This window comes from Arachis duranensis, chromosome 2 (genome assembly GCF_000817695.3).
Source record: "Arachis duranensis cultivar V14167 chromosome 2, aradu.V14167.gnm2.J7QH, whole genome shotgun sequence".
Lineage (NCBI taxonomy): Eukaryota > Viridiplantae > Streptophyta > Magnoliopsida > Fabales > Fabaceae > Arachis > Arachis duranensis.
The window spans coordinates 68,702,824-68,754,115 of NC_029773.3; the positions used below are offsets into that span (position 1 = coordinate 68,702,824).

General features: G+C 36.2%; 3 protein-coding genes and 1 long non-coding RNA gene across 4 annotated transcripts; 1 reads left to right on the forward strand and 3 right to left on the reverse strand.

Moving 5' to 3' along the window:
• Positions 1–7,584: 7,584 nt before the first annotated feature.
• LOC107474791 (uncharacterized) lies at positions 7,585–13,514 on the reverse strand. Its single transcript, XM_016094430.1, has 5 exons — positions 13,417–13,514; positions 12,074–12,145; positions 9,078–9,777; positions 8,661–8,908; positions 7,585–7,795 (listed from the first exon to the last, which is right to left on the reverse strand). Exons 1-5 carry the CDS (start codon positions 13,512–13,514, stop codon positions 7,585–7,587), a joined length of 1,329 nt encoding a protein of 442 aa, XP_015949916.1.
• A 28,692-nt stretch (positions 13,515–42,206) lies between these two features.
• On the reverse strand, positions 42,207–43,268 carry LOC107474792 (uncharacterized). Its single transcript, XM_016094431.1, has one exon. The coding sequence runs from the start codon at positions 43,266–43,268 to the stop codon at positions 42,207–42,209; it is 1,062 nt and encodes a 353-aa protein (XP_015949917.1).
• A 412-nt stretch (positions 43,269–43,680) lies between these two features.
• On the forward strand, positions 43,681–45,829 carry LOC107474782 (cytochrome b5). The gene is made up of 4 exons (XM_016094419.3): positions 43,681–43,821; positions 43,929–44,043; positions 45,213–45,279; positions 45,378–45,829. Exons 2-4 carry the CDS (start codon positions 43,966–43,968, stop codon positions 45,626–45,628), a joined length of 396 nt encoding a protein of 131 aa, XP_015949905.1. The 5' UTR covers positions 43,681–43,821; positions 43,929–43,965; the 3' UTR covers positions 45,629–45,829.
• A 1,572-nt stretch (positions 45,830–47,401) lies between these two features.
• On the reverse strand, positions 47,402–49,563 carry LOC127744845 (uncharacterized). The gene is made up of 2 exons (XR_008006018.1): positions 49,194–49,563; positions 47,402–47,758 (listed from the first exon to the last, which is right to left on the reverse strand). It is a non-coding gene; the product is annotated as an uncharacterized LOC127744845 (long non-coding RNA).
• Between the last annotated feature and the right edge of the window lie 1,729 nt (positions 49,564–51,292).

Below are 51,292 nucleotides of genomic sequence, written 5' to 3' on the forward strand. Positions count from 1 at the left end.
ACAAAATATTATGAGAAAACTACAGAAAGAGTCTTAATGGCAGAAAATGACAAAATGACTATACTATAAGTTATCTAAAGCAAAAATTTGTAAAAATAGGGTATGCTTTGCCACTACATTCTTTTTAGCAAGAAATATATCTCATCAAGTTATATTAGGAAATCCTTTTACTTTATTATTATATCCCTTTAATGTCGACATCGACGGAATAACCTGTACAAGAATCCCCAATCATCCTGTCCATTTTGAATTTCTCACAAGACCAAAACAGCATGAACTCAATATGTTACAACACCTATCTACACATGTTAGTGTAATGGAAACAGAAGTAAGACAAATTAATTGTTTGAGTCTAGAGAAAATTTTACAACACTTACCGCGTCAAGTTAATATTATAGAAAGGAAGACAAGACAAATTAACTACTTAAACCAAGAAGTTACACATAAAAGAATAGAAGAACAATTACAAACTCCGGAGATACAAGATAAAATAAAAGCAATTGAAGAAAAAATTAAGACAGAATTATGTAGTTTAAATCCCACAGCCTTTCAACATAGAAAATTACATGAAATATCTTTACCATATGAAGATGGGTCTAATGAAAAAGATATACCAACAAAGGCGAAACCGATACATATGAACAAAGAGTATCTAGAATATTGCAAAAAAGAAATACAAGAATATCTAGATAAGAGACTAATAAGGCCTTCAAAATCACCCTGGAGCTGTACAGGCTTCTATGTGATGAAAGCATCTGAAATAGAAAGAGGTGCTCCAAAATTAGTCATCAATTATAAACCCCTTAACAAGGTATTAAAATGGACTAGGTATCCCTTATCAAATAAAAGCGATTTAATTAAAATATTAAATAAAAAAATATCTAAATATCTTTTCAAAATTTGATTTAAAATCATGTTATTATCAAATTGCAGTAAAAGAAGAAGATAGATATAAGACAGCTTTTATAGTACCCTTTGGACATTACGAATGGAATGTAATGCCTCAAGGATTAAAAAATGCCGCAAGCGAATTCCAAGAAATAATGAATAATATATTTTATCCTCATATAGAATTTATTATAGTATATCTTGAACGTATTTGTATATTCAAAAGGAATAAAGCAGCATATATATCATTTAGAAAAATTCATGAATATTATAAAAGAACAAGGATTAGTTTTATCAGAATAGAAAATGAAAATTTTTACAACTAAAGTAAGGTTCTTAGGATATGAAATTTATCAAGGAACCATAGTACCAATTAAAAGAGCCATTGAATTTGCAGATAAATTTCCAAATGAAATAACTGACAAAAAACAACTACAAAGATTTTTCGGATGTTTAAATTATGTAGCAGAATTCTTACCTAGAATAAGAATTACATGTGGACCTCTTTATAAGAGACTAAGAAAAAATCCACCTCCATGGACAAAAGAAATGACTTCTACAATAATAAAAATAAAAAATGCAGTAAAAGAAATACCTTGCATAAGTATACTAGACCCATCGGCTAAATTAATTGTAGAAACAGATGCGTCAGAATTAGGATATGGAGGAATTCTTAAACAAATACCTCCTAGTAGCTCAAAAGAAAAAATAGTAAAATATCATTCAGGAATTTGGAACCAAGCTCAAAAGAACTACCCCACAGTCAAAAAAGAAATACTTGCCATAGTATTATGTGTTTCAAGATTTCAAGAAGATTTATTTAATAAAACCTTCTTAATAAGAACTGATTGTAAAGCAGCTCCAAATGTTTTAGAAAACGATATCAAAAATTTGGTTTCAAAACAAATATTTGCAAGATGGCAAGCTATTTTATCATGTTTCGATTTTACTATTGAACATATAAAAGGAGAACTAAATTCACTCCCTGACTTTCTTACTAGAGAATTTTTGCAGGGAAAGAATGGAGCAAAAAGTAGCCTCCAGTGAAGATTATGGTCAACCTTTTGACCAAATAAAAGAAACAAAATTACCTATTACTGTTGTACCAGCAAAACAATTATCATTAAGACCTATGACAATGTTACAGGTTGTAAAAACTGCACCATCATCGTCATCACCTTCTAAGAGCCCTTTAATTACTATTAATAATAAATTCACATTACTACAACCATCTGACCTCTATAATACTGAACCCTTGAAAGAACAATTTTCTTACTATGAAAAACCCAATCCTATAAAGATATTAACCATTGAAAAAGAGTGGTTCAAAAAAGACAGAAAAACCCTATACAAGACCATTTTTCCAAATACTTTCCATTATATTCCTATTAACCCACGAAAAATCCAAAAATTTTATGAATTCATATTAGTAGACACCGGATCCATTGAGTTAACACATTACAGAAATTCCAACACCAAGCAGCCTATTTATTCAAAAATAAAAATTATAAAAATATTATCCTTGCAAGATTGGGAAATACCCCCATATCAGTCTAAAAGCTTCTCATTAAAATTTGAACCTCAGAACTTTACCTATTATGATTACCAAGAAGCTTGGAATCAAGTTTTATTTCTATCACCAAATCTCCATTCTTGGTTCATTTGGTTCAGAAAGGGGATATCATTACAATTTCCCAAATGGTTTCAAGCATGGTTCCAGAACTTTGGACCAATGAAAGCTTTCTTCCCAAAAAAGGCCAGTATGGCGTATGAATACTTTAAAAGCAAGTCATCATTCCTACAAGAATATAAGTTCATTTCATTCATAGCAGCCATGGGAATAAGCTGGATTATGACATGGGAATATGATTCAGCAGCATATGAAGAATCTCCAAGCATACAATATCTAGTAAGAGTAATAAAAATTAAATGGTGGAACAAATATGATATAAATTTACTAAGAAGAGCAGCTATTGATCAATGGTTAACAACATCACAAAAGCGTCCAGCAATAACAGCCTCAAGCACCACCAATGAACAAATAGCTTATAAAAAAGAGACCCAATTCTTAGCACAGAAGCGACAAATCATGGCAGCCCTAGTGGCAGCAACCTCAGAGGAAGATATTCAAAGCTCTCTACAAGAAATACAAATCGTACCTCTTGGAGAAGACGAAGAGGTCCAGTCCAGTCCAGCTCATTACTATCAAGACTCTCAAGACCCATTTGAGATGTAACAAGTACTGTATATGCAATCAATGTAAAATTCCAATCATAAAAAAAAGAGTAAAAAGTAAAATGTAAAAAAGTAAAAGTAAAAAGTAAAAGCAAACAGTGAATGTTGGCAAACAGTAAAAGCAAACAGTGAATGTCGGCAAACAGTAAAAGCAAACAGTACTGTCGGCAAACAGTACCCAAATAGTCATCATTTGGGGTCTATAAATACCAAAGGCCTCACTCATTCAAGATCATCAAAAACTTGAAAGCTCAAGAAATCTCTCTACTCTTATATCTTCTTACTTTATAAATTCTCTAAGTATTAGTAATCATCTTCAAGAAGTGTATCAACTCTACAAGCAATAAAAGTACAAGTTCATCTTTGTAAGCTTACTATCTTTCTTTTCTTTATCTTTCTTTTCTTTATTCTCTTAGTTATTGTTCTTATAACATGAAAGAGTTTTATAAAAGGCTTAGATCTTTAAAATTAGTTAGAAGAAATATGAAAACAAGAGTAATGGCAATAGATAGAAAAATAAGAGAACTAATAACTGAATCTTCAGAATTAAAAGTAGAAATAAAAAAGATGGACAAGAAAATAATCAGAACAAAAAAACTTCTACAACAAATTAAAACCAAAAAATCAGTAAAAACCGCTAGACAAACTATTAAGAATGGCTCTTAACTATATTTCTATCTTTCATATAACATCATACTAACCTGCATATGTGTGCGGACTACCTCCACATCTAACATCATACTAACCTGCATATGCGTGCGGACTACCGCCGCATCTAATTTCATATTTACTTTATTGTTCTTGCATCTGCATTCATTATTATTCTGACATCTCCCTGCTCTTCTACTCATTCTTCACCCTTTCCTCCTTGATCCACACCGGGACATCTGGTATCAGAGCCTGATGGGAAAGTAGGAATATTATTATTATCATTAATTTATCTCTGAAATTCATGGATTTGGGAATTTTATTTACTGTTTATATTCTTATTTACTATTCATGTTCTATTTTTTCTGTATACCTTAAACAATGCTTTAAATATGGAAGTACATGCTGTTTTATCTTATCACTTAAAGGGATTGTAGCAGTAAGACCCTTGAGATTGGGTAGTAAGGCTAATTTGACGATGTTCCTGAAAGTGATAAGATCCAAACGTAAGAACTCCTAGTGGCTATGGATTTAAGGGATTAAAAAAACCCCAGATTCAAAAATTTGAGTGATAGTTTAGTGATAATAAATATGTTCTTTCTGAACCAAAGGAGGGCAATGATATTAGATTTTATGAAAATATGTCTAAACTCTTCCGCTCTCTTTCTAGACGCTTTTCCTCTTCTTCTCCGTCTTCCTCCTCCACTTCTCCAATCCACTCTTCCTCTAATCCCCTTACCGAGAAAGTATCTCGTCCTGAGGAACTTTCTCCCAAACACAATATATTTGAGGAAGAAGTCTACTTCAAATATATCAATCAAGCCATTGACAATTGGGAAATACCCAAAATCCCTCCAGATGAGTTATATGTCCCTGAGGACAACAAAAGAAAATCAGACTATATCATTAAAACCGCTGAAAACAACATTCCTCTAGGACCAGATTCCGGTGAGGAATTCCATCTTTTGACCAAATAATCCGTCAGAGAACATGCCTGTCATTACAGATATCTTCACATAGGGTGTATCCAAGTTGCCATCAAGCCTCTCATCCGAGAAGGTTTGAATGCATCCATCCTCATGTGTCTTAGAGATATTAGACACAATGACTTCCAAGACTCATTGATCGAAATAGTTGAAACAAGTCTAGGACACGGTCTGGTTTACTTCAACTATTTTCCAAACAAAACTGTCAGCTTGTTAGACATTAACATTCTTGACTCACTTTTTCTAAACATCCGAATTCATGGTTTCAACATGAAGGAAGGATCCATTCCAGCCGCTTTAATATATATGATTCAATACAAGGTTATGAACACTTGTAACTCTAGAGTCCTTCTTAAATCCCAAGATCGTGAAACCACTTTGTTTGTCACTGACATGACAAAAGCCAACGTCACGATCCCAAGGCTCATAAGATGGGATGAAATTGACCTCTCCCATTCATGGTCAATTGACCGAGCTATCCCAACGTAACCTAGACAAGCACCTCTCTTATGAGAAATAAAACAGGATAAATTAGGGAAAGTAGAGATTTTCTTTGGCAGACGAAACTCCTTTTCCTCCAGATCTGAAGCAGGAACATCCAATGATTTTGCTTCAGCAAGAAGGTCTTTCTCTGTGACTTCTCAATCCCAGTTTTCAAAAATTTCAAAACCAATACATTCTGAAATCAATATTTCAGGATTACAAAATAATTTAAACATTTCTCAACCAATTTATCAAACCGAAGGTAAGCATTTAGATGATGATGTTGAAATAGAATCTTCCATTCAATCTCCAACATACTCATCTATGCATGATGCCTAATATTCTTTTGTGAATGATGTCCAATGAGTAGCACAGAATTTGTTATAAAGAGGGAAGAAGAAGAGCTGGAGAGCTTACAAGGGATCTCTCAGAGCTTCTCTCACTAACTTCTCTCTAAGTTTTTAAAACTGAAGGGTTATAATTTTGAGAAAATTTTTTAATTTTATTTATATTGTTCCCAAATTGCTTTGGGAACAAAATTCTGAGTATTTGGATGGTTGAATGGGTTATAAGATCAGGATTGGTTTTGTTTTTGTAATGTTTAATATCTATTGAGTCAGTATTTATTAGGATGAATTCGTAAAATTGGCAGGTTTTGTTGGGTGCCAATGGCCTGAAGTGGAATTCGGTAGGGAAAATCTTTGGGATGACTTTGTTTGGTGAGCTATCCCAAAATTCAGGCTCCGTATGGATAACGTTTGAGGTTTTGTTTGTGGGTATGTAATTAGTTTGGGCCTTTTGTATTTTGGTGGTGATTGAGGATGTTTGGGGTGTTTGGATAATTGCCTTTTCTTTTGGTTTTTGTATGACTATTTTTTGGTTGGCCATTTGGGATATCATTTGTGTTAAGTCAATTTCTTCATCTGACTCACTGCAAATGTCAGCCCAAGTTTTTTTGTTAAGTTTTGTGAGGCCTTGGTCCTGTAGAGCCATGAGGGTTTCGATTGGAAAGGCATAATCTGCCTTAGTTTGTTTGGATTGATTGATTGCTGGTTCAATTGGTTGTTGGGCTAGGCTTTTGGAGGATTGTTGGGTGGATGACCCAGTTGGGGTGCTAGACCCTGATTTTCTGATTGGCCTAGGTAGGGCTAGGCAAACGCCTCTGCCTCTAACAGAGGCTAAAGTTGTCTTTTTAGGCATTGTCGTATCCTTACTTGTCTCCCTGCAAATATTCACGTGTGAGAAAGTCAGGGAGAGAGTTTGAGTTACCCTTGATGTGCTCAATATCAAAATAAAAAACACTTAAAATAGCTTGCCATCTGGCAAAAATTTATTTTGATGCAAGGTTTTTAACATCATTTTGTAAAACTTCTTTGGCTGATTTACAATCAACTTGGACTAAAAATTTTTGATTGAGTAAATCCGATTGAAATTTTGTAATGCATAAAACTATGGCTAAAATTTCTTTTTTGATTGTGGAATAGTTTTGTTGAGTGCTATTCCAATGTTTGGATGTAAATGCAATGATAGATTCTTTATCATGCAATTTTTGTTTTAGGATACCCCCGTATCCTAAATCTGATGTATGTGTTTCCACTATCTTGAATGCATGAGGAACAGGTAGGTAAAGACAAGGAAGATTGCAGACTTTGGTTTTAAGAAATCTGATAATATCAGAATGTTTGTCTATCCATGGTGGAAGATTTTTCTTAAGCCTATCATGGAGAGGCTTAATGAGATTGTTAAGATTTGGGATGAAATTCGATACATAATTGAGACATCCGAGGAACCTCTGGAGCTGAGGTTTATCAAGGATATAATCTGGAAACTTTTCTGCAAACAAAATCGATCTTTCAATTGGAGTTATAGTTCCTTGGAAAATCATATGACCAAGAAAACGAATTTTTGTCTGGAAAAGAACAATTTTTGATTTAGAGACAGCAAGACCGTTTTTTTGGATGATGTACATAAAAGTTTTAACATGCTTAAAACGTTCATCCAAAGTTTGGGAAAACATTAAGACATCATCAATATAAACGATTGCAAAGTTTGAATATGGGTTGAAGATGTCGTTCATAATTTTTTGAAATTCAGATGGGGCATTTTTCAGACCAAAAGGCATTACATTCCATTCATATTGACCGAATGGAACTGTAAATGCTGTTTAATATCGGTCTGATTCTGTGATTTGGATCTGCCAAAAACCGGATTTCATATTAAATTTTGAAAAAATGTTTGCGTAGTTTAATCTATTAAGTAAATCCTTTTTGTTTGGGATATGATAACGAATCCATTTCAAAGCTTGGTTCAAAGGTTTGTAATTGATGACGAGTCTAGGCATTCCTCATTCTATCTCAGCTTGTTTATTAACATAAAAAGCAGAGCAGGACCAAGGACTCTTGCTAGGACGAATTAATCCTTTATCCAAAAGATCTTTAATTTCTTTTTCACAATGCTGCAAAAGCTGCTCATTCATCTGAATGGGGCGGGCTTTTGTAGGGATTTTTGATTCCTTGAAATCTTTTTTATAGGGAAGATCAACAATGTGTTCTTTGCTATTCCAGAAGGCATGGGGCAAATCAGAATAGATAGACTCTTCAATTTGATTTGAAAGATTTTTTATTTTGTCTTGAGTCTTTGGTTGAGAAAGTTGTGATTCAAGGGTTTTGAAAGAGATTTCTTCTTTCAAAAAGCAAATTTGTTTGGTTTGGGATTCAATTAGGTTTAGAGATCTCTGCTTGGATGAGTCTAGAACTCAAAGAAAGTTACCTGTCCTCCCACAAAAGAGGTTAGTCTAGGAAAGTCTGCTAGATACGGAAACAAAAGGATTATGAAAGGTGTCCCCAAGACTACATCATTTTTGATATTCTTTGCTATAAGAAATTTGGTGAGAATTCTAAGATTACCCTTTTCAACAAAAACATCGGTTAGTTTAAAATTGATACTTAGCCTTTCGCCCGTTATTGAGCTAAGACGTTCAGTATACTTTTCGAAATATTTTGTGCGGATCAGATCTTCCTTAATACAGTTTGAATCTGCACCTGAGTCAAAGAGTGCAATGGTTTCGAAAACAAAATCTTTAACGACAATTCGGATATGAACATGATGCTTCATAAAAGAGAATACATTTATTATTCTCAAGATTTCTTTTCGTTCATTGTCTTTAGAAATTTTATTTTCTTGTTTCTTAGAACACTCAGTTTGATTTAAAAGAGAATCAAGTTCTTAATCATCAGACTCTTCTTGTTGCATTATTTGCGAGAGAATGTTCTGATGATTGTCTTGATTTTTTTTGATTTTCTGGATTTCTCTCTTAAGGTTGTTAACCTCTGTTTGGAAATCCTGGATGGTTATGGGACGAATAACTTATTTTTCTAATTTTTTGAAAATAGGTTTGACATCATATTTATTGCTAAGGACCAAATTTTTGGTTTCTTCTCATTTTGCAAAGATCTTTTCAATTTCAAAAGGAAGTCTTTCTTTTGTTCTGGATTGTCAATAGCCTCGATAGCATCAAATAAGAGATCTTGATCTTTGGATAAAACATTAATTTGCCTGACTTCTGAATCTGAAGATGATTCAATGTCATCAACTTGGATGTTATTGATATCATCTGAAGATTCTGGGTCAGAATCATTATCTGAACTTTCTATCAAAATATTATTAATCTGTTCCTCAATCAGAGGATCAAGGTTTAGATTATTAATCTTTCCTTTTAACCGACAATATTTGCTAATATGTCCTGGTTTCTTACATGTATAGCAAATAATGGGATTTTTCTGTGGATGGCTTTGGAAATTCTTTTGGAAACCTTTTTCATTTTTAGGTTTTTGAAACCTTTTCTGGATCTTCTGAAATTCTTTTAGGAATAGGTTTAAAAACTTTTCGATTGGATGGTCTTTTAGATTTTCTTGGATGACAAGCAGGAAGACCAAATTGTTCACAGAAAGTTTCCAGATCAATACGATTTTGAGTTTTCTCACGAGCAAGTTGCCTTTCGATTTTATCATCTTGACAAATCTTCAGAGCAACCTTTTGAATGAAAGAAATGAGTTGGCCATAACTCAACTCGTCATAGGGTATTATCCTGTCTGGAGTTAGGCTGCGAATTTTGTCCCTTACTTTATCTCCCAGGGATTTGGGAAGTCCTGTAAGGAATTTTTGTTTCCAAAAGGGTTGTTGACTGTCTTCTCTGGTATAGACCCTAGTAAGAAAGGTGTCTTTATACCATCGAAAGTCAGACAAAGTTTTGCACCTTAGATTGGAAAGTAATTCAGCAAAATGATCTTTCCAAAGAGATGGGTCACCAATGAAGTGGCTGGCTATAGTAAAGATTAAGGTGTTAACGGCATCAGGGATGGGTTCTCTATCGTCACCAATGATGGGTTCATTTTGATTATTAACTTTGATAGCAGAAAAGATTGAGTATTTTTGGCTATCAGAAAGGTAGTTATCCCACCATCCTTTGAGTTGACCATTGAACCCAGAAACAATAGCATTGGCTATTGCCTCTTCAGAGACCCCTTCTTTATTCTTCCTGGTATTGTAAAATCCCCCCTAGCAAGATGGTGGGAGGTTAGGATCCCCTCCTTTGTTCCTCATGGGCATATGAGAACGTACCTCCTGGGTAGACGCAAGGGTTGTAGTTTCGCCCCACTTGCTCCAGGTTGGTTAGTATAGAGGCTCCCCGAGTAGATGCAAGGGTGTGGTCTGCCCCACTTGCTCCGGGTTATGCGGAATTATGTATAAAAGTACAAAGATATGATGTATATGTGATGTAAAGTATGTAATGAATGATTATAAACGCTTATGCACTCAATTTTATCTGAGATACGAGTTTCTCTGGGTAAAGTACCGTGGCTTGCCACCACGTGTTCTAGGTTGAGACTCGATACTCTGTTGATCCTACGACATAAGGGTGACCAAACACGTATAAATTCCCGGGAAGGATATCTCCCAATGAGAAAGATTTATATATGAGAAAAAGCTATGCATAGACTTTTGGGGATGCGCGTCGAGGGACAGTCCAGTGTTTAGCAACCAGACATATCGGGTTGGCTTGAAAACTGACAGATGAGACTCATCAGTCATAGGACAGGTATGCATCAATGCATATGTTTGAATTGCTTGCTTATGCTCTAATTAGGAATGCCTATGTGACCTTTATATGTTTAATTGTATTCGTGCTATCTGCATTACTTGTATCCTAATTGTATTGTGCCTTAGCTTTTTTCTTACGCAAGTTACGTTATTTTTCTGTGCGCTGCACTTTTAATTTAGCGATTTTGCTTTACTTATTCTTCAAGGTTCTTCATATAGTATATTATCTCGATTATTATACATACATACATACATACATATATATATATATATATATATACATTATTTTAGAGGTCGTAATACCACACCACCTCTATTTTACGACTTAAGCGTAAAGCTCTGTGTGGTAGGATGTTACATTATGATATTAGAGCAGTTCGTTCCTGTAGAGCCCGAGGGACGGACTGACTATGCTTTTGAGTATACTCTGCGTGTTTGTTGGTGCACGAAACTGACTCCGCACGTTTCGCACAGATAGACCGGCAAGTATACTGGGTCATCCAAGTAATACCTCAGGTGAATAAGGGTCGATCTCATGAGGATTGTTGGTTTGAGCAAATAGCGCTTATCTTACAGATCTTAGTTAGGTGGATAGAAAATATAGTTTGTTACAGAAAAATGCATAAAACAGATAAATAAATAAAACGTGACTAGACAGGTGTGAAATCAATGGCATGAGAATGGTTGAGGCTTTAAAGATGCTTTGTCTTTCCGGATTAATTTTTCTTATTGTCTTCTTTAATAACCTTCTGATTCCTTCAATGGCAGCCGTAAGTGATTAACCCATGTCCTCTCATCAAGTTAACCTCCTCTACTGCAACAATCCACCATGTTGAGATAACTCATGTCCTCTCATCAAGTCACCTCTAGGTTTATCACTGTAGCAGAAGATGAAACTCTAAGCAATCCACTCCCTTTCACGATCTTACTCAAGGTGTCACAAACAAGGCAGATCTTTCGGATCAGAAAGTGCTGCTTCTTTGACTCTAGCTTTAATGCCACAGAGACCTCATGCACCTATAGTCAACAGAATTTCATGCCACATATCCAAAGTTGCTCAGATGCTCTATTTAAATCCGCAATGCAACTTCTAGCTTTAGTTCAATGCTATCTGGGTTAGGAATCGCATAGAACCCATGTAGAACAAGGGTGATTGTCACGTGTCACCCTCAATACATAAGATGAAGAAGGAGGTTGTATAAGAGAATTGAATCAGACAAATTGAATTAAAACAGTAATATTATTGTTCCATGAAACTCAGCAGAGCTCCTAACCTTAACCTTAGGAGGTTAGTGACTCACACTGTACAAAAGTAGTGATGAATTGGAATGGGGGAGGAAGAAGATCGAAAGTTAGGGTGATCTCCTCCTATAAATACTAATCTAATAACTACAAATTACAGAAGTATGATAAACTAGTCTTGCAATGCAAAAATCTAATTTCCGGTCCCACTTGGTGAGTGTTTGGGCTGAGCCAAGAGTGTCTCCCATGAGCTTGCTCCCTTTTGGGCATTGGACGCCAGCTGCTCCCTTGTGAGCGTTCAATGCCAGGAATAGGGTAGGTAACTGGTGTTGAATGCCAGTTTTAGTCCTTCATTTCTAAAGAAAAGTATGAACTATTATCTATTTCTAGAAATCCTGGATGTTAGCTTTCCATAGCCGTTGAGAGCGCACCATTTGGGCTTCTATAGCTCCATACAAGCTCCTTCGAGTGCACGGAGGTCAGATCCTAACAGCATTTGCAATCCTTTCTCTGTCTCTGAATCAGACTTTTGCTCAAGCTCCTTAATTTCAGCTAGAAAGTACCTGAAATTACCATAAAACACACAAACTTAAAGTAGAATCCAAAAATATGAATTTTGCACTAAAACCTATGAAAATAGAATGAAACTTAAACAAAACATAATGAAAACTATATGAAAATGATGTGAAAAAGTGTATAAAATATCCGCTCATCAGAATACCAAACTTAAACTGTTGCTTGTCCCCAAGCAACCAAAAACAAAGTAGGATAAAAAGAAGAGAAGGATACAATAAATCTCAGAGTTTTCAATAAAGCTCAGTTTCAAATAGATGAGCGGGACTAGTAGCTTTTTGCTTTTGAATAGTTTTGGCATCTCACTTTCAATTGAAGCTCAAAATGGTTGGCATCTTTAGGAACACAGAATCTAGATGATACTATTGATTCTCCTAGTTTAGTTCGTTTTGATTCTTGAACACAGCTTCTTTTGAGTCTTCGCCGTGACCCTAAGCACTTTGTTTTCTAGTATTACCATTGAATACATAAACGCCACAAACACTTAACTGGGTGAAACCTTTAGGATTGTGATCCAGCTTTGCTAGAATCCCCAGCTAGTGGTGTCCAGAGTTCTTAAGCACACTCCTTTCCTTTGGATCACAATTTAACTGCTCAGTCTCAAGCTTTCCATTTGACACCTTCACACCACAAGCATATAGTTAGGGGGAGGAGTTCATTTGAACTGTTTAGGCAAAGATTTTGTTTCTTTTAGGTCCTTCTAACCATTGATGCTCAAAGCTTTGGATCCTTGCTCTTGCCTTTTGGTTTAAAGAGCTATTGGCTTTTTTTTCTTTTTCTGCTTGCTCCTTTTTTTTGCAATTTCTTTCTTTTTCTTTCTTTCTGTTGCTTTTTCTTGCTTCAAGAATTAATTTTTGGATTTTTTTAGATTACCGATAATACTTTCAAGATCCAACATTCTTAACTCTAACATCAAACATGCACTGTTCATTCATGCATTCAGAAAACAAAAGCAATGCCACCACATCAAATAATTGAACTGTTCTTAATATATAACTCAAAATTCATGCATCTTACTTTTCTTTTTCAATTAAATTTTTTTCTTTTAAGCAAGGTAAGAGATGCATGAAATATTTCATAGCTTTAAGACATGTAAAGATGATCATGCACTAGAAACAGACAATAAGACATAAAACATAATGGGAAATAGAAAAGAAATAACTTAGGCAAGGGGATTAAGGGAACAAGACCACCTTAGTGATGGCGGTTGCTACTCCCTCTAGTGGATCCAATGGAACGCTTAAGCTTTTCTCTGTCTTGCCTTTGCCTCTGTTGCTCATCCCTCATGGTTCTTTGATCTTCTCTTATCTCATGGAGGATGGTGGACTGCTCTTGGTGGTCTAACCTTAGCTGATCCATGTTTGAACTCCACTCTCCCAGAGAGGTGTTCAGTTGATCCCAAAAAATTTTTGGGGAGGAAAATACATCCCTTGAGGTATATCAGGGATTTCCTATTGAGGCGGCTCCACATGCTCTTGCTGTAGTCCATGTGCCGACTCTCTAACATGCTCCATCCTTCTTTTAGTGATGGGCTTGTCTTCTTCTATGACAATTCAGCTAAATTGCATAGGTGACAATTGAGGTGAGGGAAGTAGAGGCAAGTGCTTTTTTCTTCCTCTTTCTTCAGGTTTCACCAGTCTTTGGTGCCATACTTAGGGATGATAGAAGTAAAAAACTAAAGCTTTTGCAATACCAAACTTAAAAACTTTGCTCGTCCTCGAGAAAATAAGAACACAAAGGGAAGAATAGAGTAGAAGAGGAAGAAAAAGGGAGAGATAGAGGGTAAGGTAGGTGGGGTAGGTTGAGATTCAGTGGTACCCACTGGTCCTGAGAGGCTAGGAAATTCGAATTCTCTGCCCTCTTGTGGGTATTGAAACCCCAGCTCCTGCTCTTGGCTGGTGTTCAACGCCAGCTTGATGCTCCTCTTGGGGCATTGAATGCCCATTAGGGTGCTCCTTCCTGGCGTTTAACGCCAGGTCTGTGCCTCTGTTGGGGCGTTGAATGCCCAGTCTCTGCCCCTTGGCTGGCGTTCAACACCAGCTTCATGCTCCCTGGCTGGCGTTCAACGCCAACAATGCTGTTTCTCATAGGCGTTGAACGCACACTCTAGCTCCCTTGTCTGGCATTCAATGCCAGTAAGGTACCTGTTCCAGGGTGTTCTGTTTTCATCTCTGACTATTTTTGTTTTTATTCTAACTACTGCACATGATCACAAACATTAAAAAGCAAGGAAAAACTAAAGGAATTAAACTAAAATGTGCTTCCAGCCTCTTCTTGAATTTCTTCTTCATTTAGTTCCTCAATAGTGTGTACCATCTTAGACTCAACCTCCTTGGTACTAATGAGGGCCAGACACTCTTCTCTTGGATTCAACTCTGTGTCTTTGGTCTCGTTGCAAGTATAGTTTCCAAACCAACTAAAATCCTTTCATACAAAAAATTATTTGTCACAAGTAACAAACCCCTTAAAAATAATTACCGAAGTATTCAAACCTCGAGTCGTCTCTCAAGGAATTGCAGGAAGTGTTCTTGTTATTGGTTATGAGTTGTATCTTTGGGGTTTTGAGATAGGAAACAAGAAAAGTAAATTGCAAGGAAATTCAAATGATAAAAAGGTCTTGGCAAGGTTTGGTGGTCAAGGATCTTTATCCTTATCACTAACCACAACATGAGAATTGGCAAGGCTCAATCCCATTAAGTCATCCTCTAAATAGTAGTAAAGGAAAGGTAAATGAGCTATATCAATCCAAGTCCATAAGTCTTAGCTCTCTACCAATTCAATTAGTGAGAACTAGAGTTAATGCTCCAATCATCAATTACTTGGACATTAGTAACTCAAGAGTTCCTAAGTTACCTTCCCAAGCCAAGAACATAAAATCTACTCGAATATCCTTCCAAGCATTTTGTCAACACTTGGTAGGCACAACACAAAAGCATAGAAAAGTAATAAGAGATAATAAAATCTAAACAATCAATTGAAAGCATCAATAACATAAATTGAAGAAAGCAATCATAAATATGAAATACCTCAAATTGCATTAAATAGAAAATCAAATCTAACATGAGAATTCATAAACTAAATGGGGAAGATAAAGTAATCCACAAGGGAAATAAATAAACTAGAATGCTAAGACAAATAAAGGTAGAAGAGAAACTAAATTGAACTAAGATAGAAATCCAGAATTTGAGAAGAACTAAAGCTAAAAACCCTAAAACCTAGAGAGAGGAGAGAGCTTCTCTCTCTAGAAACTATATCTAAAACCTAAATATGTGAATAATGAGAAGTGTCTCTCTATTTCTTCTACTCTGCAGCCTCTAATCAATATTTTTGGGCTTGAAACTGGGACAAAAACAGCCTAGAAATTGCCTCCAATGATTTCTGATACGCTGAACTTTCGCACGATCCACGTGTACGCGTGATGCACGCGTGCGCATTATTTAACGCCAGGAAACTATGGCAAATTTTATATCATTTTGAAGCCCCGGATGTTAGCTTTCCAACGCAACTGAAACTGTCTCATTTGGATCTCTGTATCTCAAGTTATGATCGATTGATTACGAGGAGGTCAGGGCTGACAGCTTAGCAATTTCTTCAATTTCTTGTATTCCTTCCACTTTTGCATGCTTCATTTCCATCCTCTAAGCCATTGCTTCCCTATAAACCCTAAAATCACTTAACACACATATTAAGGCATCGAATGGTAATAAGAGAGTATTAAAATTAGCTAAATTAAGACCAAAGGAATATGTTTTCAATCATAGCACAAAATCAGGAAGGAAAATGTAAAACATGCGATTTCTATGAATAAGTGTGAGAATAATGGATAAAATCCACTGAATTAAGCACAGAATAAACCAAAAAATAGCGGTTTATCAATCTCCTCACACTTAAATATTAGCATGTCCTCATGCTAAGCTCAAGAGAAGCTATAAAAAGTGAAGGCAAAATGGTAGAATGTATGAAATGCAACCTATCTATATGAATGCAACTAAATGCAAAATGCTTTTACCTACTTAGTGGAAAGTAAATAAACCTTTCAAGAATAAATATGAACTGGATTTCACTAATTCAAATCATAAAAATAAAGTACAAATAAATTTGCAGAAGAAAATAGCTCATGAAAGCCGAGAACAAAGAATCGAGCATCGAACCCTCACTGGAAGTGTATACGCTCTAATCACTCATGTGTTTAAGGTTCGATTCTCTCAATTCTCTACTAGCCTTGCTTTCTAAGGCTTGCTCTTCTCCTACCAGTCAAAAATAATTTGAAGCACAAATACACATATCAAGAGGTCTTTTAAGTGTTGTAATGGGGTTAGGGTCAAGGTAGGATTGTATTTGGTCAAGTGGACTAAAATCTGAATCCTTGGTTAACCTAAACTTCCCACCTAACTTAGGACAATCCATGTAATTAAAATGCAAAATCTAACTACCCATTAACTATGTTTTCCACATATTCATGCGTCCTAAATTGAGTGCAGTACATATGCATTGCTATCACCATATACTTTGGGGCATTTTGTCCCCGTGTTATTATTTGCTCTTTTTCTTTTCTTTTTCTCTTTTTTTTCTTTTTATTTTTCTCAATGCATATGATTAAGTTATTGAATGCAAGAATGTATGATCTTTGTTTCCTTATTTTTTTCTTTCACATTTTCACCAAAAATATACAATATACCCAATTCTCAAACCAATTTTCTCACACTTAAATCATGAGCACTCTCACTAGTCTAAGCTAACCAAGGATTCAAATTAAGGACATTATTATTTTCTGCTTATAGTTAGTGATGAGCTAGACTAAAGAATAAATGGGATAAGTAGGCTCAACATTGGTTTACAAAGGATAATGAAAAGGTTAAGGCCATATGGGTATGTAAGCTCAGTGAAACAAGGCCTCAATCATGTAAGTGTATGCATACATTAAATAATAAAAATATAGAAATAAGAAAGACAAAAATCACAATTATAGAGAGAACAACACACACCAAAAATAAAATATTGGTTGATAAGATGCAACCAATCAAATAGACTCAAAATCTCACTGGTTTTGTGTGTTCGAGCTCTCAACCATGTTCGAAAATAAAATTTTTTCAAACAAGTTTATCAAAAATTTAATTCAAATTAGTGAAATGCTATAAAAAGTTTCTTGAAAAAGAATTCATCACTTCAACCAAGTAGCTGGTAAAATATGCACAAAATCAAGCAAACATGCAATCAACACATGCAAATGCAACAACTAATTTAACAAAGAAAATTTAAGCATTGGTGTTGAGATAGGAAAGTAACTAACCCACGGAGATCAGTATCGACCTCCCCACACTTAAAGATTGCACCGTCCTCGGTGCATGCAAAGTTGTGCAGGTGGACGGGGGTTGTGAGCTACAACTGCTGCTCTTTCTTCAAAGATTATGCTATAAAACTTGTTGTTCTCTCCATTTAGAAGCATTCCGTTCCCCTTCTTGGTGGCCATCCTGAAAGAAGAGGATAAGGAAGAAAAATAACCCACAAACAAAGATAGAAAAATAAATAAAATATAGGTGGACTAATGCCAAATAATAATAGAATTCTCAACTACATGATAGCTATAACATGTAAATGAAAAAATAATAGAAGCACAGGGCATGTCAACTAGATAGGAAACAAGCTAAGAAGCACCCAAAATAATACAAAAAATATGCAACAATTGAGTAAGAAAATTTTAACACTAATGTAAAAACAACAAATATAGAAAAGAAAAGGAGAAGAAACAATAAAGTTAAAATTCCATGAATGCGAGTATGCAAATGTAACAAATAGAAGAAAAGAAAGAGAATCGGGATGAGAGGGGAGGAGAAGAAGGAATAAGGATAGAGAGAGAATTAGGATTTGGGAGGAAGGAATAATTGAAACTGGGTGGCGCGCTGATTTAGGTGAGGCGGCGCACGCGACGCGCACGTGTACGGCACGCATACGCGTGGGTTGCGCAAGAAGAAGGGATGCGTAAGCGTACAGTGCACGGACGCGTGCCTCAGGTTGTGCTAGGCGTGCGAGGCCAGCCTCGCGCACGCACAACTCTTTGTGCGTTTGCACTTGGGGCCAAAATTGCAAGCGACACGTGCGCGTCATGCACACGCACGCGTGGATGGCCATATGTTGAGAATGACGCGCACGCGTCAGGGATGCGTACGCGTAGGTGAATTTATGCCTCTAGCATAGTACCAGGCCCAGACCAGCACAACTCTCTAGTCAAAAATGGGTTGACGCCGATTTCTGCATCCACGCGGGCACGTCTGGGACGCTGACGAGTGGGTGGCCAAGACCGCAAGGGACGCGCACGCGTGCTATACACGTACGCATGGACTTGCTCGTGCGCAAGGCATGCTTCTAGTGCTCCTCCCGCGCAACTCTCTGAGCATTCTCAAATAATTCGCATTCACGCATGACGCGTACGCGTGCTAGACGCTCGCTCGTCGAATGCCCGACTTTTTTTTAATATGAATGCAAGTGATGATGCAGAATGAATGAATGAACACTGATAAAAATAAAACAAAATAAAACCAAGAATGAAAAGGAAGGATCATACCATGGTGGGTTGTCTCCCACCTAGCACTTTTAGTTATTGTCCTTAAGTTGGACATTTGGGGAGCTCCTTGTCATGGTGGCTTGTACTTGAACTCATCCAGGAATTCCCACCAATGTTTGCAATTCCAATAGCCTCCGGGGTCCCAAACTAGACGTATAAAGCCTTCAAGCAAGTTTAAGCAAGTGACAAGGCCCCAAGAGTGTTGATTGTTAGAATGAATAGACCTCTCACCTGGCATGAGAGTTGTCTTCACTAAAAATCCAGTCATTTCACATACTGTGAACCGAATCCTGTCTCTGGAGCATGTTAAGCTGATTCATGAGAATACAGGAAAAAATTTCACCATGAGGGGTGAAGATCTGAGCCTCTATCAACCTCCGTAAAGGAGCTGTCCGTCAAGCTAATGACGATAAAGAAGCACTTGTTGGGAGGACACCCAACCATATGTATAACATTTTTATTTTCCTTCTTTTCATTTTATTTTAGTTTGATCTCATAATATTTTGTTTTCCATTCATTTCCATTGTTTTCCCTTACTTTTTAACGTGTGTGATCATATGCAGCACTTAGAATAGGAACATGGACAACTCGGAGTGAAAACAGAACACCCTGGAGGTATCCCTTATTGGCGTTCAACACCGAACTAGCACTCAACGCCAGCAAAGGGAAGAAAGCTAGCATTCAACACCTAATTAGGAGCACCCAGGGCCAATTTTTGATCCCCACAGAGTGTTCAATGCCCAGTCTTAGTGTTGAACGCCTCACAGTTCTAAAAAAAGAGAGGAACCCCTGGTGTTCAACATCCAAACCTGGCGTTGAACGCCCAGAGGGGCAGTGCTACTCGAATGAAGCTTCCTAAGCTTGTGGGTCCCATAGAATCTCCACCTACCCCACCTTTTATTCACTTCTTTCCTTCTTTCTTTTCATCATTGATTCCCACACCCTACTTTTCCTCTTCCTAATACCTATTCATAAATACAATCACCTTCTTTTCTCACCAACCCTACCCAATTCAAATTCAAACTTCCCCCTATCTTTCCCTCCCATATGATCGAAACCCAACCCCACCCACCCCGATAAATACCCCCTCATTCCTTCTTTCTTTCATACACACACCTTCACAATACTCTTTCTTTCTTCCATATTACTCTTCATACATTTCCTTTTTCCCTCTTCATCCCCACAAGGCCGAAGCCTCCTTAGCCTCTCCCCTTTATCCTCTTCTTCCTTCTTCTACTATTTCACTTTTCTTTTGTTACTATTCGCTCGAGGACGAGCAAAATTCTTAAGTTTGGTGTTGGAAAGCTCCACTTTTTGCTTTCTATTCCTTATCTCCATTGCCCTCAAAATTGGAGAATACTCAAGAAAGATAAAAGGAAAAGCTCACACTTCCGCCTCTGAACCTTGGGAAACATGGAGATTTCTCACTAAGATACATCAAGACCACTTCTATGACGTGGTGAGGCATAAAAAGGTGATCCCCAAGGTCCCCTTTAAACTCAAGGAAGATGAGTATCTGGATATCCAACAAGAAGTCTGGAGAAGAGATTAGAAAGTTCTGGCCAATCCCATGTCAGCAGTTGGAATGCTAATGGTGCAAGAATTTTATGCCAATGCTTGGATCACTAAAAAAATATGACACTAGTGTGAACTAAAAGCCCAAAAACAGGCATACCATTGTTAGAGAGCAAGTCCTAGACTTTAGCCCAGAAGGTGTGAGATTAGCGCTACAATTGCTTAGGATGCAAGGTGACCCACACTTCTACACTCGAAGGGTCAACTCTGGCTAAAGGCTGGAGTAAGTGCTTGCGAACATCTGTGTGGAAGGAGCTCAATGGAGGAGAGATGCATAAGTCAAACCCCCCAACTAGGTAGGCTTGACCTCAAGCCCATGGCTAGAAGATGGTTGGAGCTTATCCAACGTCCTCCCCACAAGTAACCGATCTGAGGTTGCCATTAAAAGAGCAGTGATGATCCACTGCATCATGCTCAGGAATGAGGTGGAGGTGCACGAGGTGATTCCTCAAGAGATCTACAAGATAACTGAAAATGCCTCCACCCAAGCACGGCTATCATTCTTTTACCTCATTTATTACCTATGCAATGCTGCTGGAGTTCGCATAGGAGGAGACACCCTAATTGAGATGGACAATCCCATCACAAAAAGGGGGATGGAGCATGTCAGGGAGCCCGCACACTGACCACAACACGAGCCAATCCAGTCGCCTCCACCGGAGATCCCAAAGGTGCCTCAGGGAATGTACTTCCCTTCTCAGGACTATTGGGATCAATTAACTATATCACTGAGGTGGTCACGTTTCATCCTTCCTTTCACCTATTTTTCTATTTTTCCTATACTTTATTTTATTATTTGTTTTCTATTCTAGTGCATGATCACGTTTAGCATTTACTTCTTTTTAGTATTATTTTCTTTTCTTTGTTTCGGTTTAAGATGTCTCGTGTATCCCTCAACAAGCTTAAAAAGAAAAATTTTGGAAAAAGAAGTGGTAAACTACACAAGGTTTGGAGTATATCATAAGTTATTTTTAAGATGTGGTGGCCCTACTTTTTATTTTCTAAATGTATGAATCAACTATGCATAATTGAGAATGAAGTTAAGCATGTTGGCTCTTGAAGAACAATGAATTTAGAGAAGTATTATGGGTTCTGTGAAAAATAAAAAATATTGATTCTTGAAGCAAAAAAAATAGCAAAAAGAAAAAGAAAAAGAAAAAATAACAATGATCCAAGGCTTTGAACATCAATGGTTAGGAGGGTCAAAATTGGCCTAAAAAGCTCAAATGAGTTGCTATCCCTAACTATGTGCTTGTGGTGTGAAGGTGTCAAGAAAAACTTGAGACTGAGCATTTAAAGTCACGATCCAATGCAATAAAGAGTACGCATAAGAACTCTGAGCACCACTGTCTGAAAATTTAAGCAAAACTAAATTCAAATCCAAAGGGTTCCCCCAATTAAGTGCTTGTGGCATTTATGTATACTTGAAAACAAAACGCTTAGAGTCACGGCTAGACTCAAAGGTGGAAAGCACCAAAAGAAAAATCTGTGTGCAAGAATCCAGAAAAACTAAAAAGAAGAGAATCAATAATATCATTCGGATTATAGTTCCAAAGGGTGTCAATATTTCTGAACTTCAAAGGAAAGTGAGACGCCAAAGTTGTTCAGAAATAAAATGTTCATAGCCCTATTCAGTAATTAGAACTAAGCTTCAATTACAACTCTAAGACCTAATGTATTTTTCTCTTCTAATTAGTCCTATCTTGTTTTTAATTGTTTGAGGACAAGCAACAGTTTAAGTTTGGTGTTGTGATAAGCGAATATCTTATACCCTTTTTAGCACCATTTTCATAGTGTTTGTAAGTATATTTTGTTAATTTTTAGTATGTTTTAGTGCAAAATTCACCTTTTGGATGTTACTTTGAGATTTTTATTTTTCATATGATTTTAGGAGATTTTTGGGCAAAATTGGCAAAGTCTTGTTCAAGGACGAAGAAAGGATAGATGATGCTGTCAAATCCTAACCCCTGTGCATTCCAATGAGCATATCTTAAGATACAGAGGTCCAATTAACGCGGTCTTAATGGCGTTAAAAAGCTAACTTTCAGAGCTTTTCAGCAATATATAATAGTTTATACTTCTCTTCCAGAATCACTGCCCAAAATGGGCGTTGAACGCCCAAAGAGGAGCAAACCCAAGTTGAAGCCACGGAGCAGGGACCTGCATTGAATGCCTAGAATCCAAATTGAATGCCAAGCATCAGCCCAAACACTCACCAAGTGGGTCCCAAAGTGGATTTTAGCACTCCTTAGCTTATTTTATCTTATCCTTGTAACTTTTAAATTTAAATTAACATCTTTTAGATCTAGATTTGATTTTATTTTGATTTAGTTTTGAATTTGAATTCTAGGATTAGTCTTAGAGGTTTTTCTATAAATAGGAGACTTCCTTCCTCCTGAAGATCACGCCTCCCAAGAGGGGAGGAAGCAGACATACAGAACATTATTTTCATTTTTCTCTGTAAAGCATGAGCAACTAAACCTCCTAGGTTAAGGTTAGGAGCTCTGCTCATCTCTATGGATTAATATCATTATTCTTATATTTAATATATGTTTGATTCAGTTCTAATATTTGTTTTCATTTTTCATCCAAATGAGACTGGGTATGTCCCTTTTTCTACATGAGTTCTTGTGATACTGGGAAAAGGTTACTTGAGCTACAGCTTGAAAATATTCCTCCTAAACCAACAAGTTATCTAGGCTAGCTGGGATATGTGATATATAATCTCGTTAGTTATGGGTAATTGAGGTTTCGGTGGCGCTAAACTAGTTTTCTAAACTTCACCCTTTGATTTGGAAGATCCGACCTTGTCTATGGCGTTTTGAGTAGGATTGAGGGAGATTAGTTCACTTAGCGGATAGGTTTTAACCACTTACAGTTTGTCATAGAATGAATCAATCATTGTTAAAATAGTTGTTTAGAAGTATAAATTCGGAAAGGTGAATATCTTTGAGGCCTTAACTGTTTCTCATTACTGTTTCTCCACCGATTCCTTATTGTTTTCTTTATTATCTTGTTTTATGCGCCTACAACAACAACTACTCTTTTTCTATTTGCCTGACTAAGATCTGCAGGATAGCTATTTCTTGTTCAATCCAATAATCCTCATGGGATCGACCCTCACTCACCTGAGGTATTACTTGGATGACCCGGTGCACTTGCCAGTAAAGTTGTACGAGTTCAAATTTCGTGAACCAGTTTTACCGTGGAAAGTGAATAAGTATTATAAGGAGGAGCCTATTTTGGTAGTGGCTGATAGAGAACATGGAAGTGGTTGCAGATGATGGGTTCTATTTGGCTAAGGTTGATGGTCTTTATTGTACCTTATAAGCCCAGCAATTATGGGTAGCACACGGAACTTGAACCTAACGATCAATGAATGAAGTAAAATAAAATTCACATGTAGAAATTTTAAGAGAACAAAAAGAAGTGCATAATGGATGAAGAAAAAACTTGAGAGAAGAAAGACATGGAAGATTTCTCATCGGAGATGGGCCAGCGATGTCGATGAACTTGCTCTTCTTAATCTCTTTATCGAAGGTGACCTTCTCTTGGATTGTGGTGAATTCCCCTAATTCACTGGTGCTGGCCATGTTTGTTTTCCTCCTCTTCCTGCTCGTGGTGGTGGTGGTAACGGTGGAGAAGAATGAAGAGATGGCGGTGATGGTGGTGATGGCGGCAATAATGGTGGTAATTGAGGATGAGAGTGATGGTAGAATTTGAAATTGGAGAGTGATGGTGTGGAATAAAATTAGAAGTTAGAGTTAGGTTATATTAAAGGGTAAATTTGAAATTTTATTTAATATTTTAGAGTTTGAATAATTTTGTCTGCAAAAACCTATCTTTCATGGATATAACTTTAATTTTCGTCTTTTATGGTTAGAAATGTTAGCATCCGAATTTTTCATAATAAAAAATAGCTATTTACTCTAATAATAATAATAATANTATCTTTTCTCAAAATAACTCATTATAATAAAAATTATACAAAAATCTTAATTAATTTAAATTCTAGTTATCATAAAATCAATTATGTAAAATATCTTATTATAGCAAAATTATATAATAATCTTAATTGATCCAAACTCAAATGATAATAATAATTATAAAAATTAATTTAATTTTGTCTACTAAAATAGTTTCTAATAAATAGTTTAAACTAAAAGAGTAAATCATAATTAATTTAAACTTCAATAATCATAAAATTAATGTAATTATTTTTTAGTAAAAGAGTTTCTAAAATATAAAATTCAAACTTAATAAAATAAATCATAATTTATTCATAATTAATTTTTTAAAAAAATACGGATATTACAAAGTATAAGTTGTGTTACATGATGCATGCATTATTCTTTGAAAATAAAATAAAACTTAGCTTAAATGAAAGATGATGCAGAAAATAAACATGAATGATGAGATGAATAAGCATTTAGAGAGGGAAAAAGAAAACAGTAACCACAGTGAAACTTTTGAAAACTAGTTTTGAAAATTAAAATTAAAAAAAAAACTGAATAGAAAAAAAAATAGCTAAGATCTAACTTATTCATTAAAACATTTTTTTTCTTTCTGCAATTGGTTAAAAGAAAGGATTCTAATGGAGAAGAGAAGAAAAATGATAATAACCGATTAAGTTGCCTACCAACAAGTGTTCTTTTAGCGTCACTAGCTTAACTCGTACCTCTTTCTAAGATAGCGGATTGATTGATTTTTGTTGACCTTCTTCTCTTCCAAGATAGTTCTTTTTTTGTTGACTACGATCGTTCTTTCAATGAATTCCTCTATTGACCTCACATCTTCTGTAACAACCGAAAATATATTAATCGATTAATTAGAATATGAAAATAATTTAATTGTCTGAAATACGTTGAAAATTTAGAAATATTAATTAGAAAATTTAAAGGTGAAATTTGGATTCAACAGATTTTTTTGAGTGGGAAAATATAATTTTCTACAAAAAAATACGTAAAAATGCGTACCGGTAATTTAGCAAATAATACCGGTTTAAGTCTGTCCAATACTACGTATGAGAAAATAAAACTACAGAAATACTTAGAAAAATATTTAGAACTGAAAATCAGGCACTAATTTTAAAAGTTTTGACCCAAAGTTAGAGCAAATGAACCAAAAATGCAAACCGGTTTGACTGGGCTCAAGCGGGCCCAAACCCAACATATATATTCATTATTTATGAGCCAATTCAGCTCATTAAATACTTAGAGAGGGAAATCAACATTGAGATTAAGAAGAAGAAGGGTTTATTATTCATTCTCTTCTTCCTTGGCTCATATCTTGAGCTGTGAAGCTTTGATTTACGTGTCGTTTGTGGCCATGAAAAGCTCTCGTCAAACTCTTCCATTTTATATGAATAAAGTGGTAAGAAACTTTCAATTTATTTTACATTTCTCTATCCTAACATATTTCAAATTTTTGGGTTTAGTTCTTGTGGTAATTTTGTGATTTTCGTTGTTTAGGTGTGATCTAACGTCGAATTATTGTTAGATTTTGCCACAAATATCATTGGGAGAGGTAAGCCACTTCGAAACTCTTGTAGTTTGATGTATTTGTAAGTCTTAGTGATTAATTTTGGTACTTTATATGGATATAGCTTGAATTCTTGTTAATTGGAGTTGAGTTGGTGATTTGGATTTGCTTGGAATTGAGCTGTTGGTGGTTGAGCTTTGTTGAACTTGTTTCGAGGTTATTTTTGGTGATTTGGGAGGAAATCGGCTAATGTATGATTTCGATTTTTTTTTAAATAATATATAATGTTGTGGGCGACTTAGGCTAGTAAACCTTAAAATAGGTTGAATTATTTGAAATGTTAGTTGATAGAAATTATATGAATGCGTATGATTGGATGTTATGTTGGTGATGTGAATTTGGTGATGATTGATTATATTGTTATGTTAAGGTATAATATTTGTGATGGGTTGAACTTGTGCAAAAATTGTTGAGATGTATTCTTGGATTGAGAATTATTGGATTTGTTGATGTATGAGTGGAAAAGATGGAAATTTGAGTAATATAGATGTGGAAATAGTTGAAAGGTAACCTTGTTTTTAACCAACTTCAACGAGCTATAACTTGGTTTCCAGACCCTCAAATTTGTGAAACTTGTTTTGAATAAAAATTAGGTCTATAAAGTTTATGCCTTTCGAAGAATAGATGAAAATTTAATTTTAACGAAAAAGTTATGCGCCTTTAAAGTTTGGTATAAATATCTAAATTATGCAGCAAAACAGTTTTTTTTCTGAAAATTTGAAGGCATGCTGAAGAGAGAACTTTTGCGTGGTCTAGAATTCAGAATAAATTCCCGTTATAAGTATAGTTTCTAAACCAACAAAAGTCTTTTCTTACAAATGTTTTGGTTGTCACAAGTAACAAACCCCTAAATAAATTGATAACCGAGTATTTAAACCTCGGGTCGTCTTCTCAAGGAATTGCTGGGAGGTATGTTCTTATTATTGGTTATGAAGATTATAAATCAGGGTTTTAAAAGTAAGGAAGAAGTATGTTAAATGACAAGTAAAATAAATAAATAACTGTAAAATAAACTCTTGGCAAGGTATGAAAAATTGGAAGTCCTATCCTAGTTATCCTTATGAATGATGATGAAAATTGAATCTTAATTCTACTTAGTTAACCTTTGCTAGTGCAAGGGAAGGTCAAGTGACTAATTAGTTTGATCTTCAAATCCTAGTTAATTCCTAGAAAAAGATTGGGATTATTGAAGTTCAAGCTAATTAGCAAAGATAGCAATTATCGATCACGTTGAGTCTAATAACTCCTGAGTTACTGATTTCTTAACCAAGACCAAAAGGAAAAATAAATCATAAATAGAGCAAAACAATCATGAGTCTGAAATACTTCAAATTTATTGATTAAGAAAATCCTAACATGAATGGCTCATAAGCCAGTTGGGCAACATAAATCAGATACAAATGAAAGCAACAGAGTAAATAAAAGTAGACGAGAAACATAAATTATTGAACCTGGTACGAAGAAACAATCCCAATGATTAAAAGAAATCATAAATCCTTTAAGAGGAATCCTAATCCTAAATCCTAAGAGAGAGGAGAGAACCTCTCTCTCTAAAAACTACATCTAAAACCTAAAATTCAATTATGATCTGATATGAATTGATCTTCTAAGTCTCTGCATGTTCCCGGACTTTAATCTATGTTTCTGGGCCAAAAACTGGGTTAAAATGCTGCCCGAAATCTGTGCCAGTGACTTCTATAATTCTGTAGATCGCACTCGTCACGCGTCCGCATCGTCCACGCGTTCGCGTTACTCAGCATTTCTCATACAACGCGTGCGTGTCGTCCACGCTTTCGCGTCGTTCGTGCAGCTTCCAATCCGCGCGGTCGTGTCAAGCATGCGAGCGCGTCACGGTAATTCCTTCTATTTCGCGCAGTCGCGTTAGCCATGCAACCGCGTGACTTCTCGCTGGTCATCTCCTCAATTCCTTGTATTCCTTCCATTTTTGCATGCTTCTTCTTCATTCCTTGCGCTATTCCTGCCCTATGAAGCCTGAAACACTTAACATACAGATCATGGCATCGAATGGTACGAAGGAAGATAAAAATATACAACAAAAAGGTCCTTAGGAAGCAAGTTATTAATCATAGGATATTTTTAGGAAGGAATTGTAAATACATGCAAATCATATGAATAAGTGGGTGAAAACTTGATAAAACCACTCAATAAAACACAATATAAACCATAAAATAGTGGTTTATCAACCTCCCCACACTTAAACATTAGCATGTCCTCATGCTAAACTCAAGGAGACTAAATAAATGAGTAGGGAAAGGCAAGATTCATGCAATGCAACCTATGAATGTGAATGCAACTACATGCTAAAATGATTCTACCTACTTGGTGAAAAAGTAAATAAGTTTTCCAAGACAAATATGAATCAAATTCCACTAATTCAAATCGTACAATAAAAAGCAAGTAAACTTGTAAGAAGATAGCTGATGAAAGCAGGGAATCATAGAATCAAGCACTGAACCCTCACTGGTAGTGTATATAACTCTAGTCTCTCAAGTGTATAGGGTACTTCACTCTAATCTTCTCTAATCATGCTTTCTAAACTTTGTTCTTCAGCTAACCAATCAACAAATATTTAGTATACCAATGCAAACATCATGAGGTCTTTTTAAGGTTGTAATGGGGCTGAGGTAAAGGTGAGGATGTATATATAAGGCTAAGTGAGCTAACAAAGTGAATCCTTGATTAGTCATTGTATCCCCTTATTTAATTACTTAATAATATTTTATTTATTTTTTATTTTTTTCTTATCAATGCACAGGGTAATTTAATTATTTTGATTTCACATGAGCATGCTTCCCAAATTTTCAAATAACTTATTCAATTCAATTTCCTAATTTTTTCTATCATCCCATGTTTCCATAAAATTCTCCACACTTAAATTATACACAATATCTATCTTAAGCTTACCAAGAATTCAATTTGGGATTTTTATTTTGTTTTTCTGCTTAAGACTAGTAATGTGGTTTATAGAACAAGAGGGGATTAAAAAGCTCAAGAGGGCTAACAAGGGTGATGCAAGAGATAGGCTAATTTGGGGTAGGTGAGGAAAATTTCAAATGATGGCCTCAATCATATGCAAGCATGTAAATATACTAAATACTGGACATATAGATTAGAACAAAATAAATATTACAATCATAGAGAAGAAAACACACAAGAATAAAAATTTATGGTTAAATAATATAACCATATAAATAAGCTCAAAATCTTGCAGGTTGTGTGTTCTTTAGCTCAAAAACCATGTTCCAAATACAACTTCAAACAAATTTAACAAAAAAAAATTTCAATTTAAATTAGTGAAAATACTATAAAAATTTCTTGAAAAAGAAAATATTACTTCAACCAAGTAGTAACTAAATGCATAAAATCAAATAAACATGCAATCAAATATGCAAATGCAGCAATGAACAAACAAAGAAAATAGAATATTGGTGTTGAGAAGAGAATAACTAACCCGTGGAGATCGGTATCGACCTCCCCACACTTAAAGATTACACCGTCCTCGGTGCATGCTGAGATGTGCAGGTGGATGGGAGTTGTGGTTCCTTAGCTGGTGCTCTTTTTGTTCCTTTCCTTGCCGGTGGTTTGGGAGTAGCTTTCTCTCTACCCTTCTTGGTGGCCATCCTGAAAAAGGGAGAAAGGAAAGGGACATGTAATTCAAATAGCTAGAACCGGGAAGAGGAAGATTTAAGTGATAATCAATGCCAAGGTAAGGGATAATGTCTTAAATACATGGTCGCGACTACATGCAATTAGGGCATCAATGGAAATATAGCAAGGCATATTAAATCCATTATATGCAAGATGTGTAAAAGCATGCAGGCAAAGGCATGAGAAGCATAGGTCAAGCACCAATTGTTAAAATAAGCTAGATTAAAGAGCACTTATATGATGACAATTGTGAATGATAATCTCAAATACAGGTGGATTACAAGTATTGTGAGTTAAAAGAGGAATGAAAGTAATAAATCCAAATATATATGAGAGCCAAATTTAAAATATCAATTGTCAAATCAATCCTTATAATATCCACAAGCTCAGTTATAATAAAGTAGAATCCAAATAAAGCTCCAACACCAACATAAAAATGCATGAAAATAAAAAAGAAAGGAGAAAGAAGGAAGAAGAAAGAAGAAAAGAAATAAGAAGGGAAGAAAAGAATTAGATATAGGGAAGAAAAGATAAGATATTTGGCTGCTCTGGATAAGTTGAGCGGCGTAAGCGACGCGGACGCGTGGGGGACGCGGTCGCGCGACTTGCGCTTAAATGAATCGACGCGGTCGCGTCGGTCACGCGGACGCGTGACGCATTTTGTGCTACTAGCGCGAGGGCAACCTCGCGTTCGCAAAACTCTCTGTTCAAAATTCATTATTGCCGAATTCCAGGGTGACGTGGTCGCGTGGTCGACGCGATCGCGTGAGTGGCCATTATAGAGATCTGACGTGGACGGGTCAGCCATGCGTCCGCGTGGTAAGGCTTGTGCTTCTAGCACGAGTCCAGCCACGATCCAGCTCAACTTTCGGCCATACACCCTTTTTACGTCGATTTACAGGGCACGCGTTCGCGTGGGTGACGCGGACATGTGGGAGGCATTTTTTTCCACATGACGCGGACGCGTCAGCGACGCGGTCGCGTGGGTCAAATTTGTGCCAAATGCATGTCTCCAGCCACGCTTTCACGTGACTCTCTGTTCACTTTCTTTTCTTCCAAACGCACATATGACGCGGACGCGTCATCGACGCTTACGCGTCGCATGCGGGTTTTTTTTAATGGAGTATGCAGAATACAAAATGCAATGAATGTTATGCAAAAATTTTAGGTTCAAGCAAAATTCAAAAATAGAGTAAAATTGAAACTGAAAAAGGAACGATCATACCATGGTGGGTTGTCTCCCACTTAGCACTTTTAGTTTAAATCCTTAAGTTGGACATCCTGGTGAGCTTCTTGTTATGGCGGCTTGTGCTTGTATTCATCCAAGAATCTCCACCAGTGTTTGGAATTCCCACAGCCTCCGAGATCCCAAACTAGGCGCAGAAAGCCTTCAAGCAAGCTAAATCAAGTGACAAGGCTCCAAGAGTATTGATTTTTAGTCTGAATTCTGGGGTCCCAAATCTTGCTTTTGCACTCATCTTCTTGTTGAGTAATATTGTTCCATCCGGGTGGCAAGCAGTCTGAATTCTCACTGAAGCAGCCAAACAACTTCCTAGACCCATTCAGTTGAGCTCTATACCAACCTTTGCGTTTAAACTTTGAGCTTCCAACCATAATGAACCTTGCAGGGCAATTCTTACCACTGACCATCTTCCTCTTACTCTTAATGCCACAAAGAGCTCTAAGCTGACCATCCGTCTCTAGTAGCCCATATTCAAGTGGGAAAGTAAAGAATAAGGATAGGAATTTTACCCACTTGAACGTTGTGTTGGACGGTAATGGTCTTGGGAGAGATTTCTCTAATGAATTTGCAAGCTCCATTCCCTGGTGCTCTTCTCTGACAACTTCCACCTCTTTGTAAGCTTCTTCAATTTCAACCTCTTTCTCTTGGTGGCTTTCTTCCAATTCAATTTCTTCTTCATTGTTTACCAAGGGTATGGGAGGTTGTGCTTCTTCTTCTTTAAACTCCATATCAAGTCCAATGGAAGAGGATTCAAATGTAGATAAGAATTCATCAATGATTGAGTTCATCTCTTGATCATCCCCTTCAAAGTCTTCAACCATGAGATGCCTTGGAGGTTGTACACCCTCCTCAACATTAGTTTCAAACGTCTTTGAAGGAGGCTCTATAACTTGACTTTCCTATGGAGGTTCAGCATCTCCTAAGTCTTTAATCACTGCCTCCTCTTTTTCTTCAATAATTCCGGCTTCCTCCACTTGTTCTAGTACAAATTCATGCTCCTTATTGTCCACCGGAGTTTCTAATGTCTCCTTCATGCTACGTTCTTCATTAGATTGTCCACATGAAGCCATGGGGGTTCCTTGAGTATCCGAACGTCGGGAAGCTAATTGATTTATCGCTTGATTCAATTGATGAAGGGTTGCGTGAAACTGATCTACTGTTTCCTTGAAACAATCCATTGATTCTTGTTGCGCTCGGCTATCATAAGTAGGATCATAGTGCTCTTGGATTGATGGATATGGAGATGGTGTATATTGAGGTGGTGGTTCTGGGTACGGTTCATATGGTGGTTGGTGTGGTGGATAAGGGTTGAGGTCATATGGAGGTGAATGGTGGAAAGGGGCTTGTGAGTGTGGTGGTTCAAAGCTATGTTGAGGAGGTGGTTCATTGGCATATGATGGGGCTTGTTGGTAACTACAAGGGGGTCCACCATATCTATCATCTTGGTATGCATTATAGAATGGTCTTCGTCCATGATATTTTGGAAGTTGTTGTCGCCTAAAGGGTTCATCAGATCCTCTTGGCTCCGTCCATCTTTGATTGCTTTGACCTTGATGCATATTCCTATTATAGCTTTCTCTTCCTGCAACATAATTGTAACCAGACTCATAGCCAAAGGGGTGAGAGTTCATAGTAGTAGGAGAAAATAAAAACAAAAACTAACAAAAAGAAAATATTTTGAAAAAGATTTGATATTTTTTTTTGAAAAATATTTACAATAACCAATAATAAGGCACACATTTGCAATTCCCCAGCAACGGCGCCATTTTGAAGAGAGAACTTTTTTGTGGTCTAGAATTCAGAATAAATTCCCGTTGCAAGTATAGTTTCTAAACCAACAAAAGTCCTTTCTTACAAACATTTTGGTTATCACAAGTAACAAACCCCTAAATAAATTGATAACCGAGTATTTAAACCTCGGATCGTCTTCTCAAGGAATTGCTGGGAGGTATGTTCTTATTATTGGTTATGAGATTATAAATCGGGGTTTTGAAAGTAAGGAAGAAGTATGTTAAATGACAAGTAAAATAAATAAATAACTGTAAAATAAACTCTTGGCAAGGTATGAGAAATTGGAAGTCCTATCCTAGTTATCCTTATCAATGATGATGAAAATTGAATCTTAATTCTACTTAAGACCAAAAGGAAAAATAATCATAAATAGAGCAAAATAATCATGAGTCTGAAATACTTCAAATTATACTGATTAAGAAAATCCTAACATGAATGGCTCATAAGCCAATTGGGCAACAAAAATCAGATACAAATTAAAGCAACAGAGTAAATAAAAGTAGACGAGAAACATAAATTATTGAACCTGGTACGAAGAAACAATCCCAATGATTAAAAGAAATCCTAAATCCTTTAAGAGGAATCCTAATCCTAAATCCTAAGAGAGAGGAGAGAACCTCTCTCTCTAAAAACTACATCTAAAACCTAAAATTGAATTATGATCTGATATGAATTGATCTTCTGAGTCTCTGCATGTTCCCGGACTTTAATATGTGTTTCTGGGCCGAAAACTGGGTTGAAATGCGGCCCGGAATCTGTGCCAGCGACTTCTGTAATTCTGCAGATCACGCTCGTCACGCGTCCGCGTCGTCCACGCGTTCGCGTCACTCAGCATTTCTCGTACCACGCATGTGCGTCGTCCACGCTTTCACGTCGTTCGTGTAGCTTCCAATCCGTGCGGTCGCGTCAGGCACGCAAGCGCATCACGATAATTCCTTCTATTTCGCGCGGTCGCGTGAGCCATGCGACCGCGTGACTTCTCGCTTGTCATCTCCTCAATTCCTTGTATTCCTTCCATTTTTGCATGCTTCCTCTTCATTCCTTGCGCCATTCCTGCCCTATGAAGCCTGAAACACTTAACATACAGATCACGGCATCGAATGGTACGAAGGAAGATAAAAATATACAACAAAAAGGTCCTTAGGAAGCAAGTTATTAATCATATGATATTTTTAGGAAGGAATTGTAAATACATGCAAATCATATGAATAAGTGGGTGAAAAGCTTGATAAAACCACTCAATAAAACACAATATAAACCATAAAATAGTGGTTTATCACATGCCTACGGGGAAAAAGCGTGCGTAAGCGAGGATGGGCCTTTGTCCAATACTCATGCGTACGCGACAGTGGCATGCATATGCGAAAATGCCAATTTTACACCCATGTATATGCAACCAATGGCGTGTGTACACGATACCCCATTTCTGTTTCAAGTGTTCACGTACACGAACGCAGCTCCCGTACGCAACGTTGTTGTTTTGATGCTCATGCATACGCAGGAATGAGCATGCGTATGCATGACTCCTGTTTTGCTAAAAAATGTAATTTTTGAGTTTTTAAGTATTCCTCTGGCTTTCTAAACTTTTGTAACTACTGTTTAGGATCCCTTAACTAGTATTTAGGCCTTGGGACAAGGGAGAGTACTCTGGGTGGACTTAGTTGGATATTTTTCTATTATGAGAATTAGAGACGGTAACATAGGCTTGAAAGGTACTATGGACAGAATAACTAGAGCGAATTGGCAGAGCGTTGCATGGACAATGAATTGAGAAAGATGAAAGATTGATTTTGTTGAAACTAATGAGATGAAAATTATTGAATTTGTGATATATGAGAAGTGATCGCTGAACAAGATACATATTCTATTGTGCTATGATTGGTAAGTCTCTATGCGCCTGGCAAGGAAGGTGGTTAATCCCGCTTGTCGAGGTTGTGGCACCGGCTTAAAGATGGTGGTTTATTCTGCTTATGTTGAGATGTGAGGTCTGAGGCAGTGTTTTTCGCTTGCATCTTCTGGACACAAGAGTGTGCTCGGGTACTATATCTTGTAAGAATGTGTTAGGGCACTATATCCCAGGGGGGACGTGGCAAAAAGGCGACATCCCAAGGGGATGTGTCAGGTTAGCTGTTGAACCAACAAGTGATATCATGGCCAATAAGACAGGCATTCATCATATGTATTCTTATGTTTTGCTTTGTTTACTTGCATTGTGCCAACTTGTATAACATGTTTAATTGGTAATTGAATTAATTGCGGTATATGCTATTACTTGTGTTTTACTTGTTTGCATCTATCTATGTTTTCTGTTGGGATTGAGGAGGATTAGTAGTCGGTGGGGATGGATGCATAGAGGATAGGTTAGCAAAGGCTGTGGGACAACAGTGTTTTGTATAATAGAAAATCCCTAAATTAGATAGCCCTTTTATGTTTGAGAATTTATTTTAAGTTGAATTTTATATTGGTTTGAAGTTCTAGGATTGTCTTTGGCTTTCCGGAACTTTATATCTTATCTATTTGGCACTATTACCATACTGAAAACCCTCGGTTCTCATACCGTATGTTGTTGTTTTTCATATCTAGGTCGCAACCTAACTCAGTGAGTTTACGGATGGTAACAGAGTGGAGGATGGCTCGCTTTTGTCTTTTGTTTATTTTGCTGTAGTTATTTTCTCACTTTTGATTATTGTATTTTGTTGCCTTAGAGGCTTAAATATTGAGAGACAGGATGTATCTATTTTGACTTTCAAAACTCTGTTGTATCTGTTTTAACCAGTTGGTATAAACTCCGGGGGCTGTGACTAGGTTTCTTTTGGACATATATATATACACCTTGTTTATCTTGTATCTACAATCTCTTTTTCTTACCTTTACGCTTTAGTTATTGTGTATAAATACTTCGCGCTTTTGTATCTCTGTTCTCTGCATCTTTGAGTTTTTATTCTTTTATCGGGCTTCTAATGTATTATATTCCTTGATATATATTACTATATGAGCTTTAGAATTGTCATGATGCGTTATTGTCCTTTTCTTTATGGCTAGAGGTAAGGCTTAGGGTGATAGGGTGTTACATCTTCTTTTTCGGGACTTAGGTGCTGTATAGAATTCTGAAGGGCCCCTTCATTAAGAACTTCATGGATAATTGGGTTAATTACATCAACCTTCATGCATCCTTCTGATTCATTAGGGTATGGACTCCTCAGATTAGTGGCCTTGCATTCTTCTCTAGGATTAGACACTATGTCACTTGAAGAGGAATTTGCTTGCTTTTCTACTAATTGCTTAACAATTTGTCCTAATTACACCTCTAAACTTTTGATGGATACTTCTTGATATCTAAAGTTTGTTCTTATTTCTTGTATGAATTCTTGAGTTTCTTAAACAAATTTAGCAGTTATCTCACATCTTTTGTAGAAATTTGCACTGTTTCTTTGGGGAGGAATTTACTTGTTCCTCTGCCACTTGCTTGGCAATTAATTCCAATTGCTTCTCCAAATTGCTGAAGAGATTTTTTATTTTTGAATTTTGTTCTTGTTTCTTGTATGAAATCTTGAATTTTTTTAGATAAACTCTTGAGTGGATTGAGACAAACTTTCTATGGCAAGCTCAAAAGAATTTTGTGGTTGCATTAACTCCACTTGCTGTTGGAGAAAGAAATTGAAGCACCTTTGTCCTTGACCAAACCAATCATCATCATGATAATTCCTTTGTATCTCTATTCTCTGCGTCTTTGACCTTTTATTCCTTCATCGGGCTTCTAGTGTATTATATTCTTTAATTATATATTACTATATGAGATTTAGAATTGTCATGATGCGCTATTGTCCTTTTCTTTACGGCTAGAAGTAAGGTTTAAGGTGATAGGGTGTTACATTTTCTAGTTCTTCTTTTCAGGACTTAGGTGCTGTATAGAGTTCTGAAGGGCCCCTTTCATTAAGAACTTCATGGATAATTGGGTCAATTACATCAACATTCATGCAACCTTCTGATTCATTAGGGTATGGACTCCTCAGATTGGTGGCCTTGCATTCCTCTCTAGGATTAGTCATTGTGTCACTTGGAGAGGAATTTGCTTGCTTCTCTGCCAATTACTTAGCAATTTGTCCCAACTACAGCTCTAAACTTTTGATGGATATTTCTTGATTTCTAAAGTTTGTTCTTGTTTCTTGCATGAATTATTGAGTTTCTTGAACAAACTTAGCAGTTATCTCACATTCTTTTGTAGGAATTTGCACTACTTCTTTGGGGAGGAATTTGCTTGTTTCTCTACTACTTGCTTGGCAATTAACTCCAATTGCTTCTCCAAATTGTTGAAGGAGATTTTTTTTTGAAGTTTGTTCTTATTTTTTGCATGAAATCTTGAATTTCTTGAACAAACTCTTGAGTAGATTGAGACAAACTTTCTACGACAAGCTCAAAAGAATTTTGTAGTTGCATTAGCTCCACCTGCTGTTGGTGGAAGAAACTAAGGCACCTTTGTCCTTCGCCAAACCAATCATCATCATGATAATTCCTTTGTCTGAGGGGATAGGGGTTATTCCCCAATTTTAAAGAATATCCCATGTGTGTTCCTCCGTAAAAATCGTAGACAGGGGTTTGTAAAACATGCAATTGTTCTACTTTTGTTGTGAGTAAGAAAACTTGTTGAAGCATGCGCTAGTTGAGTGCGAAGATTGTGTTTATGAGATCCATTGTTTTCTTATATACAAACACCAAACTTTATTAAAAAGTACCATGTAAAAAAAAAGAAGAACGGAGAAAAAATATATCAAAAAAATATATTTTTGAAATATCAATGAGAAGAAAAATAATAATAAAAGAAAATAAACAAATTAAAATAAAATAAAATAAAATAAAGGATCTAATTTAGTAATTCAACCCAACGTATGATGTCAATTTCAATTAATTCTCAGCAACGATGCTAAAAATTTGATGAGTGAAAAGTGAAGCTCACAGATACCGGCAAGTGCACCAGATCGTTCAAGTAATACTTAGAAAAAGGACACATATTAAGATTATAAAATAATAAATTTTTATTAAAAATATAAAAAATTAAAGTTTCTAATGTATTTATTTTACATTCATTAAATAAAAATATTTAAAACTTTTTACCAATGTTAAATTTATTATGTGTTCTAAGGGTACATATTAGCTAGAATTTGGATATTTTAAATTTTGAGTTTTTATTTTAGAGGATAAAATGTGATTTCTTTTTTCTTTTTCTCAAAGATAGATATTATTTTATTATTATAAAATAATAATGTTTCCATAAGGAAGTACAAAAAAAGTTGGGTATTCCCAATTATCACCAAATGTGATTGGAAGACAAATAGCTTAAGAAAGAGTAAAGTAAGAATAAAGAGAAATTATTAGCATTCATCAGGTATAGCTATTGAGTTCACGCACTAGATTGTTGGCTTCTTGCACTATCTCTGACGGTGCTTATTAGCTTCTCAAAGACACACCTATTCCTTACTTTCCAAGTGCTCCAACACAGCGCTGTGATGAAGAGGATCTTTTGTCTACCTTCAATTTGAGCCCCTGCCCAAGATAAGGCTCGTTGCCACCAATTGATGAAGGTCTCCTCTTCTCTCTGCTATAAGTCAGGGGTTATTAAGCTTAGACTCCAGATTGTTGAAGACAGATGGCATTGGAACAAGGCATGAGAAATTGATTCATCTTTCAGCATACATCTTGGGCAAGTGGCGGAGGTGGATGCAAACCAGCTATGGATTTGTTGCAAAACCGGAAGCTTTTCATGAAGACTCTTCCATAAAAAAATCTTAATTTTATGAGGTAATTTCAATTCCCAAATGCTATTTCATACTTTGTTATTTTGTATGTTCTGAGGCATCAATGAAGTAGGAGAATGAAAGAACTCATAAGCAACTTTGTATCCTGAGCCAACTTCGTATATACCAGATTTTGTCCAGCACCAATTAACTTCATCCTCCTACTCTGTTGGTTTGATGGAAAAAATTTTATTGCATATATCAACTGAAAAAAATTGACTCAATCAGGTTTCTGTTCCAACTTAGTAGCGCACTAACATAATACACTTACAGATTCGGTGGGATTGTGACTGCAGCTTGAGGGACATTAAAGGGCAATGGTGGTGGGAGCCAGGGATCATGGAAGATGCGGACATTAGCACCAGAGCCTATTTTCCATAACAAGTCTTTCTCAATCACCTTGCGGCCTTCAAGAACACTTCTCCAGCCCCACGGCGATATGCTTCCTACCTCTACATATAAGAAATCTGTATATCTGAAATATTTAGCTTTGAACATTCTTGACAGTGTAGAATTAGGGTATTTCATTAGACGCCAACATTGCTTGCCCAATAAGGCCAAATTTTGTGCCCTTAGGTCTTTGATCCCAATCATCATCTTTCTTCAGTCTCGTTATTGTGTCCCATTTAATCCAAATCATTCTTCATTCTGCGTCTTTTTTACCCCACCAAAATTACGAGAGCATGCTATGAATCTTAGTTAACAGCGTATCTGGGAGCTTGAAACAAGAGAGTGTGTAAATAGGAATCGCTTCCCCCACTGCTCTCAATAGCGTGTGCCTACCACCTAAGGACAATATGTTAGGAAATTATTTAATTTCCTAACTTATTTGTGGGCAATACATATATCAATTATAATTACAAATGATGCTATTTCAAATTAAATGACTTATATAATGATGATCTCATTTATTGTTATAAATGCTAATTGAATAAGTCATTATTACTTTTAATTTGGAATTAAATGAGAATAAAACCGGATATTATCTTTTGTTCTTTAGATAATTATCTTTTTGGATTTTAGATATATTATTTTTTGGGCTTTAGATACTATTTTATTTGGGCTTTAGGGTTTAATGGGTGTCATGCTCAAATATAAATAGACCTTCAGGGTTTCGGTTCCAATATACCAAAGCCGCCTTTGTTGCTCTTTCCCCATCAAAAGAGTTATAGTTCAGCCGCCTATGAATATAGAAGGCTTTGGTTGAGGAAGATCGAAAGAACCACAAGATCCAAATTCTTCCAATCATAATTCATGTTTATGAATTCAGGTACGCTTCCGCACTATAATATTTTTGGTGATTCAATATGGATGATCTGGGTTATGGAAATTAATTTATTCCAACACAATAAACTTCTTTTCCAACCCATAATCCTCTTCTGAACTTTATCCTTGATAGCTCCAAAGGTTGCTTTCTTTGATTTCTGAACTATGGAGGGCAGCCCCAAGTATTTGTCTTGGGCTCCGATATGTTCAATATTTCGTGTCTGTCCAATTGCTAGTCTTGTGTTCTGAGGTGTGTTGTGACTGAAAAAGATGACCGACTTGTTCAAATTGACTTTTTGCCCACTGAAGCCATCGTAGATCTCTAGCAATTCAAAATGCTTTGGCTTGTATTAAGTGAGCCCTTGCAAAAAAGGATTGAATCATCAGCAAACAAAAGGTGATTAACTGTTTGGCATCTCCGATTAACTTGAACTCCTTGAATTAATCTGTTTTGCTCTGCCTTGTGTAGCAAGAAGGAAAGCCCTTCCACAGAAAAAGGAAATAGATATGGAGATAGGGGGTCACCCTGTCGGATGCCCCTATTTGGTCTAAAGTAGCTAAAAGGTTGCCCTTCCACAACAACAGAGTAAGAAACAGTCGTTACCAATTCCTTAGTCCACTTAATCCATTTAGCATCAAAGCCCATCTTTTCCATGATGTACCATAAGAAGTGCCATTCAACCCTATCATAAGTCTTACTCATATCTAGTTTAATAGCCATCTCATGATCTGCTCTACTTCTCTTATTTTTCAAATAGTGCATACATTCGTGGGCAATTAGAATATTATCTGAAATGAGTCTACCTTTGAGAAAAGCACTCTGATTTGAGCTTATGATTTTATTCATAATACCTTGTAGTTGGTGCACCATAACTTTTGAAATAATTTTATACATAACTGAGGACAAACTAATTGGTCGTACCTGAGTCATGTCACTGGCATCTGGCACCTTTGGAATCAAACAAATTTGAGTATGGTTGAAACTTTTTAGAATTCTGCCACTGTGAAAGAAATTTCGCACTGTCTTAAAAAGGTCACCTCCAACTATATCCCAGAAAAAGTGAAAAAACTTAGCTGTAAACCCGTCATCACCAGGAGCACTCTGAGCATGAACACCGAACGTAGCTCTTTTGACCTCATCCATAGTTACTGACCTTTGAAGCCTACGGTTCATGGAAGTTGTAACCTTAGGCTCCAAATCCTCCAAATATGGATTCGGATCAACCGAACAAGAAGAAGTAAAAATATCGTAGAAGTAGTCTTCAGCTACCTTTGCAATATCCTCTGGTTTCGACGCAATCTCATTGTTCCTCCCAACTAATCTCCAAATTTTGTTCCTTTGCACCCTTGATTGAAATTTCTGGTGAAAGAATCTGGTGTTCTGATCTCCTTCTTTTAGCCATTTGACTCTAGATTTTTCTCTCCAATAGCTCTCTTCTTTTATATATGCTAGCTCCAACTTCTCTTCCAATTTGGTAATCTTCTCTCCCCCATTGATTCCAGCCACCCGCAGCTCCTCTAGGCTAGCTTGAAGGTCCTCAATTTCTTTTCGAGAGTTTGCTTTGTGAGTTATCTGCCATTGAACTAATCTATATCTACATTCTTTCAACTTTTAGGCCAAGGAGAACATAGCCGAGCCTACTACTTCCATTTTTCACACTTCGCTGACAATTTTTTTGACATCATCTTCTCCACACCAACGTTCCTAGTATTTAAAATGCCTTTTACTATGCCAGGATTGAGGTTCAGTTTCCATCAAGATAGGAGCATGATCCGAGCCTAATTTTGTGAACCTGTGCACCACTGCATTCGGAAACTTCAGCTTCCATCCCATCCCTACTAAATAGTGATCAAGCCTCTTCTTCACCAAATCCTCTCCTTGTCTTCAGTTTGTCCACGTGAAAGGCCGCCCCCACCATTTCAATATCCACTAATTCGTTGCTATTAATAAAATTAATGAATGTTGCAATGGTAGTTGCTGATTTTTTGCCTCTACCTTCCTTTTCTGCTTGACTTATCATAGCATTAAAATCTCCCGCTATTACCACTTTTCCTTCCAGTTGTTGACTCATTGTTGTAAGCTCCTCAAACTGTAAGGCTCGAATTTGTTCCGAACATCTCAAATGAACACCAATGAACGTCCATACCCCATTGTTTTCGAACTCCTTAACTTTAGCTGCTACAAAGAATTCCCCGCTGTTTATAATTTGAACATTGATGTTGTCCTTCCAAGCTAACGCAAGTCCTCCTGCCATTCCTGATGGGTTAACAATATGCCAGTTTTCATAGCTGCATGCCTGAAGTTTTGCTTCCACCTCGAGATTGGTTCTTTGTTTCCCTTATGAACACAATCTCGGGGGAGTGAGATTTACATATCCCTTTTAGGGTGTGAATTGTCAGGGGTCTCCCTAAACTCCGACAATTCCAAACTATAGTTCTCATGGCGCCTTGGGTACCATTTGTAGGCTGGCACCCTCCACCCCCTGTTCAACTGCATTTTCATCCTCTGTTCTTGCTTTCTTTGTAGATCCTTCAACTATACCACTCATCAACCTTTTTTTGGATCCAGCTTTAGTATCCAACCCTCCAGCGCCTTGTCTTGCTAATTTTTTCTACTTCCTGCCTTTCTCTGTTGTGAGAAATTGCCCAATAGTGAATTGCATAGGTTTTCCTTTATCCTCCTTGGCATTGGATTGACCAACTATGATAAGCGCCATGCATTCTGTTCTAGAGTTGGCTGATTGAGGTGACTCAGGTGCTGCCTTGTTGCTAGCGTTTTGTCGTTTCAAACTTTGTTCCTCCTCTTGCATTGACATCCTTGCAAATTCCTCCAATAAGCAGTTTAAGACCGGCTTTTTCTTACGTTGAGTAGCCTTATTTTGATTTTGGGCTGAGTTGTTGAATGTTCTTTCTCTTTCAGAGTTAATTCGTATTCCCACTTGGCTGGCTTTAACCCATTCTCCAATGTCATCCTCTTTTACCCTATCACTCTCTGTGTCCTTCAGCAGATCATGGCAGTTTTTCACCTCGTGCCCCAATTTTGCGCAGTAGGTATAGAACTTTCCAAGTCTCTTGTAGCGCAATGCCACCTCTACCTCCTTTTTATTAGGTCCTACAACAATTAACTGATCCCTCACTTTCTTGGTAGCTTCAATATTGATCTTGGCCTTTACAATCCTAGTTTCTCTGCCTCTCATCTGAAATTTACCTACCTCTAACACTGTGCCCAGCCTCTCTCCCAATTTACGTCCAACTTCGAGGGTTTTAAACGATTCTAGCAAACCCCAAAATTGAACCCAAACTGAAAAATTGGAAACAATCTCTTCATCACTGTTCTGATCTTCCTTCCATCTCTTGATATGGAGCACGTAATCCTTGAATAGCCATGGAGAACCACGTTCAACATGCAAGACATCCACCTCTTTATTAAAAAAGAATTGGAAGTAATTGTCCCCTTTGTCACTCACGCTAAATTCCTCTAGATTTTTCCATATAGCCTTTAAAGCATTCTCCATGGTTCCAACTGAGAAGGTTTTGGAAGCAAAGAATCTGCCATAGAGACTATTGGAGCAAGCGTTTATACCTTCTGATATGTCTGCCTCTTCCAGCAGAATCACATTCCTACCTCGGCTGTCTTCCTCAGTCCGATCTTCATCACTCCTTGCCTCAGTCATGCAGATTACATAGATTATCTTTGTCGAACTAGTAGTCAGAGATTTGTGTTAAATTGAATTGATGTTGACAGTGTAGTCTTGACGGTAGCAAAGATTCTGTTAAAAATTCTAACAGAGCACTAGAAAACCCTAAAAAAGCACTTGTACTCCCATGTACTTTCAATAACATAAACTTGATAAGATGTGATTTCTTACTCTTGAATCGTTTTTTTCTCATATTTTTTTTAATCTTACTTATAGAATAAATAGAGAAAGATTATACTTTACCTTCTAAAGTGAAATTCAAATTTAGAGAATACAAATCCTATTGGCTAAATCCTAATAATTATTACAAAAATTCTTTTACTAGTAGTTTTCTGAAAAAAAAAATTGTCACGTGTAGGTGGGTTGGTGTGACAAAGCCATTCCAGAATTCCACCCTCACCAACCCCAATTACAATCATCAACCAAAAACCAACCAACCAACAAAAACCCATTGCTACTTATTCCTCACCAACTACTCTCCAAGTCCTTCATTCAAAATTCCAAAGCCTCCCACCCATTTGATTAACAGGTAATCTTTTTTTTTTTCCCTTACTCTTTCTCAACCTTTTCTTCTTTTCAACACACATAGCACATGGTATCATATTATTACAACCGTTTTCTTCTTGCTTTCCTTAGGCACACGCCCCCAACAACAACAAGAAGATAAACAATAATGGGTAAGGTTTTTACTTTGGCTGATGTTTCTTCCCACAACCACCGCAAAGATTGCTGGCTCGTCATTCATGGCAAGGTAACTCCCCTAAATTTTTGCATAGGTGTGAAGTTGGTTTGGTTATGGCTTTTGAATCCAAAGACGATGGCTTTTTGGTTTTTCCTTGATGGGTTCTTGATATTATCGAGGTTCATTTTGTGATTCTTGCGTTTTGTGTTGATTTTTTTTTTTGGGGGGGGGGGGGGGGGTCTTTGTGATTTTCAAAGAGATTCTAGTGTTTTTTGGCTTTTACTATCTGATTTGATTTGATTTGGCTTGGTTTGACCATAGAAGATTCAGTTTGACTAGGAGAGATTCACATTGTTTTTGGTTATCCATTTGTGTTTTTTCTCGAATTCTTTTTGCTGGAAACTTGGATCGAGGACTGGGATTTGTTAGATCTATTTAATTGATGGAATTTGTTCTGAACTTCTGATTGATGGATCTATCCAATATATTGGTGCATTTTTGAAGATTGCAGAAATTTTAACTGTGGATTTGTTTAGTATTGTTTTTGCTGTCGGACAGTGTTATTTGAAGGATATCAAGTGCTTTGGAAGAACTAATTGTTCCTGTAATTAGTAGATGATAAAAGAAGCCTAAGCTTGAACTTCATCCATTCACTGATTGTTGATTTTAATTGTTTGAATGCAATTTTTATGTTTTCTTTTTTAAAGAAAAATTTGTTTCCAAACTACTGCTTTTGAATTGGTGATTTCATTTTGTACCCAGCTTTTTTTTTTTTTATCAGACTATATAAATAATAAATAAATAAATTGGTACCATTCTACATGTAATGTTCATGATGAATTACTAGCTACTAGCTAGAAACGTGTTAAACATGCTTTCAGTGACTTTATTTTGCTAAACCTTGACATTGTCTTTTTGGATGTCCTGATTATCTGATTTTAATTTCTTTTTCCATTGAAATACTGTCATAAGAGCAAAGATCAAGGTGTTATCACTTGGTTTATGCTAGGGAGTATTAACTATTAATTTATGTGCCTGTCGGTCCGTTGTGCCATTTCTGGAATTGAGCATTTCATTTGAGATAATTTGGAGAGATCTTGTGTGTTGGAGAGTATCGAAAACAATCTAAACAATGTAAAGTGCTATCTTGGATCTTAGTTTATTTAGATCCATGTTCTGATTTGGTGGCTTCTTTAGAATTTGTTCCTTTTTACTAACTTTGGCTCTTTTGGAAACAGGTTTATGATGTGACCAAGTTCTTAGAGGACCACCCTGGTGGGGATGAAGTCCTGTTGTCTTCCACAGGTACCAAATTTGTTTTGTGATGTCGTTTGATGTAATCTTGCATACAAGAATTTCTCATCCTTTCCTCGTGGTCTTACCAAATTGTGATGCATATGCAGGGAAAGATGCGTCTAATGATTTCGACGATATTGGTCACAGCACCAGCGCCGTGGCGATGATGGATGAGTTCTACATCGGAGAAATCGATTCATCAACCATTCCATCCAAGGTTAAGTACACTCCCCCAAAACAACCTCACTACAACCAGGACAAGACGCCACAGTTTGTCATCAAGCTTCTCCAGTTCCTAATTCCTCTGCTCATCTTGGGTTTGGCCGTCGGAATTCGCTTCTACACCAAATCATCATGATCATTTTAACTGCAATAATATGTTAGTGTTGAGAGATTGATTATATGAGGGACTGCAAGGATATGTCGTTTCTATCTTATATACCAAGTTATGTTGCACTTGTCTTGTTTTTGTCTAAGTAATTTGGTGCTAGAAAATATTGTCTTTCTCTGTCATTGACATTTCTGCAGGAAGAGTTTTATGGAGTTTAAAACTTTGAAACATCGGGTGATTCTCAATAATTGTTTTATAAATTATAACATTCTTCTGTTGAAAAGAATCTTACAGTATTAGGTTTCATTTTCTTGGTATTACTTGGGATATTTGACTTTTCTATAGTACATGGAGGTATACAAGATAATAAGAAAGTAAAGACTAATTAATTTTTATTTAATTATTTTTTTTGAAAACAGATTCTTATGATACTATTATTTTTAGTTTTTGAAAGGGAAAAAAGAGTTGGTTTTTAATATCTTAAATCATTTTTAAAATTATATAAATGTGAAAAATTATTTTTAATCAAAATGTGAGTATTTTATTAATTATAAAGAAGTAATTTTTGTTTCGAAAAATGATTTAGTGTACAATAAAAAAACATCCTTGGTGTGTCGATAAGCAAGAAGAGTTACAAGTTTTTTTTTTAATTCTGTAATCCATTTTAATGGTGGAAACAAGCTATAGATCAAGGTTGAGCTTGACCTTAAAATGTGTCTAACATTTTTCAACATTATGGAATGAACTTGACAATTTTTATTTATTTATTTATTTTTGGGTAGTGAAACGGGACTCTCTCGATAAGCCTAACCTTCATTTTCACCTAACACGGCCTAACAGGGGTAGCGTAGTGGAATTATCCAACAAATAAAGGAAAATGGCTCAATAGGTAGGGATATTTTTGGCAATTTGAATTTTAAATACAATTCTCCTAACTCCACTCCTGAGACTTGATACTAAATGCACTTCGTGGCTGGAAAGAACCTTTGGCCTTGGGTTCCAATTTTGTAGGTTGTTGGATTTAACCTCTTACGATTCTTTGATCCAATCTTAGCATTGAGTAAGGCTATCTCGGAACCCAATGCCGGAGAATTCTTCCCAGAGAAAAAGCATATTAGAAACCCTTTAATCCTAGTTGGTAAGGTTTTCTTTTTTCTTTTAATTTTTGAATTCCGTGTTTTCTATTGTGTATATTGTATGATCTAGGTTGGATTTCATGCGTTCAACTTCATTCTTCACATTTCTCGTGCATCTGCACCTCCTTTAATTTTTTTTCTTAATTTATGTATCTGATCCTTTGTTCCTTTGTTTTCCATTTTTTTTTACTGAAATAAAGTAAATGCATTGGTGTGAAAGAATTATTTGATGTATTTGGAGCACAGGGAATTGCTATAAACTATGTATGATTTTTGAATTAGGATCCAACCCTCTGTTTTAACTTTTAAGTGTCCCCTTTTTTGGGTGAAATATGGCTTGTCTCTTATTATTGAGTAATAATCTACGGAGAATCGGAGATAGTGGTTCTTTGTACAAAGATTGCAAAAGGAGCTAATTATGACATGCTTTTAACCCACTGAGAACAATGCATTTTTGCAAAGGATACTAGATAACTTAGTAGGACTTACAACCATCTTGCGGGACATTTAAGTACGTTTGATTTGTATTTTCATTTTCAATGTTTTTTGTTTTTTAATTTTATAAAACAAAGGCGAAAATAATAAAATTGTTTTTATTTTAACCAGTTTTTTTCAAAAAATTCTAAAAATAAAAAACACTGAAAATAAAAACAAAAAATAAAAATACAAACTAAATATATTCTTAGTTTTTTGAATTTTGAAGGGGGGAGGGGGTTTGAGCAATGTGAAGTTTTCATTCCTTTCACCAATGTGATGTCTTCTTTTGACTTACCCGAGCCGATAGTACATAAAAATGATAAAATAATAGATTGGTAAAATTTCCCTCATAACATAGGTATGTTCTTAATAAGTGATATCTATTGAATTGTCTTCATGTTGGATCAACAGTTGTCTTTCGTGGTGATTCTAGTAGAGGACTTGCTTGTGCAGACAGTGATAATTGTCTATTTACATCAATGCCTTCTCCTGTTTCTTTTTTGGATTGTGCCCAAAGTACTCTGTAAATCTGATGATCAAGGTTCTGAAAATCGAACCGGTCATTGAACCGCTTTAGTTACTGATTTACTGGTTCATAGATTCAATTGGTTTGACTGTGATTGAACCGAAAAAATCGTTTTATAATAAAATAAAAAATAAAATATAAATAAACACATTAAAATATAATTATAGTCTAATATAAATATACAATGCACAAGTTAAAGATAGAAAATATTGTCTTAATGTAGCTGAGTCAAAAAGTAAAACAAATTGATAGTATTGCACAACAAACACAACAGGACCTGAAACAAAAACACAATAGCTGAAACAAAAAAAATCCAGCACAGAGGAGGGGCAGCAAGTTGGCAGAGATCGAGAGCAGGGACGGTGCAACCAAACAATGAACAAAACTCAAAAAACTTTGAATCAGTAACATAGTGCAAATTCAAGAAACTTTAATAAAATTTAACTATACAAACAGACAATAAAGCAGTAATAGAGTTATAAATCTAAAATTTATCATCAAATATAATCAGTGAGCAAAGCCAATCAATCAAGCATTGACTGGGCATTCGAGAAAAAGAAAGAATAAAAAAGAACATTTAAATCACAGCAACAACACAATAACACCAATTGAAACATTTAAAAAAAAAGCAACCAAAAAGAATATCTAAAAATCACCAAGGTTGAAAACAATAATTTGATCTCAACGAATTAAAAGCTAAGCTTCCAGGAAAGTCAAGAATACCCAAACCAAAGAACCTCCAATCACAGCTTAAACCAAAACTCAGAATCCCCTCAAATTGAAGCAGCAAGCAACTTAAAAATCAAAGAACCAAAAAATAATAGATCAACGAATTAAAAGCTAAGCTTCCAGGAAAGTGAAGAATACCCAAACCAAAGAACCTTCAATCACAGCTTAAACCAAAATTCAGAATCCCCTTAAATTGAAGCAGCAAGTAACTTGAAAATCAAAGAACCAAAAAATAATTTTCAAATAAAAGATTCAGATCACCAATCCTAACCAAAAATAAAATCAAATTCCAATAACAAAGAAATCTAGAAGCCTAGGAAGAGGGGGAACAGCAAAATTTCAGCACAATTTTAACAAAGATTAACCATCTTTTTTCAAAAATTAACCAAAAAATACAATAACAATACAATGTCACAACAATCCAATAGCCTTAGGTGTTTGTTAGTTGATACTCTCATCCATACTTAAAAATCACCAGCAATCCAATAACAATACAATCCAATTACAATATCACAGTAACCCACAGCAACTCACTCCAACTCAGTAATCTCAAGTCTCAACAGTCAAAATTATTCAACAATTATTCAATTCAGTAACAAGTCCATAGATTAACTAACAACAATTATTCTACAATTATTCAACCCAGTAACAACAGCAAGGTTCACAGACTAACTAACAAGTAACAACAATTATTCAACAATTATAGTTTTAAAAAAATTAATACCTAGAACTAAATGCTAGAACAAAGCAGCGCAGATTAGCAGCAAGAAAGGAACAGGGCACGACCGAAGGACTGACGCAGTGGAACAGAACTGGCGACGGCAGGACAGTGGCTGCGCGACAGAGGCAGGAGGCTAGGCCGGTGACAGTGGTTTCGAAGCGATGGAGGAGAACGACGTTGCGACGGTGGCTTTAAAGCTCCAAGTTGCGATGGTGGCGGTTGCTTGCCGGTGGCGAGACGGAAGTGAAGGAGGAGCTCAATGACGATGAGAGGAAGGGTGATGGCCTGATGGGAGTGCTGCGCTTGTTTGCCGTTTTGGAGAGTCAGGGTTGGGAGTGGGCCATTTTGAAGAGTTAGGGTTGGGAGTGGGACGTTGGGTGTTAGGGAGTTCCTCAATCCAAATGGCAGCATTTTGAAGAAATTCAAAAAACCGGCCGAATCGCAGTTTGGTTCGACCAACCGATTCCCAGCCGGTTTGACGGTTCATAACATTGAAAAGTAAATTAAAACCATAAAGTAGTAACACTAAAATTGATACTTGTATGGCTAAAGAAATAAATAAAAAATACTCTCAAAAATATGTCACAATATTTTTATTATTAAATGTAAAAATTTATTTTTTTATATAATTTTTATATGATATATATATATATAACAGATAGATAATAGATAATAAATTTCATAAATAATATCATTAATTCACATTTACAATCAAAATAAAAATAAAAATATAAGAATTTTTTATATTTTTTTTACCCAAATGGTATTCCCCAACCCGACAGGTTAAGGACTAATCCGTCGCGGATCTGAGCTCCATTTAAGGGTCTGCCGCTGGCCAATAAGTTGTTGCATGCATAAAGGTGGGTTCGAACTCCCGACACTTGCTTAAGCGGACGAGTGAGTTGACCACTCAACCAACCCAAGTTGGTTTAATTTTTTTATATATTATTTTTTTTGTTTACCCAAACGATATCCCCCAACCCGACAGGTTAAGGACTAATCCGTCGCAGATCTGAGCTTCATTTAAGGGTCTGCCGCTGGCCAATGGATTGCTGCATGCACAAGGCGGGGTTTGAACTCCCGACACTTGCTTAAGCGGACGAGTGAGCTGACCACTCGACCAACCCAAATTGGTTTTATATTATAATCATGCTAGTGTTTGCTTCGAAAATGGGCCAATACAAATGAAATTCGCTGTTATGGGATAAAAAATGGGCCGAAATCACCGACTGCATCTAGAAGAACAAGAAAGCAGGGGTTAGGGTAAGGAATTTGAGGAAAAAAGAATAGTTTTTTGGTAAATTCCAAAAGAAGCTGCAGAGGGCACCTTGTTAGACACAGGGGGGCGAATTCTCTGCAGCTTAGACACGTTCTGATTATGCACATGTATTTTGGTAGGGGCTCTTTGACTTGTTGCACTTTTTTTTTCTACACTCAACTAAAGAAATCAAGCATTCCATTCCGTGGAAATTAATTAAAGAATGAAAGTAAAAATGGTGTTGTTGCATGGAGTGTAATCCATAAATTGTTCTCATATATTGTTGTATGGAGCGTAATCCATAAATGTAGATCTGTAAATCTCAGTAATCTGTAAAATGCAGGTTACATTTTGAGTGCACTTGAAAATGACAGAGTTGCATGCAGATTTCAAAACGTAACATGCGTTTGGCAGAGAAGCAGGTTGAAGTCTCGAAACGTGTCCTATTTTCTGCATGTAGGCAATGACTGAACGTGTTGACCACTTGGAACTTTTAAAATGCAAGTTGCGTTTGACAGCATTCATGAGCAAAACGCAAATTACGTTTGGCAGGCTCTCAGATTGTATGAACGACACGTGTTAGAAGAGAGTGGTGATGAAGTCTATAAAACTGAAATTGAAACTGAAAGCAAAATGCAAGAAGCAAAGGTAGAAGAGGTGAAAGGGTTTTGGGATTTTAAGTTGCAAGGTTTTACAGAAAATTTGTGAGAGGAAGAAGAAAAGTAGAAAATTTAAGGTAAATATTATAAAACAAAAAATGGTTTTTAATTTGACTAAACGTAAAGAACACATTATTGAATACTTGAATCATTCTCAATGAGTAAGTAATTTTTTTAATATATAT

Excerpts from the sequence above, each read along its gene's own strand:
- LOC107474791 (XM_016094430.1), bottom strand. The coding sequence starts at position 13,514 with ATGGATCAGCTAAGGTTAGACCACCAAGAGCAGTCCACCATCCTCCAT. Across the intron at positions 8,909-9,077 it reads TTTCAGAAGATCCAGAAAAG|ATTAATAATATTTTGATAGA; the intron begins GTTTCAAAAACC and ends ATTGAGGAACAG. Across the intron at positions 7,796-8,660 it reads GAGAAGAAACCAAAAATTTG|CAAAGAACACATTGTTGATC; the intron begins GTCCTTAGCAAT and ends CTTCTGGAATAG.
- LOC107474792 (XM_016094431.1), bottom strand. The coding sequence starts at position 43,268 with ATGACTGAGGCAAGGAGTGATGAAGATCGGACTGAGGAAGACAGCCGA.
- LOC107474782 (XM_016094419.3), top strand. The coding sequence starts at position 43,966 with ATGGGTAAGGTTTTTACTTTGGCTGATGTTTCTTCCCACAACCACCGC. Across the intron at positions 44,044-45,212 it reads GGCTCGTCATTCATGGCAAG|GTTTATGATGTGACCAAGTT; the intron begins GTAACTCCCCTA and ends TTTTGGAAACAG. Across the intron at positions 45,280-45,377 it reads AGTCCTGTTGTCTTCCACAG|GGAAAGATGCGTCTAATGAT; the intron begins GTACCAAATTTG and ends ATGCATATGCAG.